The sequence below is a fragment of the Ptychodera flava genome, chromosome 6, assembly GCF_041260155.1.
Source record: "Ptychodera flava strain L36383 chromosome 6, AS_Pfla_20210202, whole genome shotgun sequence".
In the NCBI taxonomy this organism is placed as follows: domain Eukaryota; kingdom Metazoa; phylum Hemichordata; class Enteropneusta; family Ptychoderidae; genus Ptychodera; species Ptychodera flava.
This window is the reverse complement of record NC_091933.1, coordinates 10,572,516-10,644,604: the sequence shown is the minus strand read 5'-3', so window position 1 is coordinate 10,644,604 and position 72,089 is coordinate 10,572,516. Positions and strand designations below refer to the sequence as shown.

The following is a 72,089-nucleotide window of genomic DNA, read 5'->3' as shown; positions in this document are numbered from 1 at the left end:
TGTCTATAATCCAAAGCTAAGACAGAAAGGGTTTGAATTAATATTTGATTTGCTTACCGAGGAGGGTATCTGTCATGGGAAAAGTTAGCCAACAAAAACCTCCAAGGGAACGAAGTTCTCCTTCTTTATGGAGCACACATGTACAGTGGGCCAAAACCATTGCTGGTTGAGCCGGTGTTTAAAGATGAATACGAATACGAATATGTGTTTTTAAATGTAACTTTCAACCCTCCCACAAAGTTACAAGGGAGAGCATCAGAAACGCCATTTACAGTAAAGAGGAATTAAGTCCAATTAATGAACGCTATTATGAAAGAGAATATGACTTTACTGGACCATGGTCTCCCATATATAGTCTACCATTTAAGGTAGCCATAGACACAAAAACACGTGAATTCCAGTTCAAACTTCATCATCATATTCTGTACACAAAGTACGATCTATCTAGAAGAGGCACGGACCAATCCGCTCTGTTCATTCTGCCAAAACAGCCACGAGACACTAGATATCTTTTCTACACCTGTAAATTCACTGAGACCTTCTGGAAGGAGTTTCACACATTTTTCGAGGAATCTTTGTTTGTTCAAGAGAAATAACTTAAATGAAGTGCTCTTTGGTGTGTGACGGTTACTCTGACATTCATAATCACTTGCTACTGTTAGCCAAAGACACATCTATGCCATGAAAATGAAACAGAGTAAACCACACTTTGCAGCTTTTATGTTGCAAGTGAAATTCAACTACCATCTAGAGTACGAAATAGCTCTGGAAAAAGACAAATTAGAGAGACATTGCAGCAAATGGATTTCAATTTTACACAAAATGTAGATAACTAAGCACTGTACTTCATTTTAATTTAAGTTACTGTTACTAAAGAAAAAGTTACCAATAAAACAACATAAGTACAAAAACACTTTGCGTGGTAATTATACGAATCTCGAATGTTTTTAAACATTTGGAGCAAAATGAACGCAATTAAAGCGAAAAGATGAAACCATAATTTGGAGGCGCGTATACCTCTACGCATGCGTGTAATTATGCTGTCCATAAACTTCTCTCTCCACCAGCAGGACAAATAATCATCGAAGGTTATGGAAATTTGTTTCTAAGACCGTAATATTTCTACGTTAAGTTTTATTATGTCAGGATATTTTTGTGTGACATTAGGTAACACACACAGATAGCTGAATTTCACATATGAAATGATATTAATTCAACTTCTGCCATAGCTAATCTTGTCAATTAGGCGTTGACAAAGCTTTTCCTATAAGTAGGAATGTGTTCTTGCCAAATATTCCTGACATATTTGTGTTTCAAATAAAACGTGTCGTATTGCTTCATCTCAAATACATTGTCATTCTGACTTCAGGTCGTCCAACCTTCGAATTCACGCCACTTCTTATAATTCAATTTCCAATACGGCTAGCCTTGATTTGGATAGTATGGATAGCCTTTTCCGATAGCCTGCCTATCATCAACAGGTGGCTGTAGAGCGCCCTCTACAGGCGATCAGATTCAAAGCTGCTTATACCCCAGTTATGACAAATATTTTCCATTGTCATTCTTTTGGACTTTTTAACTCTCAAAGTTCCTCGAGTGAACAAATACAAAGAACCAACACAAGTACTTTTACTTATATTATACAGTTTTTATTAAAAGCATGTTCCAAAAGTAATGGTAATTCATATCAGAGGGATTTACATATATCTTGAACAATACATTTACAACCAACAAGACAACACTGCAAAAGGGTCTTGCTTTGACAGTTTCTGCCATAATGGAACCCTCACCTTAAAATGTGCAAAGATTCAGGTAAACTTTTGCATCGGGTTGACAAATATTTTTTTACATGTCATTGAAACGTTGAAATGGTGAGATTGTGTTACATCAAAATGACATTACAGGCAGGAAGGATATCTGAAAATATCTTGAGACTGAATGAAGACTTAGAAATCTAATTGATGTACAAAATGTGTTGATGAAACTTCTGTATCAACTGAAGTAAAAAAATGAATTAACAGGTACAAATATCTGAATAGTTGAAACTTGCTGACGATATACAAGACAAGACTGTAGTAGAATAAATTCCTGATTGTTTTTATCACACTGTACATGTACTTGAATGATGTATACTATATACAATATCAGCAGACAATAAATAAATTTCATTGTCTATAGTCATTTGAACAGGTAGAAATAAATTTCATTGTCTACAGTCATTCGAACAGGTAGAAATAAATTTAATTGTCTATAGTCATTTGAACTGGTAGAAGTAAGTTTTGTGAAATGTTTGACTCCTTCAGTTTCACGAAATAATAACTTTCCACTGTGTTAGTTTCATAAAATGCTAATTGTTCACAGCTTGTCTCTCTTTGGTATCACTTTCTGCATTTATTGAAAGCTAACTGGAGGAAAGAAAGCACACAAAACATTAAATTACACTCTGAGAACTGTAGTATTTTTTTCTATATTATTAAGCCACACCAATTTCCAGACAGAAAGCAGCTCAACAATTCAAGGTATTTGTTGTTTTTACAAACTGCTTTATCTTTGAACATCTTTGCTCCACAAAACAGAATTATACAACCCTACAATGCAGTCTACACCTTACTTCTCTCATTAACTTTATTGTTCAAAGAGATAAACAAAACATTCAGCTCTTAATTTTTCTCATTTTCACAGATTTATTTCCAAGATAATTACACAATGGGAAGCTGTGTCTTTTCAAAGTCCAACAATAAGTGTCTAGTTTTCAGTAGGTGTCTTACAACCATCACAAGGTTTTTGCTCACTGTTCCATCCTTCAAGTTGGTTCCATTTGTTACAGTATAATGAGATATCCAATGTCAAATCATTTTGTAGGGTTTTATCTTTTCTTTCAGAATGTTGGATGAATATGAGTCTTTGTTGATACTTGAATGCTTTACAGCCGTTGCAACTTCAGTCTGGTTTTCATGTGTCTTTGTGCATCTCCACTGTCTAATTGCTACTTGTACCTGGTGAAAAAAATTAAAGTTTGAAGTAAAAATTAAAAATGCTAAACAGAAAAAAGTGCATCACCAAAGCTAATTTACTATATAAACTTCTCATTGAAAAAAATAAAATTTCACATGTTATTGTAAATTTCAATGTGCTGCTAGAAAGCTAATGCAATGTTCTTTCATATTGTTTGAAGGACAGAACAAGTTCCTTTGTCCACAGTTAATATCTTAAATTACAAACATTTCGACCACACACAGGTCTTCTTAAAGGTCTATGATAAGAAAACAAGTTGATAAAAACACATGAAACAGAGATGATTAAAAAACAATACTTATAAGTAGAGTTTTATAGAATTGTCTTTTTTATTTATATCATATCAGTTTAACAGAGCATCAGTCACACTTTAAATGTTTTTATTCAACTTACAAGTACATTCTCTTAGTTTTTACACACTGTATCCAGTTCTTTACATAAATTTACACTGTGTTTTTATCATCTCGTTTTCATATTTTAGACCCTGAAGAAGACCTGTGTGTGGTAAAAGTCTTAGTAAAATAAAGATTTTAACTGTAGACAAAGGAACTTGCTCTTCCTTCAAACTCTTAGACTGAAAGATTCAGTTGTGTGCGGGTGCTCCAGCGCACTGCGACCTACGACCCTTTACTAGTAAAGGGTCGTAGGTCGCAGTGTGCCGGAGCACCCCCACACGACTGGATCTTTCAGTCTATCAAACTCTCTAATTATCTCAAATCCCATGTCTCTGTCAAATTATTGCATCTACACTGTAGTTTGACTAGTTGTAGCCATATCTATCAAACCTCCCTTTAGATTGACACTGAGACTTTGTTAGTGGCAACACTGCCTGTAAAATAAATCACATACTAACACAGAAAGCACATGATTAGTCTTTCAGTTGACAACTTTCGAAATATCTGTTTACTTTTTCATAAACTATGAATGCTCAATGATCAGAAATACTTGAACACTGTTTTTTTCAAACATGTGAGTAATAAGCCCTGTTAGCTATACTGTTATTTGTTGCTAAAAACAATGATGAATTGAAATTCTATTTAACTCCTAAATATCAAATATAAAGACAAGTGGAGCAACTGTTGATTTTTTTACAAAAAATGGAAACAAATTTGAGTGAAGACATCAAAATCAGATTCCACAGAGAATTTGTTTGGTAAACTTCTTTCCTAAAAGTATGGCATCTTTAGTACCTTCAGACATTGACTTTTGTTCTTATTTGACCATGATTTTGAAAATGTCATTGTAATATCTCAAAACACATTTATGGATGTAGATATTTGAATGCTTCACATCATTGTGAAAATGTAGAGCAGAAAAAGTTATTAGACTGGCAACAATCAAGGGTGTATATAAAAGAGAACTCTGGGATATTGTTTGCTCTCAAGGTGAATCATATTAAAGATACTTGCATGGAGGACGCCCCCAGGGGTCGGTGGTGAGAAAGCATGGCCGACAGCCTTACACTCCCTGAAGAGAAGTGTGTGGAATATTACCAAGTCTGAAAAAGCAGTCAGGAGATAAAGTCGTCTGGTACTCTATAGATGACTACTTTATTACTAAACTACCAGTAATCATAGACTGTCACAGTGGCTACATATATGTAAAGTGAAGCACAACACTTGGTTGAAGACTGTGCATAGAGTCCAGAGACATGAAATTTCTCTGTTGAGTATAGAAATGTCTGATTTGGAAAGGCGGGTTTCCTGTAAATAAGGTAGTTTTGGTGGGAAAAGAGTCTGAGTCACGAGAAAGGCACATGATGCAGTAGACATATTGTCTTAGCAGATGGAATCTCTGGTTTGTAGACTAAATAGTGACAGGATGTTATTCCTCAAAGCTGAAATCTTGGAAGGAATATTTCATGCGTATCTACAATGGGACAAAATACTAATAGCGACACACTGCGAGAATATATTTCCTAAAAAGAAGCAAACACAAACAATATGAGTGTAAAAGCCAGCAGCACTTTCTTTCAATATATTTTATTGCATTAAAGATGAACAAATTAGCATTGTGTTTACTTTATGATGATCAGCTGATTTTGTCTTTAGTAGTTCACCAAGCGGCTCATTGAAACTCATTACATGACAGGACCAGTAGTTTTAACTGTTGATGATTTTTTTATTTCACTATTTTGTGTTGCATGTCAATTGCAATTTCTTGTCCTTCTCTCCAAAGCACATTGCAAAGTAAACCATTTAGCTTAAAATACAGTTTCTGCATGTGTAAAATGCACTTATTGTTGTTGATACTTGAATTCTTGATGTCGACACTTCAATTAATTTGTCAGTGTTAATTAATGAAGTTTACACATGTAAATGGCCGGAGTTGCTGAATACTGTGATACTGTGTATATAAACATGCTTTAGGGCAGAACTGTAAATTGTGGTTGACAGGAAGTAAAAAAATGGTGAGAAACAGCTATTGGCACTTTTAGAAGGTTTTGCTCTATTTTCATGACAGTATCATATGCAAATTTGTGCAAAATACATGTGATGGATTCACCAAGGAATCAGTGTTAATATTTTATTGTGAAGTCATTGATTTTGATAAACCTCTTCAGAAGTTTATACCTCCAACAACCTATTTCAATCACTTTGTTGGATCTACAAATTCCCACCTGCATTTATAGCAAAGAGCGTGATCAAACACAATGTCCCTGTTGTGATTATCTTTGGTCCCTTATAGACTGATTGCACTGGTATTCATCAAAGAAAGCTACATTCATAACGAATAGTTCAAAAAGTGAAATAACTGTCATTTTCACTGTAGCATAACATTGAACTCATATTCACTGCAAATGCATCAGGAAACTGTCTGGACATATTTTTACAAAGTCAACCGCTTGATTAACAACAATGGTTGTTTAACCTGTTCACCCGATCCCTGTAAACAGGTCCACAAACATCATTTATAACAATGGGTTTGATCCAAACTATGCTGGTATAAGGGATTCGTCTCAAAATTTTAACCTGACAGCCTTTACCCTTGTCTTGTATTTATGAAAACATGAACTGTCACGTAATGATTCATACTTGTCTGAATTCAAGCTACAAAGGTAATAAACAAAACTGATACAGTATCCACAGATAAAACTGAAGATATACAAATACAGAGAACATCTCATGATATTCAAAAGTTAGACGACTGAACAAGAGTTGACATGATAACAAGGAAATCGTTGCTAAAATTTGAAATCAAGTCAATACCTAACATTTTCTGTATCACTATATGCAATGTATTCCTCTGATTTTTCAACAAACACAAGTGTAATTTTCACTGTATTTTGTAAAAAAGTTTTGGAGATAGAAAAAAGATGCCACAACTCAGGGACTTTCACATAGCATATTTCTTAGTCAGCTGCTAGTCAGCCATACCTTTGCTAATCTCATTTATGTGTCCACAAAAGTTTCACACTGGTCTTAGTAGTTTGAATGGCACAATTATATTCATTTTAATGTTCATATGTTTATGAAGAGATTTCACAATTTGCAAAAAGTAAACTTCAATATCTAAAAAATACCAGATATAGGGGGTGAAGAAAGCAACAGATTACTGTGCTTAAGGAGAAAATATATGCATCTAGTCTTAACACATTCAATATTACATCAACAAACCTTGCAGTCAACCAATCAATAGCAACGTGGCTTGGCAGCAAGTAACCACTGTACTTATGAAAGAGGAATGGCAGAGCGTCTTTCTGATTGAGTGATTACTGAGCTGTGATTCAGAAAGACGCTCTACCATTCTTCTTTCATAAGTAGTAGATAGTGAAGAAATTTAATGTTTTTGGTCTATCGTGATAAACAGGGCCAAAAATACATTTACTTTGGACAAATATACTGAATGATATCATCACACGAAAATTAGGGTTTACTTTCAGCCATTGATATAACTAATACAGTTACAGCACTTCACTGAAATCACATGCAGTGACGTTGTTGATGACAATTTAATGCAAGTGCTATTTTTCTTGAGCCTCATCAGCTGTTTAGGTCGACCACTTGATATCTTGTGATCATTATCAATGTATGGATATGACGTCACAAAATTCACTGGTATTGACAAAGCTATAATATACTACTAAAACATAGGGCCAAAGTCCCTGAAGCACTATAGACATGGATACAAAATTAAGTATTTCCTTACTGTATGAAATTATCTCACTAAGGTCATCCTACGGACAAGTAAACTAAATATTAAAGCTGTCTGACCAGCGGTTTTGAAAGAACAAGCAACTCAACAGTTGACAGAGCTCTGTTGAGTTATGTAGAGAATAACCTTTTGTGACACATGTATTGATGAAGAAGGTGGATATCTTTGATTAACATTGTGAGTTCTGTTTAATAAGTTGAGACTGTACATACTCAGAGAAAGCACACTGAAGAGACAAAGGTTTGAAACTTAAGAAGTTCAAGGTCATCAAAAGCATTATAAGGAATCATGTTACACTTTCATTGCACTGTTTACACAGATTGCATAATTGCTATAAATAGCACATGAGGAATCTTTATACAGCCCAGCTTTACCATAAAAACCCTATCACTTTGACCACTCTTTTAATTGACCACTCTATTTTTTTCCTCAAAAAGTAATTTTATTTTATCCTTACCAAGTCAACCATAAATGGAAATTAGAACTTTCTCTATCTCTATCTCTATCTCTATCTCTATTGACTATTTTGAGCAATTTCTTTTAGATAACATACAGGGCACAATAAATGACGGTTCAGAATATGTCAAAGTTGGGATTCAGGAAAGTTGCCTTTACATGTTTTAATCCTCCAAGATGGTAAGCATTTCACTATGAACTGTCAAAAAAAGTTGAACTTTCTGATAATTCTACACTAAAATTATTTTGGCTTTGATGATTTCCTAATTAATTCAATTATTTAAAATCATATTAATTATTTTTTTCTGGGTGAATTGATAGGGTTTATACAGTACAAGAATTACATACAATGTAAGTCAAATTTTGACCAAAAATGACAAAAAAATTCCTTAAAAATACAGATTTGCATATTTCATCACAATTTGAACAAGTCTAAGTTGGGTTACCCCTAGGGACCTGTATACCAAATAACAAAGCTGTCTGACCAGCGGTTATGAAGAAGAAGATTTTTTACCAAAAACACCTTTTTTGGCATTAATTTGCCTATTTTCAACAATATCAAAAAATTAAAAAAATAGTTTCTCAAAATCGTATTTTCATCTACACAACAAATATCAAATCAGTAAGTACTGCGGTTCTCAAGATATTTGAGTGGACGGACGCCTCACAAACGGACATACATACATACATACATACATACATACATACAGACTGACGACGGACGCCGGACGGATACCCATCCCAATAGCTTCTATAGACTATAGTCTATAGTAGCTAATAATATACAAATCAAAAACTGTGGAAATTACTGCTTTATCCAATGTTGGCAACTGTAAGCTTCTGATGAGAATACTGATTGGCTATACTGTTAAACACTACTATAAACTGAGGCTCTGTCTGTCCTTCACAGTCACCCGTAATCTAAATATGCCCATATATGGTCAAAGAGGTGTTCCTTGGTATTCAAAATGCCCATATGAGGGTGCTGTTTTTATAAAAGTGGTCACAAGCTTAAAATCTGTGATTGGTTAGATTTTCTCTTTCCATGGTAACTGGCCAAATTGGAACATGTGACAGTATACCTTTAAAGTCTGTCATCAATTTTATCTACACTGCCAGTATAGGCGCCTCAAAAGTGAAAGCAGGAATCTTTCAACCATTCTCTTTCAAAATCAAGAATAAAATTTTGAGGTCACCGTGCAAATTTTGGTGCTAGAGGAACAAATAACCCAAGATACCAATATTTAAAATTCAAATTGGACGCAATCCAAGTGTGTTAACTCTATGGAGAAAAATAAAATTTTAAAATTTCAAAAAACTACGCCAGTGAAAAGTTTTCTTACACCAAGAGCTTTAAAATGAACCCCACAAGTGGTAGATCAGAAAAGAATTGTAAAAGTTTGAGAGTCTGAATGTCTGTCCCTGAGGCGCGTTCCACCTTAATTTGATTTGAAAAACCATAATTATAAGAAAATTTCCTCAACAGAGTCCTAAAAAGGAGGAAAGACAAAAATCATTCCATTGGGAAAGTTCAACTCCATAGTATCCAAACTTATACCTCTATGAATGATTCAAAAGAAATATATCACATAGGCTGATCCAATATGTACTTCATCAGGATGACGAGTCAAAACACCTGTTCACTAATAGTTTCAAAATATGGAACTATATATATCAACTTGACTGACATCATAACACAATAAGTAGTTATAAAGGTTAGCATATCCATATTTTTCATGAAGTATGTTATGACTTTCAGATTCTAAAGTGAACGGTAATTTGCAATATCAAAAACCAATGTTTTTTAAAATTGAGAAGCTGTACAAAATGCCAACTTCCAGAGGTTAAGGCCAGAATATGGCTACTCAAATATATTACAACTGACAAAGATTTACACCCAGGTTGCTTTAATTGTTTTCTAGGAAAGTCGTTTATTCTTAAAAATAAATGAGAAGTTTATCACAGGTTCTTCCTTTTTAAGCGAAGAAGTAACATTGCTACCCAGGGCAAGAAAACTAGGAAGTGAACAGCAACTTTACTCTTGGAGATCATACACTGAGAATTAATGTCACTAAGCTGGTAGGTGATTTTTCACCGTTTTTGTTTTGCACCAGTGTTTCTATGTCAAGTTCCTATTCTTATCCCCAAAGCATGTTGAGGTACAATGTATTCAGCTTGTAAACTCAGCCTGTTTATGTAAAGACTGCATTGATATTGTTGATGAGTAGATTCTAGTTTGGATTAGTGTTCAAAACGTAAACTTGTATTCATTATACAGGGGCTGTATTTGGTGGCCAGCAAAACTTTTAAGATGTTTTAACATGCTTCAGCGAGAAGAAAATGAACTTTCAATTGACTTACAAAAACAAATGCTGTTAACAAATAATCTCAAGTTACAACTGCTGACCCTTCAAAGTGTAGAAAACTGACGACTTTGAAGTGTGTCTGCAATTCCGGAATGTTTTCTGTCACTTACCAATGACAAGCTTAAGTGGCCTGGAGAGACAGTTTCTGAAACAGAGAAATCTTCCATCACTTATCAATGCAAATGGGATTCCATTGAGCACCTGAAATAAAACATAAACAAGCATTATTTTCAACTGAAGACAATGACTGCTTTACAAATACAGTGAAACTTGTCTAAACCGAACCCTGTCTAAACTGGAAACCTGTCTGAAACAAGTCATCGTTGATGACACAGTCCCCACTTGTTACAGGTCCTCAGAGAGGATAGAGTCCTCTTCATTAGGTCTGTGATAAAAATACTTTTGAATAAATTCGCTTGATACATGTCTGAGTTGTAGTTCAGGACATGAAAAAATCGTAATAAAATGGCCACATGGTGGCCATAATGGATCGAATCACAAAACAAATCAATGTGCATATGTATGACATACAGTAGGTCAATGTCCTTGTACCAACTTTGATTAAAATTGGTTGAAATATGCCTGAGTTATGGCTTTGTACATGAAAAAATCATAACAAAATGGCCGCACAGCAGCCATATTGGATCGTATCACAAAACAAATTAACATGCATATGTATGACATTGGTCAATCTCCTTGTACCAACTTTGAATAAATTTGCTTGATACATGTCTGAGTTATGGTTCTGGACATGAAAAAACGTAATAAAATGGCCACACGGCGGCCATATTGGATCGTATCACAAAACAAGTCAATGTGCATGTGTATGACATAGGTTGATGTCCTTGTACCAACTTTGAATAAAATTGGTTGAGATATGCCTGAGTTATGGCTCTGTACATGAAAAAATTGTAACAAAATGGCCGCACGGCGGCCATATTGGATCGTATCACAAAAAAAATTGATGTGCATAGCTATGACATTGGTCAATGTCCTTGTACCAACTTTGAATAAATCTGTAGAAACATGCCTGAGTTATGGCTCTGTACATGAAAAAATCGTAATAAAATGGCCGCCTGGCGGCCATATTGGATCGTATCACAAAACAAATTGATGTGCATATGTATGACATAGGTCAATGTCCTTGTACCAAGTTTGAATATAATCGGTTGAGATATGCCTGAGTTATGGCTCTGTACATGAAAAAATCGTAACAAAATGGCCGCACGGCGGCCATATTGGATCGTATCACAAAAAGAATTGACGTGCATATCTATGACATTGGTCAATGTCCTTGTACCAACTTTGAATAAAATCAGTTGAAACATGCCTGAATTATGGCTCTGTACATGAAAAAATCGTAATAAATGGCCGCCTGGCAGCCATATTGGATCGTATCACAAAACAAATCGACGTGCATCTGTATGACATATGAAGTAATCCTTGTACCAAGTTTGAATGAAATCGCTTCGGCATCTCTGAGATATCTGCGTGAACGGACGGACGCACGCACGGACGCACGCACGCACGCACGCACACATGCAACGGACACGACCCAAACCTATAAGTCCCCCCGGACGGTGTCCGTGGGGACTAATGAACCCTTTTCCCAGTCTCATTCCAATAGAACTCTATGTTAAAAGTAACTCTGTAAACCAGACACCTCTCCAAACCGAACAGTTTTCTCAGTCCCTAAACGGTTCAGTTTAGACAGATTTTCCTGTACTACATGTAGCTTTTCAATGCTTTGTTGGTCATACAGTATACTCACATAGAGTAGAGATAGCACTGGTTTGCAGTCTTTGATTTCATCTGACTTTTGATGAGGAAAATCTTGGCATGATATGAAAATATTTCAAAACGTCAAAAGGTGAAAATAATGTTTTGCTTTGAAAATATTTAAAGAGTAGGATGGAAGATCACAAGTCACACAAGAGAAGTTTGCAATTTTATTCAAAATGACTTTGAAAACATCAGTAAAGAGTCATGAACAAATAAGAGTCAACTGTCTAAAATTGGAAGAAAGTTTCAGGTAAAAATGACATTAAAAAGAAGCATATTTAGAGGCTTGTACAATTATTGTACTCTAAAATATTCTTAGGAATATTAACATTACCATAATCAAGGGCATGAGAAAAATAAATTAACAAATAGTTTTTTAGGTGTGTTTCAGTTTACTTAACCAAGATTTAATTTAGGGTGTCTGTCATTTTAAAAGTTACTTCTTCATTGTCAAGGTTAGCTGATAACAATCTGAGATCAACTATCTCATGATTAAAATCATGACAACAAAACCAGGTGTAAATAATATGACAGAACCCCATGGTGAGACATTGCAAATATAATGTTCTCTGGGTACATGTATCTGTGAAAGGGCTTGGAGTGTATTCTTCACAGTCTTCAGCTGTTCCAATATTAAGTGTAAGTGTGAGGACAGCAGAATACACCACAAAATTATGAACGACCTCAAAAGAGGGATAAAACTTGTATGATTGCGATTATTATTCGGCAACATGTGAAAATTGATACAATGTCTTTTACTGAATACACATACCACAAGCCTGAAGGCAAACACCTTGAGTATGCAGTTTTGCAGTCTTGCCACAGTGTTCTATTACATATGTTACAACTGAACACACACAAAAAATGAAGTTTGGCAAATGATACAGATTCTAATTTTGTCTTCAGGTTTGATGTATGATGACGTCATTGGCTAATTGGGCCATACCCCCTGTTCTGATTGGGCAGTGTGTTGTTTACTGGTCAAAGTATACACACAGAACAGTTCTCGCTCAAGTCTACAATTATACTAGTGGTAACAAAAACAATACAAAACAACCTTAAGTCTCATTATATAGTAAGCTTTGTAGTAGCTATCGTTTCTCAGATCTTCCATGACAAAATGTTATTTCTCAAACTTGAAGATGATTATTTTTTGTTTTGCTTACTAAGTACAATTGCTTACAAACAAAAATAGTCCAGTCTACCCTTGCTGATCAATATAGGGTTATGGCATTATGGTATTATGTTTTTGGTATTGCTTTGCAGTGCAAATACTAGAAGTATATGTATATATGCTCCAGTACAAATAAACAGTGGTACATGATATGTACTAAACTAAGATCATCTACAATATCCTTAGTTACACACAACAAAGTCAAATCTGTGAAAGAAAGATAAATGGACCTCTGGTAAAAAGACAAAGTTTGTATCTGTTCAGTACATAACTTAGCAACAGTCTACAGTGATCTTATGACAATGATTTCTACAAGGTACAATATGATGATATTATACTCAAAGAAATCAAACCTAAATCAATTTCTTCAAAACTGCTCGTCATCAGATAGCTTTAATAGGTATTTGGTGTACAGCTCGATGTAGATGATCTAATTCAAATGTATTCAAACTATCTTGACTTTCCAGAAGCATACCAGTATGAACCCTGAAAAATATTCTTAAAAATACAAATGTACCAATTTCAAGGTTGATAAGGTGCCAGGTTTTAGAAGTGAAAGTGACTTACATTGCTATTGCTATCGTCATTCTTGTCAAAAACACATACGTTTGCCAGTTAGTATATGTGTGGTCATGGTTTCTAGGGAAGTTACAAAAATTTTAATGTCAGTTTTCAAAAAAATGTCATTGCTGCTGTTGCCATGGGTGTTGTCATAGTTGCTATGGAGGTTCAACTCATATTGAAAAGTTTATTACTGGAGAACAATCACCATGATCACTTTCAGCCAAAAGTCATTAGTTTTTCTGTTGCTAAGGATGTGGTCATGGTTGTTAAGGAAAGTTATACAAGTTTTTGAATGTTCCTATTGCCATCATTATTCTTCTCAGAAACACATTAGTTGCCTGGTGCTATTGGTGTGTACATAGTTGCTAGGAAAGTTATAATAATAGTAATTTTTCAAAAGTTTATCAACTTGACTCAGTCATCATTGACAATTTTCGTCAAAAACAATTCAGCTAAGCTTTTGCCAAGGGAGTGGTCATGGTTGACTTGATAACTGGCATCAATCACTTCACTTTACACATGATACTAAAGAACATTCTAGAGTCATTGCCATTCATGAAATTGAAACTTCTACAATTTTGTAGATATGATAGACATTTTGCCCTTACACCAGATACATGGAGAGATTTCATTATACAACTACATGTATTCAGTCAGAAACTGTACAAGCAAAAGTAAACTTGTTTTGTTCTGTCCTCCAGTACAACAAGTACATCGTTGATGACACAGTCCCCACTTGTAATGGGTATTTTGATTACAGGTCCTCAGAGAGGATAGAGTCCTCTTCATTAGGTCTGTGATAAAAATACTTTTGAATGAATTCGCTTGATACATGTCTGAGTTATGGTTCAGGACATGAAAAAATCGTAACAAAATGGTCGCACAGTGGCCATATTGGATCGCATCACAAAACAAATTGATGTGCATAGCTATGACATTGGTCGATGTCCTTGTACCAACTTTGAATAAAATCGGTCGAAACATGCGGATATGCCTGAGAAATGGCTCTGTACATGAAAAAATCGTAATAAAATGGCCGCCTGGCGGCCATATTGGATCGTATCACAAAACAGATTGACGTGCATATGTATGACATAGGTCAATGTCCTTGTACCAACTTTAAATAAAATCAGTTGAGATATGCCTGAGTTATGGCTCTGTACATGAAAAAATCATAATAAAATGGCCGCACAGCGGCCATTTTGGATCGTATCACAAAACAAATTGCCGTGCACAGCTATGACATTTGTCAATAAGCTTGTACCAACTTTGAATAAAATCGGTTGAAACGTGCCTGAGTAATGGCTCTGTACATGAAAAAATCGTAATAAAATGGCCGCCTGGCGGCCATATTGGATTGTATCACAAAACAAATTGACGTGCATATCTATGACATTGGTCAATGTCCTTGTACCAACTCTGAATAAAATCGGTCGAAACATGCCTGAGTAATGGCTCTGTACATGAAAAAATCGTAATAAAATGGCCGCCTGGCGGCTATATTGGATCGTATCACAAAACAAATTGACGTGCATATCTATGACATTGGTCAATGTCCTTGTACCAACTTTGAATAAAATCGGTTGGAACATGCCTGAGTTATGGCTCTGTACATGAAAAAATCGTAATAAAATGGCCGCCTGGCGGCCATATTGGATCGTATCACAAAACAAATTGACGTGCATCTGTATGACATATGAAGTAATCCTTGTACCAAGTTTGAATGAAATCGCTCCAGGCATCTCAGAGATATCTGCGTGAACGGACGCACGCACGCACGCACAGACGCACGCACGCACGCACGGACATGACCAAACCTATAAGTCCCCCCGTACGGTGTCCGTGGGGACTAACAAGTACATATACTTTTGGAACAACTTCCAAAAGGAATTACACAGGGATGATGATACTGAGATCAACCTCTGCATTTTCACTGTGATGAAATTTTGTGATGACATATCCCTTCCGATCTTTAACCAATTTTTGGCATCTTAAACTGAGATACATGTACAACGCTAATTGTGTACGCAAAGATATTTGGATTGACCCTGTTCATCTAAAAACATACAAAGGCCAGATGACAGTAAATATTATGAGAACTACTTACAATGTTGAAACTCTTTAACATTAAAATATATCTGGAATATATTTGATTGAAGATCTAACCTGCTAAAATCCCCTCTTCTATATCTTAACATGTTAGAAGATGATTGGGTGAAAAAAGTCATGCATATAAACATTCTTGGCCCTGGTAAGACCAGTCTGTCACATGGTTGGGTAATGGGTGCAGTACAGTATAAATTGTAACACACCTCATCCGCAGTCTGTATTCTAATTCGCCAATTAATAGTCATGTGGGATGCATTCTTTTTGTGCTGATCCACATAAACGACGTCATCAGGCATCATTTGTTTGAAAAATGATGCCCGCTGACGTCAAAAACGACATTGACGCGAACACGGACCGGAATGTAAACAAACTGGGATGTCGTCTGCGGCCGATCGAAACGATAGTCGAGAAATTTCTTGGTTTATCCTACTTTCTGAAGAATTGAATGCTTTGGTTTCCAACAAGGATATGGACAAAAACTATTATAATCAACGGTGTATTGAACCTTTTGCAGATTCTTTTGGGAAAAACTTTTTCTTAGAACCACTCCAACATATTACATCGTAGGCCTACATGCGACAAGTTTTGTGTGTAGTACGTTCTTATGCATGGCTATACGGAGGAGGTGTGTTACAAAACACATATTGACTGGCCATGCATGGCCAGTCAATATGTGTATACTGTACATACATTTACATGTGAAAAACTTAGAGAGGCAGTGCATAGGTGCAGTGATATAAGTCTATCTGTATACAGCATTGTGCACAGGTCAGAAATACATGATGTGTACTGCATCTCCAGTGGGGATACAGTGTTGAAAATGCAAAGACTGATACAGGGTTTGTGAGCTCACAATATTTTTTACATTCACAAAAATGTGTCTCTGTGATAATGCATCTACCAGTAATGTACCAAGTACATGTAGGTATCGCAAATATATCAGATACGTGTGGATCGGTGATGATATATACCATACATGGACGTACGATAGAATTGCATTCTACAGGCCATAATTTTATCACAGCTCTATTGCAACAGAAATATGTATGATTCTGACAGGGAGGTAAGGCGGTACTGTAGGATAGTACACAGAGTTATTAATATTTGCAGATTTCCACACATGCACTGACGTGCACATGAAAATTTGTACAATGTACATATATGATTTTTCAATGTAATGCACTTTTGATTTTCACGTACAACTTCATATTATAATATGAGTATTGGTACTGTACATGTAATGATGTTATGCTATGAAATTTCATTAAATACAATTCGTATTCTTTTGCACAGAGGCACAGAGGTCTCAGAAAGCAATTGATATGTTTGGTCTGTTATACCGGAAAATGAAAATCCTTTTGTGCAAATGATTTAGAAAGATAAAATCAAATTCAAAAGTCAATATCCCTGGTATATAATACTAGTATGTGCACCTCAGAAGTCACATCAATGTTATACATGGTACTTAGGGAACGAGCACAATTAACGGCAGGGTGGGGGCTGGAAGAGAAAATATGTGGTGCATATATTTTTTACAGCCCCCCCCCCCCCCTAACACCAGCAAAACTTTTAGTGGCCCCCCATCACCGGCAACAAAATTTTTGTGGCCCCTCCCCCTCCCCCCAAAAGAAAGATTACATAGGTACAAAGTTGTACACATACATATAATCCTTATAACTTTTGATATATGCTTTAGTGAAAACAACATCCTTCCATTCTTGAAATAAATAATAAACAAATAAATATATAAATAATAAACAAATAACTTTACTTCAACTGAGTATCTGTATGATGTTTTCAGAGGTTGGGGAAAAATGTATAACATGACCATTGTGATTTCAATACACTTTCCACAACCCAGTGTCTGCCTTTCTATGACTACCCAAAATATTCAATGTTACTCCACTGTAATGACAGTCTGCCATTGGAATAGTCCTTCATGGGCTAACTATAAAAGACCCATTAATGCCATTTTTTCCTCCTTTTTTTCAGTATTTTTTTCCTGTGTGTCCACTACGTATACTAGTTCTGAACTGCCTATTAGCCAGTCAACATTCCTGTGTGGAACAGGCTGAATGGTTATTTGAGGAAAAATAGGCAGTCCATAGCAGTCCAACCTGCCACATGCCAGTATGAGTATTGGAAATATGACATATTAAAATTTGAACATTCATCACTGGCTATGTATGTGAAATCAGACTCAGCCATGTGAAGTAACCATTCATTAGCAGTCCAATTGAATTCATGATAGAAGGGAAGATTGTCAATGGATTGAATGGTAGCTTACACATGTGGCAGTAAAAATTTAGACATGCATTAATAAACTCCAAGGACTGACTTGTTGTCAATTCTCGTGTTTTCACATCCCTATTGTCTATTTAATTTAAATAAATTAGGCGGCACTCATGTGTAGAGTTGTTTTTACTTGGGTTAAGTTTTTCAGGTGAAATTACTCATGTTTGCAGTATAGAAATGCCACATGGGTCACATTTACCAGTTAAATTGTTCTCAGACTTAAATATTTAGTGGCTACAGAAGCAATGGTTTGCCATTTTAAAGTGACAGTATAAAGCTGTAAGTTTTGATTTTGTTAATAGCGAGCGCAGCAGCGAGCGGCCGAAGGCCGCTCGCGAAGCGAGCATTAAGACTAATGCGTGTACAAGAAATTTAGAATGGAATCTCTATATACCTACGAGTTTGAAAAGAGAGCACAGTTCCATGGAGGTGGCCATTTTGAATACTTTTACACGGATTGCGTGAAATTAAAGATATCATCTACCACAAAAACTACTCGACAATGTGTATTGCCACAAAAGAATCTCTCTGTTCCAAAGAAGAGTGTGAAATTTGTTTCAAAATGACTATTTTCGATCACTTTTGAAGGCCCGGATCGGTCATCACTAGGCGCCGCCATTTTGAAACAAGCCTACTCTCGCGAGAACGAACGGTCAACTCACGCGAGAATTAAAAATAGTGTGCTGAGAGCTGCACGACGGCCGATGGGAATATCAAGTACGTGTTTTACATTAGACTGCCTCTGTTCCAGCCCCTGTTTAATATAATAAACTGATCGGAATCATATAATTAACCAGTTTTAAATAATTTTCGTCAGTGAACTTGGCATTTCCGAGTTAAATTGCTATAAATGTTATTCTACAAAACAATTGACAACAATTCAACCTTAACGAGTCAATGGCTAAGCTATGAATCATGCATCAAACACAGAAATTAGCATGCTATTGCCTGAAAACATCAATGACGATATACTACGCTGCGCTCGCTCTCAGGTCAGACTGTTACATATTATTTTTGTTAGTATCAACTGCACTTACTTCATTGGTTCAAAAATTTAAGTTGAATTAGCTCGTTGATATTATCAACAACAAACATACAGTTTGTGTGCATGTATATTATGAAAGTTCACTGTTATTGTGTTCAATTGAAGTTTAGTCCAGACCAAAATGTGTTTACCAACAATAACAATGCTGACTGTACATAATACAGGTTGTGAAGACTGGATATTTGAACGTGTTTTAGAAAATAGAATAACATTAGCAATACTGGCTAACATGATTTTGAAAAAAGAGAAAAACCTGTAGTCGATGTACGAAGAACACAATTTCTGCCAAAATTATGAAGTTACAGCCTATCCCTTAATTAGCATTGGTTTCATTCATCTCCATTCAAAAAAAACGAGACCAGGGATTTTCAGTATAAACCAATGAATATGACAAGAGGGAAGTCATGCAGATGGCTGCAAACGTCTGTGAGCAGCCTCTAAATTAAATCAGCACAGATCAAATTTTAAACATCGTTTATTTTTATTTTCAAAATGTGCAATAATAAACACATGTTCACCGCTAGTAAATATTCCATATGATCGGAACCTGCATTCTTTTGAAAAGTACTCACATTTCCAGACGTAATATGGTTGGATCTGTCATTAAATTTTTCTCAAACGGTCCACATTTTCGCGTACGTCCGTCAGCAACTGGCTATGCAGTCATGTACATGTACCGTACGTCGGATCATCACACAACGACGAACACACTTAACTTGCGACGGTTCTGCATCTGCCATTGTAAAACTTTCGCGATTACAACTTACATCAAACTTAATGGAAACGCAGTACGGGTACTGTTCATCCCCAAAACCGTTCAAAAATCGAGCCGGATGGACTAACGGTTCTGACGATCACGGTCCGAGGGACCGTGTGACGATGTATGTTGTCGTGACCTTGGAAAGAGTTGTGTTGGAAGAGTGGACGGGACGCAACAGGGTATGAGCGTAAGGGTCCCGTAAATGAGTATGCTGGGATTTAACAAGGCTGATCAGAATTGCAACAGGGTTCATTTAGTGTGTTGGACGTCCGTATTTTAACTGATCTCTTCATATAAAGTCAATTTTTGCTCATTAGAAAAATCTAAAAGAACATTTCACACGTACTTGAAATGTCAACATTTTGCGACGATCACGACCCTTGACCTTTCGAATTTGACCAATGCTTCACTTATGGAGTTCGCGCGCACCCGGAGACTGTCATGTGGGAAAAATTTTGACAGGTCACGTATATGCACTTCCGCATTGCGAACGCCCTCTGTATGCTCTCTGTACTATAAACGTATCGTTTATAATCAAACCGGCGGGTGGCAATATATAGGAAATCATGGAAATCAGGCTATGTGAAATGTATATTTTGTTCAGACGAGCATTTAAACCACATGCGCTCCTTAGCTGGGTAGTCTGCTAAGTAGATCGATTATCGGATCGATCTATTGTAGATCCCGTAGTTGATATGCCCGACACTTAGGTTGCAGCGGCGGGCTTATCGACTACGGGATCAATAGATCGATCCGAAAATCGATCTACTTAGCAGACTACCAAGCTAGGAGCGCCTGTGATTTAAACGTAGGGTTTGTGCGAGGTCGTCGGCGATTGAAATACGCAGTTAAAGAGTGTCGAGGAGTTCAATTTTTCGAGAGAGGGCCGCGGTAACGCCGGTTAGCCAGATCATGGTCGACAAACAAACAGTGATGCAAAAATATTTTATATAGCGTTGTCCGAGCCCCCTTTTACTGCAAAATGTTACCATAGAAATGCGTGTGTTTCATATATATATATATATATATATATATATATATATATATATATATATATATATATATATATATATATATATATATAACACAAATCACTTCAAGTACAAAGTAATTATATCTGTTACTTAAGTTTCATGCATACTTATTGCCATTAAGTTTATCTGATATCATTACTTTGTACTTGAAGTAATTTGTGTTATAATTTATAATGCTCTGCTTCAACATTGAGCACTGTAATTTCTAAAGAGTGTATGTATGTATGTATGTATGTATGTATGTATGTATGTATGTATGTGTATGTGTTTATGTGTATGTGTGTTTAAAGTTGTGACCAAAGTTTTCTATGGTAGTCGTTCTAAAAGGCCGCTGCATAATGATGAAAATCGTGTATTGTAGGCAGGTGATTGTTGATGACCCAACCCATCGCTTGTATATGAAGAACCTTTTTAATGTGGCCGATATCTGTCTTTTACAGAGAGCTGGCTAGGCTCTTTCGTCATCATATTATTCAACTTGTAACTCAATTTGTAATGCGTTGACCAAGGCAAGTATTCAATTCAAGAAAACCAAAAGCACTATCATTCAATACCGGGTTGGAATGATGTTGTCAAAGAAGCATAAACTGCAGCTTGTACAATGTTTCATCCAGGATGGCATCATCAGGGGGATTCCCCCTTTACCAGAACATTTACAGGGGTGATTTCACCAGTTCATATGTTCTACTTGTATCTCTAAGGTGTAACTAGCATTTCATGGAGAGGGCCTCGCTCCCCTGACAAATGCTAACATGTCAACAGAGGGGAATCCCTCTAGCTGGATGAAACACTGCACGCCTTGCTTTACACTACATGGAGATCAGCTGGTAAATCAGGATTGGCCAGATTGTACAGCAAATGCGTAGTATATCTTTTACCCCTTCATCAGGAGTTAAAAGTCTGAGAAAGTTATGTGGTCTTGTCCGTAAACTGTAATATACTGACAAAAGTTGTGCCTATTTTGTTACATCTATATATGTCTCATTGATGGACATCAACCATATTTGTTTCACATTCTCATTTTATCTTTAACAAGGAATCATCCTCCATACTATTCGCTATTTATTTGATAATTTTACTTGTGTGTTACAGAAACCGACAGTTGGCAGTTCGATAGCTGATACACAAATATACTATTAATAGAATACTGATTGTAGTGATTTATCAATTGGTCAAATCACCCGAAAATGAATTACAGAATGTGAAAGAAGTCATAATCCTTTACGTATGATATCATGATTTATGTATGATTGACAAATAACACTGGAATTATGACAACACACAATATGATACCTTTCATAGATTTTATTATTTTGAATAATGTAACAATACTCAATATATTTTTCACTCATACAAAATTGTAAGTTAAAAAGTTAACATGGAACAAGCAGTGATAAAAAAGTTAATTTCCACCTAATCAAAGCGAAATAAAATGTAAAGAGTTTCCATGCTGTCAATGGCAATTTAAAAGAACACTTTCAGAATGCAACATACCACTTCACAATATATCACTTCTGATGCTCATGTCAGTTGAAATTGTATGCGAATAATCAATTGTCGATGACTTTCAGGACAAAATTACTATTTCAATGAACTTTATGGGAAGCTTCAACATTAAAATATTGTTTAGGACTTTCCATGAGTGTTATGGACCCTGCATAGTACCAATGTATTCTATTTGTCAAAATTGTGTGGCTGTATTCTTATAAAGTCTTACAAATATCCTACATTAAAAAGGCGGGTATTTGCTGGTACTGATTGACTACTGCATGGTAAATTTGCATTCACTTGTAACATGATGTGCTTAAACTTCAATCACATGAATTTTGTTCAGTTCATAAATAGTTTAGCTTCCTGTTCTGCGACTCATACACTCAATCTTACTAATATTGATGGTTACAATAATAGTTACAATAAATCAAATCGTTAATTCAGAGAAAATGATTTTTTGAGCAAAAAAGCAAAAAATTACCCCAAAAATACAAATATAAAAATTTTACCACAATTTGAACATATCTTACAGAGGCGAACCCCGGGATCACGCGTACCAAGTTTAAAAGCAATTTGACGAACACTTCTTGAGAAGATTTTGACCCAAAAAAGGGAAAATTTATCACAAAGACAATTTTCAAAACTTTAACCACAAGTTGAACAAATGTAACTAGAATTACCATAAAGAACCTGCATACAAAATTTCAACAAAATCTGGTATGTGGTTACAGAGTTTTAGCAATTTGCTTGAGTTTCCCTTTTTAATCATTTACAGCCTAGATGATAATTACACCTGACATTGTTGGCAACTCCTCAATTACACAGCTTGCCTGTTTCCTGTTCTGCTAACAGTTCAGTGCAACCAATGCTCTTTCCACAAGTTTCATGAAGATCAATCACTTGTTTCTTCTTGTTTCTAATCGTGTTCCCATTTTGTAAATACATATTGTAGTGTTCTAGACGTAGCTATGTCAATCATGCATTTGAAGCAGAGCAAATATGTAAGTACATGTGAAATACTTCATACCTAAATATTTTGAGTCAGAGTGTACTACGTCTGAGCTATTTTAAAATACTGGACCACATAGGTAATACAACATGTTCATGGCTTACCATGCAGGAGTTTTCAGGTTGTATTCATTTTGTGTAAATACAGTGATGTACAAACAGACTAGAACTACCGTTACACAAGGAGAACAATGAAACATAGGGTCAAAGTCCCTGTAGCTACTTTAGGCATGGACAGTATAGAGGACGTACATAGCATAACACCAAATTATGAAATATATACTGAGTGCAGAGGTCCCTTGGCAATACAATGTATTGTTATGACAGAAGAATGTTTCATTACAGATCCATATTTACACAGACATTCATCAGTAGCATGCATAAAAACTCATTTATACCTACAGTGTCTTTGCCATCCGTCTCTGACACTAGGTGGACACTTATACAGGCAGTTTGACAAAAATGCTATCAGATGAGTAACTTTTGCGAAACAAAGTTTTTGACAAAAAATGGTAAAACTTGTGTCAAAATACAAAATAGAAGATTTCATCACAATGTCAATATATCACACTAGGGTGACCTATAGGAACCTGTATACCAAATATCAAAGCTATCAGACAAGCAGGTTTTTAGAAACACACTTTTTAACCAAAAATGGCAAATATTGCTCCAAATTACAAATTGTACATTTCATCATATTTTGAATAGATTACATGTTGATAACCTCTTTGAACCTGTATACTAAATATCAAAGCTATGACAATTATTTTTTTATGAAAAAGATTTTTGACCAAAAATGACAAAAATTGCCTTAAAAATACAAAATGCTTTTCAGCGAACTATTTCTTCATTTGGGGGAAGAGATGAAAGTCTGAGGGTGCTACTGGTTAGGAGAGTATGGTGGGCACGTAGAATGAGTTTGAAGCCGCAGTCATGCACTGTTGCCATGACAATGACTGACTTGTGAGGTGGAGCATTGTCCGGATGGAACAAGACACCTTTTCTCAACTTTCCCTCGTCGTATTTTTGTCAGCCTCCCGTAACTCCCTCAACAGGTTAAAATAGTACTCTCCATTGATAGTTTGTCCCTTTTCTAGGTTGCCGTCTGAAGAGTTAAAATATATTCAAACCAAGCTTCATTGATCTGGCATCGCTCTGTAGTTAGGCTCAAAACTTTTCACCCAACCCTCATATGTGCAAAATCTCTATTACTATACAAAGCTAAGTCTGCATCTTCCAGGCATATGCCTTTCCTTCTTGACACAAGACAACTGCTTCTTTGCAAAGTACCTCGTCTACATAGTCAACTGCCAATCTGAGTACAAAAAAGAAAACAGCAAGACAACTTAATATACCTGTGTAGTGTACTTACAACAATGAAAATCTGATGTTTTGACGGGGGATGGTAAGAGGTGTTAAAGTGTATGATAAAATGCACTATTACTTTCTCAAATCAATGTCTCTTCAAAATACTCTTACAACACATCAGCATAGTTACATCATCATTATTTCTTATTGCTCACAGAATTTTAAATTGACTGAATGTTAAAATTCCCATTATCTTGATATCTACATGATTGCTGTGAGTATTGTTACAAGAGATTCATGCACTGTTTGTGAAAGTTTTGGTATAAGTGGCAAGGATGATGGTCATTATGAGGTTTTATGTGGTATGAGAGAGACTCCATTCCCACGTGACAGGTGTATGACTCCGACTGGGCTAAATAGCAATACAGATAAAATTCCAATGTCATTGCTCAAACTGGTTCAGAATAGATCACACACTACAATCTTAGATTGATGAAGAACATGAATAAGTCACACCACTGTAGTGGATGGAGATGTGTTGAGAGTGTCTATTCCCACATGACAGGTGTGTGACTCCGACTGCTCAAAATGTCAATGGATAGGTAAAAATTATCATGTCATATTCAAACTGCTTTTGAATAGCTCATAAAAACATAAAATGAAGGAGAACATTGATGAGTAACAACATTATAGTGTTTGGAGAAGTGTTGAGAGTCTCCATTCCCATGTGACAGGTGTGTGACTCCGACAGCTCCAAATGTCAATAGATAACTAAAATTCCAAAGTGATTATTGAAACTGGTTCAGAGTAGCTCACAAAAACATAAATGTAGGAGATCAAGAATAAGTCACAGCATTATAGTGGCTGGAGATATGTTGAGACTCTCCATTCCCACGTGACAGGTGTGTGACTCTGAATGCTCCAAATGTCAATTGATACAACTAAATTCCCATGTCAATACTTCAACGGTTTCAGAATAGGTCACCGAGAAAGAAAACGAGAAAAACATGATATGCATAAGTAATGCATAGTGGTTGGAGATATGATGTGAGTCTCTCCATTCCCACGTGACAGGTGTGTGACTCCCTAAGGTCTAAATTACATGTGATACAAAAAAATTCTAATGTAATAAATTAAAGGGGTTCAGAATAGGTGAGGAAAACTTAGAAGATAGGAAAGATGTGTCAGACACACAATATTGTGGTTAGAGCTGTGTTGACAAACTCTCCATTCCCACGTGACAGGTGTGTGACTCCCAAAGGTCTAAATTACAAGTTAAACAACAAAATTCACATGCAATAATTAAAAAGGGTTGAGAATAGGTCAGAAAACATAAAAGATATGAGAAGATGTGTCAGACACAAAATATTGTGGTTGGAGCTGTGTTGACAAACTCTCCATTCCCACGTGACAGGTGTGTGACTCCCAAAGGTCTAAATTACAAGTTAAACAACAAAATTCACATGCAATAATTAAAAAGGGTTGAGAATAGGTCAGGAAACATAAAAGATATGAGAAGATGTGTCAGACACAAATATTGTGGTTGGAGCTGTGTTGACAAACCCTCCATTCCACGTGACAGGTGTGGACTCCCAAAGGTCTAAATTACAAGTTAAACAACAAATTCACATGCAATAATTAAAAAGGGTTGAGAATAGGTCAGGAAACATAAAAGATATGAGAAGATGTGTCAGACACAAAATATGGGGGTTGGAGCTGTGTTGACAAACTCTCCATTCCCACGTGACAGGTGTGTGACTCCCAAAGGTCTAAATTACAAGTTAAACAACAAATTAACATGCAATAATTAAAAAGGGTTGAGAATAGGTCAGGAAACATAAAAGATATGAGAAGATGTGTCAGACACAAAATATTGTGGTTGGAGCTGTGTTGAGAAACTCTCCATTCCCACGTGACAGGTGTGTGACTCCCAAAGGTCTAAATTACAAGTTAAACAACAAAATTCACATGCAATAATTAAAAAGGGTTGAGAATAGGTCAGAAAACATAAAAGATATGAGAAGATGTGTCAGACACAAAATATTGTGGTTGGAGCTGTGTTGAGAAACTCTCCATTCCCACGTGACAGGTGTGTGACTCCCAAAGGTCTAAATTACAAGTTAAACAACAAAATTCACATGCAATAATTAAAAAGGGTTGAGAATAGGTCAGGAAACATAAAAGATATGAGAAGATGTGTCAGACACAAAATATTGTGGTTGGAGCTGTGTTGAGAAACTCTCCATTCCCACGTGACAGGTGTGTGACTCCCAAAGGTCTAAATTACAAGTTAAACAACAAAATTCACATGCAATAATTAAAAGGGTTGAGAATAGGTCAGGAAACATAAAAGATATGAGAAGATGTGTCAGACACAAAATATTGTGGTTGGAGCTGTGTTGACAAACTCTCCATTCCCACGTGACAGGTGTGCGACTCCCAAAGGTCTAAATTACAAGTTAAACAACAAAATTCACATGCAATAATTAAAAAGGGTTGAGAATAGGTCAGGAAACATAAAAGATATGAGAAGATGTGTCAGACACACAATATTGTGGTTGGAGCTGTGTTGAGAAACTCTCCATTCCCACGTGACAGGTGTGTGACTCCCAAAGGTCTAAATTACAAGTTAAACAACAAAATTGAAATGTGATAATTTAAAGGGGTTCAGAATAGGTCAGGAAAACTTAAAAGATGGGAGAAGAATTGTCAGACACACAATATTGTGGTTGGAGCTGTGTTGAGAAACTCTCCATTCCCACGTGACAGGTGTGGGACTCCCAAAGGTCTAAATTACAAGTAATAAAACAAAATTCAAATGTAATAAATTAAAGGGGTTGAGAATAGATGAGGAAAACTTAAAAGATATGAGAAGATGTGTAAGACATAAAATATTGTTGTCGGAGCTGTGTTGAGAAACTCTTCATTCCCATGTGACATATTGTGTGTCATGACTCTGCATGCTCTAAATGTCAATCAATACAACATAATTCCTATATTGATGCTCAAATTGTTTCAGAAAAGTTCAATAAGAAAGAAAATTTAGGGAAACATAGATAAGTTACACAATTATGGTTGTTGGGGATGTGTTGACAGACTCTCAATTCCTACGTGACAGGTGTGTGACTCTGAATGCTCTAAATGCAAATCAATACAACAAAATTCCAATGTCAATGCTCAAAATGATTCAGAATATGTCACCAGGAAAGAAAATGAAGATAAACATTTATAGATAATTCCATGCTAGCGGTTGGAGATGTGTTGAGAGCCTTTTCATTCCCATGTGACAGGTGTGCAACTCCAAATTTTCTAAATGTCAATGGATATCATAAAATGTCAATGTCAATGCTCAAATACAATATGTCACCAAGGAATAACATGAAGGAAAACATTGATAAGCAAAACCATTATTATGAATAGAGATATGTTGCGAGTCTCTTCATTTCCACGTAAAATGAATGAGATATGGATAAGTCATAGTCATAGTGCTGCAACAGTTGTTGCGTCTCATTCCCTTCTGTTACAAGTCTATCACAAATGACAAAAAAATGATACTCACTTTGTGCTCATGCACTTTCTCTATTAACAAATGTGGTGGTTTCAATCGGGTTCGAACTCACAACGTACGGTACCCTGTCACCTAGCGGAGAAGACTGTACAGTTGTATGCAGTATGTACGAACAGCAATAGTTATTTGAGGGAAGCGCTTGCGCAAAAGCCTGGCCTATGACCTTTGATCTCATATTCCGTGACTAAACGTGAGCATTCCCACATGACACATTCCATTTCCCAGGTGACAGGCTCCCTGTCGCGCGCACTACCCCTATCACCAGTTTTACGCTAGCAAAATGGCGGTCTACGTGTAGTCATGTCGCGCAAACTTAGAAAAAAGGCGATATTTCAGTGAATTTTGAGCGGATTTCTAGTCTGGTGAGTCCCTAATAACCAAGCTGTCGATGAGTGTTGGCAATTTGTAATTTGGATGGAAAATTTTTCGAAATATCGTCGAGCAAAGTTGCGCAAAGGGTGCTTGCGGCGGATTTGGACGCTAGTCTATGGAATATCCCATAGCTGTGGTGGCGGGTTAAAATTGTAAAAGTCAAAACCAGCCCGTAAAAGGCATGAATCCCGTCTGAAAACACCACAGCTATGGACCCACAGCTAGATGCCTTATAGAGAGGCTTTTCTCTGCACATTGATGTCTTCCTTGGAAGCTTGGTTTTGTATATGGCCCGACATTTTTAACCTGAGCTTGAGGGGTGAAAAGAGAGTACGTATCTGTAAGTACAGTATACCTGGACCACAGGGGCTCAGAAGTGGCTATTTAAGTCAATATTACAGCGTTTTTCTTTCTTTTCCAATGTTACAAATAAACAAGCTGAAGAGCACAACACTTGTGTAGCTGTCTTTTGTCTAGCTTGTATTGGCATGTAATGATGTATAGTGCGGCGTGGTGCGTCCTTGTAAATGTGACCTCTAGCCATGCCTACTTCCTGCCCTGACCTCGCTATGCTTACTGTACTAATGTACAGTAAACACAGCGACGTCTGTACGCATGGCCAGAAGGCATGGCCAGAGGAATTGGCTAGAGGTCACGGAACTAAAGGTCGTATTTACATATGATCACATTCCCCATTGAGGGCGCACTATACATGCCAATACAAGCTACACAAAAGACAGCTACACAAATGTTGTGCTCTTCAGCTGATTTATTTGTAACATTGACAAAGAAAGAAAAATGCTGTAATATTGATTTAAATAGCCACTTCTGAGCCCCTGTGCCTGGACGGGGCGAAGGGAGGTGTAGAGTGTGGCCATTTACAAAGCAGGGCTTGAACAACGCCATGGTTTTGGCTTCGACTTGAACTGATGGTCTCACTCATGAACCAAAAATAGTTACGTCCATGGTCTCACTCAGTGCAAAAACACTGCTATTAGCGTTCTCTTAATTCATAGCTGCCGATTCGTATATTTTACCCTTGTCTAACATTTATCAGCGAAACGTCAGTTCAAAAACTTCAAAATGACGGTACACCCCTCAAATTTTGTAATGCTACCATGAAAAATACTCTTATAAAGCTCATGAGGTAGAAATTTTCATTCCGAATGCTTCCTCAAGAAAAGATCAACACGTTCAATGCTACCGGTATGTATGTGTGACTTCAGACTATGGACAAAATTTTGGTGCATTGACTTCACCATGCACTGCTGGCAATCGTGAAGATGTGAGCCTCACTCGTACCATGGCTACCTCCATGCTCGTACTCGAAGTCAATCAGATAATGAGTTGTGCCTGTTTTTATTCACATTGCAGAATTGGCTCATTAAGCATTTTCAGATGAATTTCTCGCTCGCTTTCAATTTTCTGGGGTATGTAAAAAAATTAGGCGAAATGAAAATATTAAAAAAAAAACACAACTAGATCGTAGGATGAACATGGCTATGTAAACTTATGATTGTTTGTACCACCCGGTCTTACTTGCATTTTTTACTTCTTTTATACATGGTTACTTTTAAAATCCATTTTAATATGATATTGCCAGGTAAGAAGCCTTGTATTGAAAGACACAAAAAATATTCAGAAATGTGATGTCTTAATTTTCAAGGAACAGCAGCTGTAATTTTTAATGAGTTCAATAACTTGTTTGCCTCATGTATTAACATACTTTCTTGTATTGATTGATTCAAATTATGAATTGTGACGCCCTCACTTTGTAAAGATGTACATAAATTAATCGGAATAGTGGCTGTGGCAACTAGTCAAGTCAATACAACGTACACAAGCCCAATACATTTCTAGACATATATGTTACACTTTCAATGTATTAATTTTGCACTCGCAAAGATGTATGTAAAAAAACTCCTATGTGTATGTAGCAAATCACACACATGTTCTGAAACTTTATTGTAAAGTTGCTGTCTTAATAAATGTTGCTAAGTTCATTCTCTTCTTTCTGTTTCATTTCAGTGTGCATGTCAGCCAAGGCCCAAGAGAAATTTGGCAAGAATAATCATGACTTACGTAAAGAAGTCTTCAATGTTAAATTTCAAAACAAAATAGGACATGAAAGACGAGACTTGGCCAGAGCTAAATGAACTCTTTTAAAAACTAATCTTTGACTAAATCACTTTTCACTGTGTCTATGAAATTTGTTGAAGCCAAACATTATATTGGTCATCAGACTTACAGATATGTTTTGTGCTTTTTATTTTGAACGTTTGGAAAGGTGAGTCTGCTTGTGTTTGCTGTGTTCAGGTGAGTCAGAGTTGCTTTTTAACTCTGTTTGGCCTGTCTTAGTTTTAGGCCAAATATGGTTAAATTACATCTCCAACCAATTGTATCATATAATTCACCGAAAGAGGCTGTGTAAAGTACTTGATTTCACTGGAATTTGATTTCACTTAGGGAGACTTCAGTAATTACAGGGGGGTGGGCCGGGGAATTGGGGGGAGGGTCATTTTTTAGAAACGGTTCAAGGGGGAGGGTCACTTTTTATAAACCTATCTGGGGCAGGGTCACTTTTGACAGAAGCTGATATTATGGCCAAAACTTTGATTGTCCGTGTGACATTTCCTGAATAGAAAATCACCAACAAAATACGCACACACTTATAGACCGCCATGCATAGTAAATGACATTTGGTGAGATTCCAAAATCAATTTCTTACACAACCATAGACTTGTAACCACTCTAGTCTAATCAAGAACAATAATGTAAATAATCAAGCATACATAAATGTACAGATTTATCTAATTTTGTACTGAAAAAAAATTATTCATAGTTTCATCATAGACCCCTATGCATAGTGAATCGACATTTTGGTGAAATTCCAAAATCAAATTTCTTGCACAACCATGGACTTGTAACCATTCTAGTCTTATCAAGAACAATAATCTGAATAATCAAGCATACATAAATGTACAGATTTATCTAATTTTGTACTGAAAAAAAATTATTCATAGTTTCATCATAGACCCCTATGCATAGTGAATCGACATTTTGGTGAAATTCCAAAATCAAATTTCTTGCACAACCATGGACTTGTAACCATTCTAGTCTTATCAAGAACAATAATCTGAATAATCAAGCATACATAAATGCACAGATTTATCTAATTTTGTACTGAAAAAAAATTATTCATAGTTTTGTCATAGACCCCAATGCATAGTGAATCGACATTTTGGTGAAATTCCAAAATCAAATTTCTTGCACAACCATGGACTTGTTACCACTCTTGTCTTATCAAGAACAATAATGTGAATAATCAAGCATGCATAAATGCACAGATTTATCTAATTTTGTACTGAAAAAAAATTATTCATAGTTTCATCATAGACCCCAATGCATAGTGAATTGACATTTCAGTGAAATTCCAAAATCAAATTTCTTACACAACCATGGACTTGTAACCACTGTATTCTAATCAGAACAATAATCTGAATAATCAAGCATGCATAAATGCACAGATTTATCTAATTTTGTACTGAAAAAAATTATTCATAGTTTCATCATAGACCCCAATGCATAGTGTATTGAATGACATTTGGTGAAATTCCAAAATCAAATTTCTTACACAACCATAGATTTGTAACCACTCTAGTCTAATCAAGAAAATTAATATCAATAATCAAGAGTACAGAAATGCAAAGATTTACCTATTTTTGTATTGGAAAAAACTATTCATAATTTCATCATAAACACCATGGATAGTGAACCGCCTTTTTAGATGAAATTCAGAAATCAATTTCTTGTACACAAATGTTCATTTTACTTCCCTATTCAAGCAAAGTACATTTAAATACATTATCAAACATGTATAAAATACAGATATAGCATGTTTTGAGGGGGTAAATTGTCAATAATTTGCCTGATAGACTCCATGTATTATGATTTGATATTTTTGGATGAAACACTAAATCAGCTACATCTTGCCTTCTTATAGTTGCACAAAATATGGTGACCCTCCCTAAACTGTATGAAATACCATATCTCTTGAAAAATTCTTGCGTGATAAATTGCGACTGTCCCTCCAAAAACACCAGCCCTCCCCTCTGTAATTTGTCCCTAACATAACAATTGAACCAATTGTTATGTAAATTAGCTGATACTGTTTTATTTATTCCCGGGGAGAATACCGCAGTGATGGGGGGGGGGGGAGGGTCAAGTTTTAGAATGTCGGACAAGGGGGAGGGTCACATTTTAGACAGGAGGATAGGGGGGAGGGTCACATTTTACGGTACAGGTGTTCGCGAAATTCCCCCGCCCCCCCCCCCCTGTAATTTCTGAAGGCTCCCTTATTTGATGTTTGCTTACACCTTGCAAACATGCAAATGTAACAATGTTTACCAAATTCATAACGGCAACATCAAAATAAGTAAAATCGGGTGTCAAATCAGTACTTTTCATGGTGCTCTTTTTCTGCCAGGATGACCCTGTCATTCATATGTGCATTCAAAATAACCATTCGTTCACATACATGTGAATGCTAATTTCACATGGTACTGACAGGCATTCCTGTTCTATAAGGGATTCCTATAGCATGATGAAATAACCAGTTTCAACCAAGCCTCTATATCATTACCAACCATTATTACTGTTGACAAATGAAGTCAATTTTCAATAAAAATATTGCTCATATTACACATAGCAACTACATTGTGAAGTTTAAGACTTGGTATTTGATCATGCTACAAGAAGTTTAACAAGGAACTCCAGCTTCAACAAGGAACAAAAATTCTGAAAAATATTCTCTGTCTGTCATGGTGTAAAAAATTTTGGTGGCCCACCCCTTACCTTCCCTGGAATTTTCATGGCCCACCCCAAGAACACTCATTTTTTTTCGTGGCCCCCGATTTTCTCTTCCCCCCCCCTGCCGTTAATTGTGCTCGGTCCCTTACCTCATACCTAATACACTCACTGCCTTAAATGAAGACAGCTAATGGACCAATAGAAGTAAAAGTGGCAGAAGTCACGTGTTTATACTGTGTTGCTATGGTAACCAACCATTTGGAAACTGCTTGATCCTACACATTACTCAGCCAAAGTCAATTTCAAGCTGCTACTTTTCAATTGGCTGTTAACTCATCTTCTTTGTGTTTGGAATCTTCATCTCTGTAAATATCATAAAAGGAAATATATTAAGGCTCTTGACCACACCTAGCAACAGTATACCATGAGATTTTGACCAGTTCACGACATGACCACCAGTGATAGTGAGACATACAATGTATAGTGAGTTAACTGGTCAGTTTCTGAGATGGTTTATTGCTATTATATCATAACAGTATATTTGAATTCTGCTGTCAAATATTAAAAAAGGAATTTTTCTCTGGCTGAGACCTTGCAAGTTTTCCAGGTGTTACATTGCGAATAATAGCATGGTTATTTTCACATCTCAATCAGATTAGTTTATCTATAACATCAATATACTGTATGATTTAATAAAATTTGATTGGCTGAGAAATTTATATCAACAAGTCATCATGCAGTGACATACATGTAGTCCCTGCTGGACAACTGTTTTTGGGAGCTGTTGATCCTTGTTTGGAATGTAACACTTCTTGGTGCTCATGGACTGGGTATTGTCTGCTTGGTCAAGTGCTCGATCTATCAATAACATACTTTCATTGCTCTGCCTTCCACCTCAACAGTATTTATAATTGTGGTGGAGGGCAGAGCAAAGAGTATGTGATTGATCGATCGAGCATACAATTGATCGATTGAGCAGACTACCCAGCCAATGAGCACAGTGTGCTTCTTGTCTGTGGCTGATGTAATCATTGTTGAGAGTTTTACTGTTGAAGTATTTGTGTATGGGCTCTGTATTAGATATTCACATTGCTGCATCTCTGTTATGGATTGGTTGAAAGTTTTATACAGTATATGTGTGGTGTCATCTGGGTTATTTTGTGACACATGTTGGATTCACTCATTGATGTTTGAGTTACTATGTCATCAGTATTATTGATGTGTAGTGTACATTGTTTTTATATATGTTACCGTACCTGCAGACAAATGTCAAAAGTCAGACGGCTAGATGTTCAAGAAATTTTAATTTTGTCCTTTTTAACATTTTTCAACCTCAGATGCATACATCTTGGAAATTTGAATTACTGCTATCCATGACTCAGGCACCATCTTGACACCAAATACACTGATTCATCTCTGAGACACAGCAAAATCTGAGCTCCCAGTAATATAAAGTAAATAAAATGACATATGCAAGGAAAATGACATCATCACACTCTCTCCACTAAAGTTACATTAATGCTGAATGTAAAAATCTGTCACTACAAAACGTGTACACCACTGTCCTCTCATATTACTGGTTTTTATCAAAATACATATTTTGCAGTATTTTTCCTATGATGAAATTGACATGAATGTCATTACAGTAATTGCAGTTGCTGTAAATGTTGCCACACAGTAGCACTACTGGGCACAAGATGACAATTGAGAGCTCAAGTTATTGATAATAAACAGCAGAAGTTGGTCGATACTTAAATAGTCACATACACAGACACTCAGGATAATTGTATTACTTCACTTTGATAAATTTTAAATTTTCTCAGAGTAAATTTTGAGATGTTAATTCTGCCTTACTCATTTTCAGGGCTCACAATTAGTATATCAGAACACAACAACCAACTGTACCTGATTTCTCATCCAAAGTAGACATTATAGTCACTGACATACAGTGACAAACTTTGCCCATACATCAAAAATATATCTGTCTGTGCATGGTCAGATTTTTAAAAACAACAACTGTAAACTTAAAAACCCTACTTTGAAAGATAAACATTGTCTGCTTTTGTTCTCTGTCAGCAACGAATTCTACTAACATATGCCAGCAGAGCAGTATAACTTTTGGAAAGCTAACCCAACCATACACACATGTATTAACTTCAGCTGAGTTTTACACTATGAAAATGGACATATACATTTTTTGCTCACGTGTGAACACGTGAGCATATGTCGCAGCGATGTCTGTCTGTCTGTGTGTCTGTCTGTCTGTCTGTCTGTCTGTCTGTCTGTCTGTCTGTCTGTTGGTCCATTTTCTCAAAAACGGCTGAACGTATTTCAGTCAAATTGGTAGACATCTTCAGAATTCAAATGGCTAGAACTGAAAAGGTTTTGGTGGGCGTGGCTTGGATATTAATGAAGTTATGAAAGTTTTAATTTTTCTGTTACGCCGCGTATGACAAGTGAAAACAATCGACTGTTTGAGGGCGCTGTGAAATGTGCTTGTCCAGGTTGGCTACAGCTGGATAGCACTGGTTTCAACCACGGTCCCTCCGTGTTTCAACCTCGTATTGAACATTAAAAATATGATATTTTATTACTCATTCAACTCACTATTCAAGATAAAATATCGTTTAGCAAATTAGCTTTATCCTTGGTAATTGATTGTTTCCCTCGCTGTTCGATCGCCAGAAATGAGTACATACGTTCTCTACCTAGCCTCATGGCATGGAAGTGCTGATGAATAATAACTTTGGGTCAAAGGTATTGAAGTGTCCAATCAGGTTCGTGCACAGAGTCCAAGGCCATGACCTACTTCATGTACTTCTGCACTGTTTGAATTTGCTTCGCCAAGAAACGTGTTCGTCACTGTCCATAGAACCCCGGCGAAAGTGTCAGTGGTCTAACATGAACTAACATGTTAGTTCATGGTCATATGACCATGGTCAAACTTGGTAGTTCACGGTCGACCATGTTTGTTAAATGGCACAAATTACTATGGTTGTCCATGGTCACCAACCATGGTCAACCACGGTAAACCAAGGTAGTTAACCATGGTTAACCATGGTTGACCATGGGCATCAAACGTGGTTGACCATGTTATTAACCTTGGTCAACCATGATAATCGACCATTGGTATTTGATGGTTTTTGAATCAAACCTTGGGTTGAAAATTGTCAGAAAGGAAAAAATCTTGGTATAAACCTCACCAAAACTCTGCAAAACACCAGTGATCCTGACTGGTGTCATTATAACTTGACAGACTCGCTTGAGGATCAGCCTTAGCCTCCATTATTGTGTCCACTGCAATAACAGCCAAGCCCTTCAGATTCTATCAAAGATCATCCTCCAACATTTTCGGAGGGTTTCCCTGAATGTTCGATGAGCAAAACATCCAAAATTTCTCCCAAAATCGATGTTAAAAACACAGCTACTTTTCCAGTTGTTCACTGAACAGACAATCCGTTTGAAGTGAATTTTGAAGATGGCTGCTTCAAATGAGCCAATCAAATACATGCTTTATGACATGTGACATCATGGTAAAGGGTCAAAGGTCCAATGACAATGGACCTATGACCTTGCCTATGTTGATATCATGTTTCGAGGCAAACATTAAGTGAGACTTAGATAGTCTTAACTTCCTGCAATTGCAGCAGTGCTTTCATGCCCTCCATGTCAATAATTCCAAGAAATTCAGCTCGATATTTGTCCACAGTCTTCTGACATGAACAAGAATACAGCAAATTGGTCTAAGCTTCCCGGGCAATGACATTTATTCTCTCTAACAACTGTGAATGATGTCAAGAGACTCAACTATGTAAATATAGGAGTGTATATACATACAGACTATTATCAATATGATCATCAAGAAAATGGGCATCAAAATTAAATACCATGAGTCATCAAATATCATGGTCAACCATCGTTGACCATCGGTAACCATGGCCAACCATGGTAGCCAATATCCATAAACAGGTCAGCCATGATAGACCGTGGTTAACTGTGATAGACCATAGTATTGGAATGCCTACTGTGGTCTATATCATGGCCAACCATGGTAGTTCATGGTTAAACATCAAAAACCGTCAAATACCTTGTTGACCATGTACACCATAGTTGACATTTCGCCGGGGAAGTATGTTTGCTCTCCTTTGAGGTTGTTTGTGAAACAAATTCCGGGATAGGCCTTGGAATGCATACGATCGGCATCGCGGCAGTGCATGTAGCTAGCCCTACGAGTATGACGAGAGTGTCCGGCTTTGGCTACGCCGCCTCCCACCTCCGGTAGGCGGCGTAGCCAAAGCCGGACACTGTCGCCATACTCGTAGGGCTATGCATGTAGCGTACCATGCTTGTGTAACTGCCGAGCTCAACGTGCATTCACGGTTGATACTCGTGTACAATCATGATGTGTTCAATTCTGATGAAGATTCATAAGTCTTACTTTGGCAGTCTTTTTTCCGTACGATAATCCCGACAATACGTGTTACTGTTAGACGAGGTGGCCATTTTATGATAATTTCAATACTGCACAGCTACATAGCGTCACTATCGTGTGATCGAGGTACAGCGTTGTTGAACGGGATACAGAAACTCTGCAGAGGGAGAAACGATCGTTGACATGAACAGTCAATGTACTTCAGCACGTAGTCCGCAGATAGCGGATCGAGAAAATAAACGTGTCCCAGTAAATAACGGAATATTTATGTACATTAACTCGATATTAATCAAATTTCCAGCTCATCGCAAAAAAATGTATTGCAAAGATTAATTTGTCACTGACAAATACTGCACTGTATGGAAAAAACAACTTCAAGTGGTATTACCCGAGACAAAACTTGTGTTGTCAAGTTTGATTTCATTTCATAAACTTCATACTTCATCGAGTATCGTGTATTTCAGCCTTTGTGAAGCCATTTTATTGATATTTTCAATTTTTGTCTTGGCTTTGTTGTGGAACATGTTGAATCGTCTCCGTGGACATGTAGGCAAAAGTGTGACGGGGTCGAAGTGACTTGGGTACCTGGGGCCGACCAAAACCAGTGTGAATTACTGGGGTCAAAGCGGACAGCGGCCGGGATGACGTGTTCCCCAAGCGAGCTACCTTCAGAAGTCTGTTTCATCGCAAAAAACGTCAACTTTTAAAACCCGTCATTTATTTACTGATGTTATTCTCAGCATCACAAACATATACGCCTCTGCTATGTATCACAGCAAATAGTTATATTTGAGCGCCCCGTAAATGGGATCCTCGTTTTTTTGCGAACCCGGAAGTGTGTCTTGCTCAATGCATTTCCTACCCACAGCGAGGGAAACTGCCCGCGTTCCCATGCTCCCATGCACCCTTTTTCAATGCCAGTGCAACGCCATCTGTGCAAAATTTGTGGTGGTATGCTCCCGTGTGATGGAAAACCTCTCTTATTCTAACAATGACGTAGTTGACTTTGGACTTCGATTTCGTAAATGTGATGTCCATGCAGTGAGTTTGGGTTGGCGCGCTTATAATGCAATCTTCGCCCGCCTGCGGTCCGATATCCCGCATTTATTAGCGATATTTATCTGTTTTGACTTGACCAAAGTTGGCAAAACTTGCTATGTACATTAAAGATACTATGATACAAGATTATTGAAAGTCATTTGACATTTTTTTCAGCCAATTCCCATATGCATATTTAATGAACCTTCCAAATTAGGGATATATACTGGCATTTACTTGATAAAATTTGGCGAAACATGCTGTGTACATTGATCATTATACCAGGTTATAACAGTATTGAAAGTCATTTTGCATTTTCATGTCAGCTAATTCTAATTGCATAAATAGCTAACAAGCTTTCACGGTTTGGCATATAGAGCTTGAAGGACTTGACCAAAGGTAATTACACATGCTATATTGTGATACAATGACAGTACTCAAAGAAATTAATTATTTTTATTTCAGCTAATTACATATTTGAATACTTAATGACCTTTAGAATTGATCTGTGGTGAAATTCATTGTGTTGATCATAACACTTTAAATGTAGCAAAGCATGTAGCAAAGGTTCAAACTTGCACATAAATGCAATATATAATGAAACACGTGAGCATTTTCAGTTCATATCTGGTTTAATCTCTGGACCCCACTTGGTATCTTCATGGAGGTGGTACATCCATGGTACCTTGAACTGAAGTGCTTTGTTTGTGTAGGACAAGTCAGTGTGACTGTAGGACACTTGTATAGCTTCATTTACTCAGGGGGCAAGTATGGTGTCTGTCAGCAGGATCGAGACCAACACATTATATGTACAGCCCTAATTAAGCACTGTTTTTCAAAGCATCAAAGCATCATTATTCTCAGTTGTAATTACTGTAACACAAGAATATATCAATTTGCAAGCTTTTATGACACTTCTCAGCTAAACATATACAGCATTGATTGGCCAATTTGATTTCAAGATAGATGGGCATTAGTACAAATATGACTCATTTAGTAGATTTCCAATTTGTGAAGTCCATTTTTTGCTCACGTGTTTACACACGTGAGCATATGTCGCAGCGATGTCTGTCTGTCTGTCTGTCTGTCTGTCCGTCTGTCTGTCTGTCTGTCTGTCTGTTGGTCCAATATCTCATAAACAGCTTATCAGATCAGAATCAAATCTTGTACACATATTCAGTTAGCAAATGGCAAGAACTGATTAGTTTTTGGTGGGTGTGGCTTGCATACTTTTTGCTCATTTGCATAATTAATGATTTTAGAAAAAACTGATATATATTAAAAACGACTACACACGATTTGATGAGATTTGCTACAAATGTTGATCACACCAAGATATATCAGCAGTGGGAACTATTAAGGGGTGACATGAAAGATAAATGCTAATTTGCATATTTAATGAACTTTCCTAACTAGAGATATATGTCTGATTTGACTTGATCAAAATTAACCAAACTTGGTATGTATATTAAAGATACTATGATTTAACATTATTGAAAGTCATTAAGCGTTTTAACTTCAGCCAATTCCTAATTTGCATATTTCATTAACTTTGTTAATTAGGAATATATATTTGAAATGACTGGACCAAAGTTGATGAAACTTGCTACATGTATTGAAGCCACTATGATACAACATTTTTGAAAGTCATTAAACATTTTTACTTCAGCCAATTCAGAATTTGCATATTTGATGACTTTCCCAATGAGGGATATATATCTGAATTAACTTGATTGTAGTTGGTGAAAGTTGCTATATACATCAAAGATACTGTGATATAAGATTATTGAAAGTCAAAAGACATTTTCATTTCAGCCAAAACCTAATTTGAATATTAAATGAATTTTCATAATTAGGGATATTTATCTGAATAGACTTGATCAAAATTGATGAAACTTACTATGTACATTAAAGACACTATAATACAATATTATTGAAAGTCATTAAGCATTTTCTCTTCAGCCAATTCCTAATTTGCATATTTAATGATCTATCCTAATAAGAGATATATATCTGAATTGACTTGACCAAAATTGACAAAATTTGCTACACATATTGCAGATACCATGATACAACATTATTGACAATCATTAAGCATTTTTACTTAAGCCAATTCCTAATTTACATATTTAATGAACTTTGCTTATTAGGGATATATACCGGGATTTACTTGATCAAAGTTGGCAAAACATGCTATTTACATTGATGATTATACCAGGTACTAGGTCAAAACAATATCGAAAGTCATTTCACATTTTCATGTCAGCTAATTTATAATTTGCATATCTAATGAGCTTTCACAGCTCGGCATATATGGCTTGAAGGACTTGACCAACGGTAATTACACTTGCTAGATAAAGTGGTGATACAATAATATTTTTATTTCAGCTAATGACATTTCTGTATACTTCATGACCTTTTAGAATCAATAGGTGGTGATTATTGTTCATTATGTTGATCATAATAATTTCAATGAAGTTGCAAACATGTGGCAAAGGTTCAAATTTACACATACTTCAATATATAATGAAACACGTGAGCATTTTCAGTTCATATCTGGTCAAGTATGATGCCATAACATAAAAGACTCAGTAAATGCTAATTTTTAACCACAATTTACCTTTGAAATTACACTTTATTCCCTTACATTCATTGTGAAAAGTTGTTCGGTGAAGAAATAAACCAAATTTGCGCTGCTGTAGTGACAAAATGCTAAAATGCCCTATCACGCGTCGTCGAAATGCTGTGCGGGTTTGTTTACAGCTTCTATGTTGTGCATGTGACTGAGAACACTTTGATTAAATGACATCATCAAGCTTGCAACATCTCTGGGGCCATGCCACGTTGCCTAGGCCATCTAAGGTCTCTGGCTAAAAGACCTGCACATGAATTTATTTTATTTTGTTCTTCTCTGTTCAAATACGTACTGTTGCTGTGTTTCAGAGGATCACTTTGGCAGAGGAGGCTAACATTGTTTTGCTGCAATGTGTGCATTATCTGTTGATCACAATAACGTGTAGTCAGCAGTTGCCTTATTGGATTGGGTTGAGTGGTATGTAATGTGAAATCCTGATACTGATGTGAATAGATGCAAGATAAGATGACATAGCTTACACTTTATACCCTAAGTCTGTATGGGCAAATAAATATCAAAACTCTGTAATTTGGACTGTCGAGTTAGCAGTATGTCATTATTTTCGACTGGGGGGGGGGGGCATCAGAGGAATTAGAGGTCAGGCACTCAAAGAATTGAAAGCTATGAGTGGCATTCTCACGAGCCAGAGCATAGTTTCTGCTCTGCTGACCTTCTCAAAAATCCTCTTAAATAACGGGTAGTGCTAAGCTGTTGCCGTAAAGAGGTGCGAGATTTACGACGATGTGAGTGAATGATGCTCAGAACATAGCCAGGAAGAAGGGGAGGGGCTACTTAATTTTTTACAAATATACTGAAGCATTTAGTGCAGTTATCGAATGATACAAAAATAATAGAAAAGAATGAAAAACACGATTGATTAAAATGGAACAATTTTATAAAAAACATCATACAATTAGGTATATATATTTATACTACCGTAAGTAGGCCTATATTGACTAAACCCTTTAAAGGTGGATTTGATGTCATTTCTCTGGAGAAAGATCCCCAATGATTTCATCTGCAGCTAATATCAGAATCAGCATTCATATTGCTAGCTGTGCACTGGGTCCATAGCTGTGGTGTTTTCAGACGGGATTCCTGCCTTTTACGGGCTGGTTTTGACTTTTACGAGTTTAACCCGCCACCGTGTGTTGGCGGGTTAAAACTCGTAAAAGTCAAAACAATCCCGTAAAAGGCAGGAATCCCGTCTGAAAACACCACAGCTATAGGCCTACACGTATCATCATGTATGCCCAGGAAAGGGAATCACGATTTTAATATGTCTGACTCAATTCATTGTTAACCTGGTGACTTTTATATAAAAACCTGTCTGTTATGAACGTTTATGTTAAAACGACTTTACAGTATTTGACACTAAAAACGACAAAAACATACTGATTTTGTGTTGTACAGCGGATTTTTATACAAGAATGACAAAAATGTGCAATGCAAAAATATTACTTGTCTATTTTGTATCCACCCGCGACGAAAATATAACCTGCCATAAGAGAGAATTTTTCACGGTTATCTCACAATGCATTGCTGTGACTGTATCAAACATCGCAGACACACTAAAAACAACAAACACACATTTATTTTGCAGAGTACAAATATATGCTATACAAGAATGACACAAGTTTGCAATCCCAAAAATTGCCTCGTTATTTTCTATCGATCAGCGACAAAAATACAGGTGAGGTGTAAGGCCAAAAAAAATCAAAAGTTTGTTTCTCATCCTCGCACGCGTCAATTCAGACCAGACCTTTTTTCCTGCTCATGAGAAAATGTAATAAAAAAAACACGCAAAATTACGCGACGGTAGTGCATAACACAGTGTTGTATAAAACAGAACTGTAAACAAAATAAGTGACATTAACATTCCATTCATATTTGTACACATATGTCACTGTTATATTAAGCTGTCAAAACTCTGGGGTGCTGCACTAAATGTCAAACCACAGAACTGATGTTATAAAAAATACTAAAGCAACACTGCTGTGCATTTATCTCTGCGTGCATTTCTATGTTGTTTTCATGTTTGTTTGCGCGTTCTTCATGGCTGAAGAATAAAAAAAAAATTGAGAAGAAAAAAAAACCGCGTCACCGCATCATTTTTGCAATATGTCTAGGATGAGAAACAAACTTTTTATTTTTTCTTGGCCTTACCTGCCTTAGTGTTCTATGAGTATTACCCTGCGTATACCCTACAATATAAGTTCAGTGACTATGTATTGTGTACCCTAGCGCGCACTGCATCGTGGAACTGGTAAGAGAACTGAGGACCAAGGGGACCCTATTTTCGTTAGCAGCGCAGCCAGCGGTAGAAATGAGTCAAGGAACCAGACTAGGCGCTCTGTGTACATTGCGCATGTCAAGTGAAACCTGGTCACTGCGGACGGAAGTCACACAATGGTGCGCTTTATCGACAGTTTCTGTTACGCAGCGTCTACCTCAGGAATGAAAAGTTCGACTGAAATGCCAGAAATGTAAACTGAGCGATCTGCTGCCAGAGTAACATTATGGAGATCGGAGTCATAGACCCTTTACTGAAGCTTTTTCATGATCTCGACAGCGAGCTTCAACTTACTGAAGTCAAAACGATTAAAGCACTCCTCAGCGGTAAACAATTGAAACGAAAAGATGTGGATAACGTGAAAGACGCGCTCGACGTGTTTCAGTACTTGAGAGAACGTGGCCTTATTTCGGAAAGAAATCTTGATTTATTGATTGAATTATTCGATTTGATGAAGAGACCCTTGCTGAAGGAGAAAATTAGAAGCTTTCTGGATCAACATCAATTTACATCATATTCAGGTACGTTTACATACAGATTGTCGGCGATTTGACAGTCATTCGGATGTTTCAGTGGGGATTTTTGCGCCGTAATGATGTAATAGATTGCCTTCAAAGAAAAGAGTGGTTGCGAGGCCATGTATTTATCATGCTTGTTTGCCTTCGGCGCACAAACAGATGAACGTCAGATAAATATTCATGTTCATCGATAAAATGGCAGTGAGTCATATAGGCGTTAATTGCCTGACGTAGACAGGGACGTCCTGTAGGGTCAAAATAGTATGTTTGAAATAATGTTTACCCCATTGGTTTACTATACGTAGTCACTGTTAATAATGAAGGTACAGCAGAGAAAGTTGCCAGCCTTGCGGAGAGTAAATGGTGAAAGATATGAGCCATTATGATGATGATAATGAAGATGATGATGATAATGAAGATGATGATGATAATGATGATGATGATGATGATGATGATGATGATGACATTGATTTGTACATCAGATCGGTGGACGTTTGTAAGAAAGAGCGAAATAGATTTACGGTATCCCACTCAGATCATGTGTGCTTAATATGGTGAATATATCACCATGACTGATTTGGTATTCGTTCGTGACCTTGGCATATTCTTTTCACATTGTAGACGAGAATCTTGATAAAATACGAGTTATGGAAGACATATCCGATGAAAAAAGCCTATATAAGCCTATATGAAACGAAAATATGATCATTTGTTCCGAGTCAGGCTCCTTTGGGTACTGACAAAATGCCACACAAAAAATGTCAACATGATGACTATTGCGAAGTTGGAAATGAATTCGATATAACACAGTGATTGGTGGGACTACGGTACACCATTTAGGGATGCGTTATATTATTTAGAAATGTACTAAAGTTTTTGGAAATTTTGCAATTATGTCACAGATAATATCCGACAAGAGAGGCCTTGAAGTTCAAGTTGTCCTTATGCAAGTGAGCAAAGCGCCACCGTAATGGCTGCCGATGACGTACCACCTTGGTAACGCAAAAACGCGTGGTTTCGATGACCCCCTTTGCACATTACGTGTACACCGCAAATAGCACCGAAACGATTGACCTCATAGCTCTGTAAATACAGGGGTGTTCTAAACGGAACAACAATGTGGTTAGAGAACGAGCGCAATTACAGTAGGGGTGGAAGACAAAATATTTCGTCAATTTGTTTTCGCAGCCCCACAACTTAGCCAAACTTTCAGTCACAGTACATTATGAAGGGTAATTCACCAAGACTATAGATCAGAGGGCACCCTTAAACACAGGGTCGCTGGAAAGCCCCTACATGACACAGAAAAGAGTAGGGGTCTTCCTTAAGCTTTGTAACATTCGCAGGGCGAGTTTTTATTAGTTCTTCACGACTTCTGAAACGATCCATAGAAAGCGGTTCAAAATCCACTCCAATAATTTTGAATCGTAAAAATAGGGCAAAACAAGGCAAAGTTTCATGCATGATTTACGATATGTGTTCGTAAATGAATTTTTTCTTCTTTGTGAACTGTCCTCTGATATCAGATGTTCAAAAATTCCCGAAAATCGTACATTTCCCCAAAATTGCCAATGGCACGAGCAAAAGAATTTCTCCCAAACAAACATGTCATTAAAGGGAGAACGTGACAAAATTTTCAATCATTTCGCTCTCTTTAACACACTATGAAAGGTTTTTGACTGAATTAATACCAGGCAAATCTATCATAATATACACACAAATGAGTGTTTTATTTTTATTCCCGTGAACTTTTAATTTTGATGTGCATTAGTATTCATCATCGTTCATTATTTTTAACAGACTCACACGGAGGGTACATCGCAATATTACAGTCTATGATCGCAGACAGAACCTTTCGGTTCCCACCCTCTACATCAAGGCCCATTTATAGTTATAGATTTAAAAGTAAATCTGTCCCATGAGCCTTCAGCATGTAATTGTGTTCATAATAGAAATCATGGCATCTCACTTCATACGTCATGTGTTATGTTGTCTCACAGACACGCGAAAATCTATAGTTGTCTTTGCTTTTCTAGTACACTACCATATTAAATGGGGCATATCGGTTGAAGCAAATCAAGAAAGCCGTTTCCTGCTAGGACCGTTTATGTGTTTTCCTACGTTACCTGCAGAGTTACTCATGTCTCTAGCCAGCTGTTTGTGGTTTTGCTTCCACTAAGGAAAAGGGCCGCCGGCCTTAAAAAGCAAGGTGGAGATGAAGTAGTTGCGGGTTTGTTTTCACGGTTTCTGCGCAGCGCAGCGTAGATCAACGTCACAGAAGACAGAATGGGTTATATATTTTGAATTTCTAGCTTTTGAAATAAATCGACAAAAGCTTTGTTTCGGAAGAGATTTGGGACGATATTAATCCGTGTCAAATCGCGGCCAATCTGTTTATCGCAACAAAATTTTAATAAAGAAATTTGAAAATAGATTTTTGTTGATTTTTCTTGTACGCTAAACTCTATTGAATACTGAAATATACTGATATTTCTATTTCCTATTTTCAATATAAGCGTATGATTTCGAAATAAGCATAATGGTAATTCCGGAGAGCAGATTGCGGCCAACGCGAAGCCTTTTTCACCCACCAGCCCGACGTAAGGGACTGGTCAGTTTCTTCGGCCTGGGGAGGGGGGGCCGGTGGATTATTTTTTGCCGACGTCAAAAAGTGGCTGCCCCCCCCTATTCCAAATTTTGAAAACAGGGTGACCCCCATTCCAAATTTGAAAACAGGGTGACCCCCCCCCCGCACGCGACAACTGTAATATGTAATAATATAATACTGTATATATATATAATATATATATATATATATATATATATATATATTATATATATATATATATATATATATAATGTTATATTTTACATACATTTATAATTTAAGTCATTCTGTGTTTTAATGAAATTGTTGGCATGTCAGTTGTAAGATAGGAATTTGAAAGTGTCAATCTTAAAGTTTGAATACAGTACATTTTGAATGAGCTGTGAATGTATTTCACACTTTCTATGCTTAACCAGATGTCCTGAACGTTGTACAGAAATGGATGTCAATCATTTATATCAAACAGGAAAAAGCAGTAAATCAAAAATTTTGATGGGTGTTAAGACTTGCCAGCCATCCAATTAGATCTCCTGAGGAACAATAGAGAGGCATTTTAGCCAAATCTGATGTGTGCAGAGTCTGAGATGACCTTTTCTTGTAACATTGATATTTGTGCATGCTGCTTTCTCATACTGAATTCTCACTGAGAACAGAAAAGTATCAGGAATTTGTCATGCTTTTCATATGAAATGCAGATTTCATAATAGTATACTTTCACTTAGCAAACATCAGGATATCTCTGGCATATATCTCTGATTTATTAAAGTATGGCGCCCAAAGGGAGCGGAGAAAAATATGAAACATCCTGATATCTTTGATATATATGTCTTGTATATTAAAGTAATGCACAGGAAGGGTGTGCTGAAAAATGTCTGATATATTAAAGTAATGCGCTTGAAGAGCACGCTGAAAAATATTGAACATACATATATGTCTGATATATGTATGCCTGATATGGTAAAGTTGGGTGTGCTGAAAAATATGTCTAATTGTTAAAGTTACGCGCCCGAAGGGCGCGCCGAAAAATGCAACTGGATGAAATTTGTGCCTGACACGATGCATTTTAGGCAATGATGAGCCTGTGTCGAAATTCAAAAACACACTGACCCCCCCCCCCTATTGGGCATTTCAAAAACATGGTGACCCCCCCCTACACCAAAGTCAAAAACAGGGTGACCCCCCCCCATGAATCCACCGCCCCCCCCCCAGGCCGAAGAAACTGACCAGTCCCTAAATTGAAAATAGGAAATACAGGCTATATTTCCAATTTGGTGCAGACATGCGCATTGGCATGCTGCGTCGCAAAGGCAGACGTCAGAGACGGTGCGTCGCACGGTAATTGTTACACTGTAACACAGCCCCTCGGAGGGACTGTGATTGTATATTACATTCATCGAATCATCAGCCCTGAAGTGGATTCGTATTTGGTTCCAGATTTGCATTTCACAAAGGGGTTATAAACCTGATTGTGGTTGCCTAATGGAAATTTGGATACCCAAGCGTGTTCTCAAAATCATGGCAAAGCGGGAGTTTTTTGTTCATCATCTAGGCCCGTGCAAACACGTATTTTTTGCAAAGGTTTATCCATGAAAAGATTGGAATAACACTTTGAAATCTGGTAAACAATGTTCTTACACGTACAACCATTTCAGCGCTGAGGTGAAAATGTGTCTATTTTAATAAGGCCAAAGTAATTAAATTCTTTGTTTTGCGTCCCAACGCGCTTAGGTTTTCATAAAAAGCACACACAGTGTATTTGAATAGGAAATTTTAGGACATGGCTGCTTAGCTTTTCTGAACTAAAATTTTGTTACAATTTTTCATTTGCTGCAATCAAATTACACTGTGTTAATTTTCTTGTGTGCGTTTTTCAGCCGCTTAGAATCGTACCTTTTCCCGTTTAGAGTGGACGCAAAAAAAAAGAATTTACTTACTTTGGCCTAAGGGCATCATCATGAACACTCTTTTCCCAAAAGTTGTCTTGTTGCCCCAGACTGTATAAGTGGTGGTCAGCTGTTAGACAACAACAAAGATTACACTGATGCGTCAAGACAATGTCATTGGTCATTGACATGGTTGTAACTGTATCTGTAATTATTTCACTGACTCTTAATTAATTAGGTACTTTTTTCTGGTTGATATTTCTCCTATATTTCGCACTATGATAAGGGTGTCTTTTTTCTTGAAAACCCCAGATCCAAGTAAGGAGTGTTTTGAAATTTTGCGTAACAAGCATAAATACCCAGCTTTTTCTGTGAGTGCCAAGACCGCGTACCAGGTTTATAAAAGAGCATCGCACATGCCAAAATATCAAACCAAACAAATACCTGGGAGAGATGTTTTCTTCTTGGTACAATTTGTCAAAGTGCCAACCTGTTGTCTGGGCCTTGTTGGAACGGGGCAAACAAAACTTAGACTATCGACAGTCCCTTGTGCCTTTTCTTTTCTATTATTGTTATTGTCTCTCCCATATATGGGGTTGGGGTGGGGCCCGGTACTGGGGCCGCAAGCGTATTAGCGCCGAAGACGCTAGTCAGGAATGCCCCAGGCGGTGTCACTGTCGGGGGAAATGGGTATCCCTACGGGTCCGTGAAATCGAGAAAAAGGGGGCACTTTTCCAAAAACCTGGCTTAAGAAAGGTTTGAAATATCCCAGGAAATATCTATCAGACACTCAAACTTCACCAAAAGTTTCATTGTGCTTTTGCTATGCTTTGATCTGGTTAAAACTGTAATTCGAAATCTAATGAATTTTATGAGTTTGACATTCCTGTTCCAAAGTTGACAGTTTCTTTCAGACTCTGATGTGTGAATTATGTGAAAACAATAATTCAGCATTGACCTGACTCTAACATTACATCTCCCTCTCCTGGATTTTGTAAGTAAGGGAGCACTTTTGGTCGCATTTTCTTCCATATTCCTCAAAATAAGGGGTCGTTTTGTTGAAAAATCACAGATTAGGGGTATTTTGAAATTTTGTGGAATGAGCACGGATGTCCATGCTCTCTGAGAGTATCGCCACCGGGGGAAAGCTAGCAAATTATGCAGAAATCGGACTTGCGCCCAGACATCGACCCTTTGACTCAGCCGAATCCAGCGCAACTGCAGCGACGAAATGGCGCAAACGACTCATCAAACTTAACGAAACGTTGTTTCGTTTCAAGAGTGTCCGATTTTGGGGTCCATTTTTCTATTATATAGCGGTGTTATTACTTTTCGTGCACGCAATGCCTGTACTTAATTAATTTAGTTTGGCGGGCCATTGAGGGGCAAAGATCACGTGCCGTAGACGGTCATTCAAGTTAAAAGGGGGGGGGGTGGCATTTTTTATCTGCCTTCTCTCGTTTCGAGCTAATTACGCCAGCGCGTACCAAAAGGGCCAGTGTATCGTGACGTCAAAATCTGTTCATTTCGCGGGATAATCGTGGTACATTTTTGTTACAATATAATCATTTAATTACGTCGGACTACCTTTGCTGTCTCGGTTTGCGGCACTGTCATTGCGCATGAATGTACCAAATTGAAAAAAGGAAATATCCTGCATTTCCTATTTTCAATTTACGCCAGCTAGCCTGATAATAAACTATACAGTACAGGGCGATTGGCCGCTTTCTAAATCCGTGGCACTTTGCGGCCACTCATTTTTCTAATTTAGGTATTCAATTAAAAAATAGAATGAAGGGTAATTATCAAATTTCGAATATTTTAGGCGAGCAGATGAAGCGCATTTGGCCCTTTTCTAAATATATTAGATTTTGCCTATAGTTAAAGTGTGAGAAATAGGTAAAAAGCCTTGTGAGGATGGTACGCTGCGGCCAATGAGAATTTTGCTTGGAAAGCTTCATTCGATATTTGAAAATCCTACCTTTTTTCAAAATTCTGTTTAATTAATACCTATTTATTTCCCTTTTAACTTTCCGAAAGTCGTTTGTCAAATCGCATTTCACTTTATCAATGTCCGAATGGCAATATGCCATGTTGAAGAGCAAACTGCAAATTCGATCCAAAATCCTAATTTCTATTTGAGTTTAGGCGTGGTCTATTGAAATTCCACCTGACGTAAATGATGGACATCTCGAAACAGCTTCTAGTGACTCTCCAACCTGTAGTAAATGTGGAAAATTGTTGCTAATTTGTTCATTGACTATCACCCTCTCTGCCTCTGTCTCTCTGTCTCTGTCTCTCTGATTCTCTCATTCTTTTCTTTTGAATGATGAAGTATACGCACCTAGAAATACACACACACATATATCTATAATATATATATATATATATATATATATATATATATATATATATATATATATATATATATATATATATATATATATATATGTATGTATGTATTTGACAATTTACCGGACAAACTGCTCAAAATGAAATTGGACAGTATAAAGGAACAAAAGTTAGGATTGTCGTATGAAACTGGAATTTAAATTTTTTTCAAGTCTATTTCCAGCGCCTTAAGTTTGTATTTGTTTACATTTAACTCGGTTTATGGCAATAAGTGTTCTGTTGTATTTATTGGACGTAGTTTAGTTGATGCACGTTTCCAATGATTCGTTTATTTATTGTGAATTGTGCTTCGTTTTTATCGTCGAACATTTTATGAACCATTGCCATAGAAACGAGACACATAAGATTATAGCTAAACTTTTGCACCAGTTTCACTGAGTAAGCAGTCTACATTTGACTAGAATAATGACACTCTGACAAAAGATAAAGCGGAAAAGATACCATCATAAACACGATTGGAACTTAGTCTTGATAATTGGTTCTTCATTTTTTTCAAATTTCTCAAAAGTGTTAGGTGCCCTGTAGCTGATTGTTGCAATATTACAAATTACTCATAAAAACAAGTGTGTAACTTAAAACGGAAAGCAGATGAGCTTACATTTACATTTACACCATCCAATTAGGCCAACTTGGTTCCAATCGTGTTCATATATACGGGAAAGAACCAATAAGGATTAATGTGATCCTTATGTAACCCAAAGTTCGAACAACACAACAGCCTCAGGCCAGGATCAAATTATAATTCATCTTTCGAACTTATTGCTATTTTTCCCGCCGCATGTTGCGCTTGGGATTTCCTGTCAATTAAACTGTTATTTTTTCCTTCACCCGTAGCAGCGGCATTAAAATGTGAAGAATGCTTGAGGTACCACTACAAAAACATGATGAAATGGATCGAACCTGTTCCATATTACGATGGGGGATTCCAGCTTGACTTGATTGATGTATATGTCAATTTAGAATTAGCTGTGAGGAACAAGCGCGGCAAAGAAATACCAGGTGCTGATTTTCGGCAAAGTCTGTCCGTCACTGACCCTCCGTAAAGGGTATAAGTTGGTCGAGGGGGAACCAGGCATCGGGAAAAGTACCTTTTGTAGAAAGTTAGCCCTGGACTGGGCAAGGAAATAAGAAAACATGCTTTTAAAGTATAGACTGCTAATACTTTTGGAACTCAGGCAGATGGCTACAAATGGCGCTCTGATAGACGCAGTGTATGACCAATTGTTACCAGAGCGTTCCGGTGTTAACGCAACAGAATTGGATGAGTTCATGGCAACGAACCCAAAAGAGGTTCTGGTTGTATTGGACGGGGCAGATGAAGTTCAGACCGCTGTGAAAGAGGATATCATGAAAATCATATCGCGCAGACTGCATCCGATGTGCACAGTCATCATCACATCTAGAAGCATTGAAAGAAAACGTATTGTAGGATTCGTCGATCAGCATTATATCATTAAAGGCTTCTCAGCGGAAAATACACTCCTCTACATCAACAAGTACTTCGAGGACGACAAATCGGCAGCCAATGAGCTGTGTGAGAAAATACGATTCGATGAGAACATGAAAGTTCTAGCGATGAATCCGCTGAACACTACCCTTCTTTGCATTCTGTGGGAAGACAACAACCGCTGCATTCCTAGTCAGCTGTCGGAAATTTACCATCAGTTGGTCATGAGTATATTCAAAAGATTTTGTCAGAAAAATGGAAAATGCGTTCCTGAAAGTGACCAGCTTCCTTTGGAGTACAAAGCAGCGTTTCTCAAGCTTGCCGAAATGGCATATGTTTGTTTGTCAAAGGGTATAATTCGTTTCGGGTCAAAAGAGCTTGAAGAATTCGGCATTTCAGACAACTGCGAACTTCTTCAACTCGGTATATTGAACAGAGAGTACAGCAGTGCAAGGCTTCAGCCGTGTAAATTTTGGGTTTTCCTACACAAAACTTTTCAAGAATTCGTAGCAGCTTACTACCTCTACGAAAGCGGCAAGGTTGCCGACAGAGAGGTATTACTCCGCCTGGTCAATGAGGAACAGTTGAATACGGTGTGCCTGTTCACAGCTGGGTTACTTGGAAATCGCGGAGCGGAGCTATTTGACACATTCGTCAGAGTCCTCATGTCGGAAGATGCGAAAAACACTCAGCATAACTCGAATATAATACATTTAGCCTTTAGTTGTTTGCACCATTCCGGAAACCGTCACACTTTCGCGTCTAAAATCGCGTCGGCGACAATCAGACACAATGCTCTGACCTTTTACAATGCGAATTGCACTTCAGGTTTCATCTCCGGTTTATCTGCAATCATCGAAGAAAGCAAAACAATGTCATCGACACGTGAAAAGATGGTCCTGGAGACATTAGAGTTTAGTCGACCGACAACATACGTGTCACATGCACATGGTAGTGAATTGTTTGACGTCGTAAGTAAATTGGGAACGCTCCGAAAATTCAGTTTCATGGCAGCGCACACCATAGAAGATAGAATATCCAAGGTCATAGACGGTAACCCGTGGCTAAAAGACTTACGTTTGACAGTTTACGTGGAACATGCGCATTCGCTGTTGCTCAAACTAGGTGCGGCGATGCGAAAATTGGCCGATCTCAAATGTTTGGCAATAATCATAAACGAACTCGTCCGATTCACGAACTTTACCGAATTTCTACGATCGAGAGAGTCAGGACCTACTCATAATGCACTGCAGCTTAACGACTCACTAGAATATTTTGCATTGCATGGATTTCATCACGCTGAACTGATGTTCCTGGAGGTCGCAAATCAAATTAGTCAACATGGTTGTTTACTAGCTTTGAGACTGGGATTTTTGTCAAACGGAATGACAGTCGAACGGAGAAAAAACTTGACAAATATATTCATAAGAAATAACCTCATCAGCAAATTTCTTTATTACACAGAGTCCATAGTTGATGCGCCTGTGATCAAAGAAGAAGAGAACCCTAATACCCTAGATAACTTGACCGGTGGCAGCAGGTGGGAAAACGCGTGTATGCCTGGTTACATTGACAAGGTTTTGGACGTAACAAAGACATTCTATGATGCCATGACTAAAAATAAAAGCCTTCGATATGTCGTCGTCAAACATTGTGGCGACGACATTGATTTGCAAATGTTATTTGAAGCTCTTCAATCCAGCGTTAACATTCGTCAGTTCATTGTCATATTGGAGAAAGACTGGCCGCGTACACATTGGCCTTGCGAAACACTGAGCAACAATAGAAGTTTGGATTTATTTGTCGTTTTGGGCAAATGTGAAACCGAACACCTTCATGTGCCGCCACATTTCCAAAAGTGCGAAGTAGTGTCGACCCTTTCAAACGAAAGTAACTCTCCGATATTAGGGAAGGCAAGTTTCTGTCTTTCGTCGAGATGGGGTGTTTGGATGAAGGCCATAAACGCGTTCGAAAAACATAACAGTGACGCTATTGCTGTCGACTCATACGCTAAGGATCAACTTCTGCGCCACACATTACCGTACTTCAAAATAGCCGGGTGGCAAGTGTATGTTTGGGAATGTAAAACAACGTAAGGGACCGTTCAGTTTTTATGGCCGGGGGGGGCGGCAAAATCCAGGGGGGGGGGTCATCGTAATTTTGGAATCCGCGAAGGGGGGTCATCGCTTTTTCACTGGTAGGAAAGGGGGGTCACCACATTTTCAAAAGCATAATACCTACAATGAAGTACACTTTATGCCATGGCCATGATTGACCCTCTTTACCGGCGGGCCGCTGTAGGCGGCCCACAACAATAAATATACTTTATGTATTACCCATGACCCTCTTAACGGGCAGACGCCTTTGGCGGCCCAGTCCAATTAGGTTTACTTCATGCAATGGCAATGATCGACCCTCTTTACCGGCGGGCCGCCCAAGGCGGCCCACTACAATGAATCACAGGCGGCCCATACACTATTGATAAGCTTATTATTGAGTTTACTCAGTTTTCTCTGTCACTGTCAGTCCCTCTCCTTTTCTTCATGCTCTAACTGATCGTAGTAAATAAAATAAATGACTATATAGCCTAACCTATAGCCTCTTGACTCTTTATTTATTTTACACCCTATTAAAAGGACGTTTATCTCTCATATACACATCTTGTAATTAATTAGTCAACAGAACTTATTATGCTAATCCGTTGGCTTATCAAGGGCTGGTCAACATTGCAAAGATAGAGATGTAAATTAGTAACCTTTCCTATCTTTTGCGATGTTGACCAACCCGTAAAATCCCTGATAAGTCCACGGATTAGCATAATTAGTTGTGTTGACTAATTAATTACAACATGTGTAGGGGGGTTGCCCCCGGAATAAGTTTAAACCTGTGTCAGTTGGACGTGTGAACAGACAACACCGAACTAACAAAGAACTAAATTAATTCGGTGTCGGAGGGCTGGTCCAGGTTCGGTGCTCCGGGGTCCAGACACTTCGCACCAAAACCAATTCGCCCCACGCCACCTCGTACCAAAACCACTTCGCACCAAAACCACCTCGTCCCAAGCACTACTTCGTCCCATGACACTTCGCCCCAAAGACCACCTCGTCCCAAAACCACTTCGTCCCAAATACCACCTCGTCCCAAAACCACTTCCCCCCAAATACCACTTCCCGGCGTTATGAACACACAGACCTGTACGGAGGGCTACACTTCGCCCCAATTTACCACCCGTCCCCAAACCACTTCTCCCAAGTACTAAGCTAGCCGTGGTGCTGATCAGTCAGTTACGTCTTATGGCTTTGCAGTCAAGATTCATTTTCGCAGAGTTCTTTCGTGCGTGGGTAACCTTCTGACATCCGTATACACAGACAGAGCACAATTTATACTGGCTTTGTATTTGTATGAGAAGGTAACTTGGGCAATAAAACATGTATCAAGGATCAGAAAGCCTCTTCTAGTATCTCTATAATTTTGAATTGAATGACTTTATATACCTTTTCATTGTCATTCTTCGCATTTCCGTTACGTACTATTCACGCGCATGAACTGACTCTGAAAACGTCTATGCTTAATTTATATGACATAAGAACGAACGAGATAAGATAAAGATCAGAAATAAGCTTAATCCGACATCTTAGAATGTGATCATGGCAGCGTGTTTTATCTGGGGCATCTGACTCTGAACAGACGAACAAACAAACATCGTCCGCCAGCACGGCTCATTAGCAGTAGTCTCCCACTTCCTGATTTCGGGAAGCGTCCGGCTGCCCGAACAGCACGACTTGGCAAGCGAAGGTGACAAACAAATGACACAACTAAAATGATATTCTGCATACTATACCGGGTCATGAAATTTGTGACATGGGTCTATGACAGACTTAAAATATATTTTTCCAAAGAAATGTCGGATGAACAATACAACAGAATAAATGTAATATGAAGAAGTCGGATGGCATCTTCTCTGAATCAACTGATATCAGGAAACCAAGCAGTTATAGTATGCATGCTCATAAAAACGTAATTAGTCGACATCTGGCTTATTGAAAATATAATATTTATGGGGTAATGACAGATAAAAAATTAAATGTGCATGCTTGAGGAAAATATGCCGGGATCGGCGATAGTTAAATCGGGGAACGAACTCAGAAACTAGCACAGTCCCTCCACAACTAGTTTCGATTATTCAGAGGTTATATTTGTGTCTTTGTGTATTATATCAAAGCTGAAAAACATGCCCGCAATTTGTCGAGGTCAGAAGACGATAATTTCGAACTGGAAAAATATCGGCTACGCAGAATACAAAAAGAAATGTAAACGTAGACATCGTAATTCGTCGATGTTAATCGGTAGAGATTGCAAGCTTATTATCTTTCTACACCACGAAAAGGCTACCAGGAATCTGAATATCCGACGTTATAAACTTACGCATCTTATGCACTTGTGAGCTTTCATCGACCCTCACTTTCTCTAATTTTTGCAATCTCTTAGTTTGTATCTACTGTTCATATTTGATACGCCGATACTGTTTGTCATGGACAATAACCAACTAGCTGTAAAAGACTGAAAGAGTCGCTTCTTCTTTCATCATGCCGATAATGATATCATTTGTTCTCGTGGCAGGCTTCTAGGTAAGATGTAATGAATAATGGAGATAAAACAGTTATGAAAAATAAGGCTTATCCTCGGAATGCGACAAGAATTGATAACTTTTGTTGCCGACACCCTAAAGAGACGATTCTTTGGTGTACAGTGTCCTGTTCTTCTAAAGGATTCGAGTTCTCTTCCGGATCCTATCTTAAATGTTCCCGTTTTTTTTATTTCGTTCGTCGTGATATTTCTCCAACATACGATTAATCAAAATGACCCAATCGATTATGTAGTTGAATAGGTATATCTCTTGGGAGAGGCGAAAGTGCACCTACCGACCCGATGGCGGTGATTAAAAGACGGGCTGCCGAGTGGACTCACGAGTAACACTATTAATGAGACCCCAGTCCCATGTGAATAAGCTATTGGTTGTACTTGTCAAACCTGGTATTCTGATGAGAGAAACCACAATTAACCACAATTAATCAATAAAAAAAGTAGCCATGGACAAACCGATAATGTGACATCATTAACACTTATAGTATTTACTGGTAACACAGACGCATGTCACTGATCGATCTATTCTAAGTTTTCTGAAGCAGAGAGGTAGAAACCAATAACTGGCTCCTCACAGTAAACATGGATGTACAAAAAGAACCTCGGCATGAAGCACGAACGTATATGCACACAATCCTACGGAAACAAATTATCGACTTTGGCAAATAGAGCCCAACTTGAAATTACGATAATATAAATGGCGAGGCAATCAGCACTTAGGGCAAATATTTTTTTAGAGTTCACACCTTTAACCTCCTAATAAGGAAAAAGAAACCAAACTCCTCGGCCAGATACTTTGTAAGTGAGATTTTTTTTAGAACCAGGGGACTATGTACGAATCACTTCAAGAGAATAGTCATAATTTGATCGGTATGCCTCGATTTCCTTTTGCTCTGTCAGGGCATTCAACACAAGTAATTTCACAAATTTGAAAGTTTATATATGAATTTTGCTACTATTTCGATGTATACAAATTTGTGAGTGTTAAAGGTGTTTCCTGATCGCGCAGCAACCGTGCTACAACGTTAACTGGAAAGTCCAGCGTATGTAGACGAAAAGAACAATGCATGTGTGAAAGGGCTAATCGAGCTGTCCTGTATCCTTTCCTTTTTACATCTATGCTCGATAAACGAAGGAATTAGTTTGTCACCTTTGTATCATAGATAGATTTTTCCATGTTTTCCCATCAATGGTTTGAAACTCGTTTATGCTAGTTCCGACGGAATATGGATTTGAAGAGAAAACGACAAATATATTGTAAATATGCAAATAGTGGAGAAAACGAATGTTTTACTAGATTTTCATTCCACGTAGAAAGAATATGTATTGTGTACGGGTATGTGTGAATTTGTGTTACGGGAATAACTTAATTAATAAAGGGACAGTCCTCAATCCCTGGTTAATCCTTGTTGACATTTGTAGTTTCCATGGTCTTAACCTATCGTTTTTCAATTCGTTCGCTAAACTCAAATATCAACGCAACACAACAGAGCCACAGCGCGTCGGTTTCTCAAATATGGCCGCCAGCTCGATTATTTATTTATTTATTTATTTATTTATTTATTTCGAGAGCCAGCTCATACACCAAAATGTACAGAAAAAAGATGGGACACAAACTATTAAAAAAAACTAATTCATGATGGAAATTAATTATAAGACAGAGAAAAATTTAAAAGCAATCAGAAAACAGTCTTTTCCAGAATAGGCTACCACGCATAATATATGTATTGATAGCAGCACTAATAACATAATTTTCACTATTCATCAACCTCATATAAAATTTCGAGGGTAAAGTGCGCTGTTTACTTTCAAAAGTCAAACTGTTGCTCTGAACAAAAGTGTTCGAGACACTTAATCTTCTGTCAATACCAAACAAAATTCTAAAACCGTTGTTATAAGCAACGCGAACATTACTGATACACTGATTTGTGAACTTACTCCAAAGATGTGAGCAATACATAGAAGTACAATATGTTATAAAAAGTCTCGTTTTGACAGAGTGCGAACAGTTCCAAAACTCACGAATTAACATGTTAGCTCTAGCATTAAACAACCTCATTTGACGTCATACAAGTACACATGCGGAATCTTACAATATTTAACATATTAGGCAAAATGGCAAGACACTTAGATTTCAAAGTATTAAAGACGATATCATGGTCATGTGCATATTGAGTACAAATATTCAAGAGGTTGTTGATACCCTTTACACTTGGACAAATCAGTACTATGTCATCAGCATATAACAGGTGATTCATGCACTTTCCACCAAGGAAGCAGCCGATATTTTTCTTTACAAGTAACTGACTAAGTTTATCAACATAAACTGAAAAAAGACGTGGAGAAAGTATACCTCCTTGTCTCACACCATTACATGTTTTAAACTGTTTAGATAAAACTGAACCCCATCTTACAGCAAATTCTTGATGCCTATACCAATAAACCAACATACGAACTATAAAATTCGGAATATTTCTATCAATCAATTTGAAGTAATTTTTGGGACGAAGTGGTTTTGGGGCGAAGTAACTCTTGGGACGAGGTGGTTTGGGGCGAAGTGACTTTTGGGACGAAATGGTTTTGGTACGAGGTGGTTTTGGTGCGAAGTGGTTTTGGTGCGAAATGGTATGGGACGAGGTTGAGAGGTGCGAACTGGTTTTGGTGCGAAGTGTCTGGGAACCGGTGCTCCGTACCAAACAATGGCCTATTTACACGTGTGACCAGAACACCGAAATAAACGCCGAACTGTATCCTGTCTTCGGGCTTGTGGTCATTACCACAATGGACGGTGTACAAGTAAGAGATCAGGCTTCTAATGTAAATCTGGAGAGACGAAAATGTCATCCGTATGATGGACGGCACGTCAAGGGATCGGCAAGTGTATGAAGTCGTCGCTGCCAAGGCCAGGGAGCAGGGAGCAGGGACTCGAGAGGACAGTGGAATAATGCCACAACAAAATCAAACGGTTGCGAGCTCAGTTCAAGTCCGTGTCCGACAACAACCGTCGTATAGTGGCAGAGCTAGAAAAACGATGCCATTTTACGATGAGTTGTAGGAAGTAAAGGGAAAGCAACTGGTAGTAAAGGGAAAGCAACTCCATACATCGTTCATATTTGGGTTGTTTGCGTTTTGTGTATGATATTGTGTATAATATAAGTGTATATCATGTTTAACTGCTTTATGTAAAATGTTGCTTGGCCATGGCGAGTCATACCCGTAATCTACGTGTCTTGTGTTAATCCGCACTGGAGCGGAGAGACTACTGACACTGTGATCCTTTGGCGCTACGTTCCGAAAACACAGTTTTCTTCATCAGTCGCTTAAAGCCGCACTTTTCAATCCCAGGTTCTCGCATTAGTGGAGTTCTCCTCCCAGTCAAACACATGGCCAGTACGATGTTTGATTTCTATAACATTAATTACACAAACTGATCTCAACCTTTTGTCACATTTTGCTAATCCTGCAAACAGAGTTTATGCAAGCTTTTGATTGACGGTCGGTTCAAATCGCCAACGGTCATTGATTCCCCACCATAAACGCTCGAATTTCCTAAAAATTGTCTTCCAGTCGCGTTAGACTTTGAATATAACCACAGAGTTCGATCGGCAGCAACTTCGCGCTGACCGTTTGGCAGTCTTTCTGTGGTTTTGCTGCCCGGGAAAACTAAAAAGTGGCATTTTCTGGAGCGTGTGCCCGCGTGTTGCCTGTTTGGTGTCCACTTACACAGTGAACGCCGCCATACCTTGGCGTCCTTTTAAAGGGAGGCTCCGCCTTTAAAATTCATTTTTTGATTGTGAGACGTCTTGAATGGTTGATTGTTTTTATTTGGTAATATGTTGTTCCACTTACGTTTGGTAGGGAAGCTAGAATGTCTACTGTTTGATCTTGTTGTGTTTGTGTAGGTTCGTGTGAACCTGAGTTTGAGCTATTGTAATTTTTGTGAAGTCTGGCGCTGTTAAGTGTGTCGCCTATATTTCTGTTCCTTCTATATGCGATTATTGATTGGTTTTGGAACAGTTTTTTTTAGTGTTTCGTCTTTTTCAAGTTCACTCCAGTTTTCTGTCAGGGCTTGCTTGATTTTTGTCGTTTCGATGTACGGGCTATACGTTTTTATGAAGACTACTGTATTGTTGGTGGCGTTATTTCTTTCGCTTGACCCGAACTAAATTTATACCTTGTGTATGACGTGTAAACGTGAGATCGCTTAGATCGAAGATAAGGAATATTTACAGAGCGACTAATCAGATTCCCTAAGGTTTAAAACATACACGTGTAAACCCACCTTGTGTATGAGAGATATACGTCCTTGTAATGGGGTGTAAAATAAATAAAGAGTCACACAGGCTAGGCTAGGTTATATAACCATTTATTTTATTTACTCCGATCAGTCAGAGCATGAAGAAAAGGAGAGAAAATGATAGAGAAAACAGTGAGAACAACTCAGTAATAGTTTTTGGGCCGCCTGTGAATAAATTGACTTTATTGTAATACCTCATGACCATCTTAACGGCCGGACGCCTTCAGCGGCCCTGTCCAGTAAAGTTTACTTTATGCAATGGCCATGATCGACCCTCTTTACCAGCGGGCCACCTTTGGTGGCCCACTAGAATAAAGTTGACTTCACGTAATGGCCCATGACCCTCTTAACCGGAGGGCTGCCTTTGGCGAACCACTCCAATAAAGTTTACTTTATACAATATCCATGGACATAAGTTGTCTATGGAAATGAAGTTAAAAATTGTCTTACAGTCGTCCTAATTAAAAGACGTTTGCATGAATCTGGCTGAGAAGTTTGTGTACTGGCATCTCTGCTACACGAATAAAGTGCGCCGCGTCCCGGAGTTCAAATCCAAACCGTGCGGGTAAATTTGAAATATGGGTTTTGGTTATTTTTCAGCGGGGGGGTCATCACATTTTTTCGTCTGACAAAGTGGGGGGGGGTCATCTTTTTTTCACGAAAAATGCAGGGGGGTCTATATATTTTTTTGAACACCGGCGACAAAATTTTGCCGGCCCCCCGGCCGTAAAAACTGAACGGTCCCTAAGACGACGCGAAATGACAGTATAACGGAAGTACAAAACTGGGCAATCTAGTGAACAGCATTGCCAGAGGTATTGGAAAACATGTTTGTGTACGCTCGAGCGAGTGACTGTACATCTTGGTGGGCTGGACAGTATGTTTTCGTCAAAGTTGAATAATATACTGCAGTCTGTTTAGTTATTATACTTCTTAAACAACATCGTCTGCGTGCCAAGTTGAAAGCAACTTATCAAGATATAATTGATATATCTGATATTTGTGAATATGGAAAATGATATTTTATCCAATAATCGACTGCCTTGTGACGCATGACTTTTTCGACAACAAGCTGCCTCGCGTACCCGAATCATTGAGGATTGTGTTGTTTCAATTGCTATGCTTGGAAGCAGTTGCTTTATTCGTACCCAATGAAGAGTCCTGTAAGTTCTTTATAGCCATCTCATAGTAGCAGCATTATATTTTAAAATGTTTACAAAAATTACGCGATTGGTACAATTGCGTTTTTAAACTGTTGAAGAGTCGCAACCGTATTATGCATGCACCGGGTGAAACACGAAACACACACGTTCTTTTGATGCATCTGTGATATATCTAATAAATAACTGTATGAAAATGCTATTTTCTGTAAACGGTCTACTCTCCCTTTACTTAACACTAATTGTGACCTCTCATCAACTGACTACTCACTGCCTAATGAGATACTCTGTTGACCTTATTGAAGGTTATCGTCAGCATATATTGCGGGATGGTGGCCGACTGATTAAATTCCCTGCTATAGTCAACACAGTAAGCGATCAGGCGATGGTTATGAACTAATAGCAGTGCTTAGTCAAGTGATTAGAGGATACCGTTTATAGAAAATGACATTTCAAACAGTTCACATTGGATATTCCAGATAATCATGAAAAGGATACATGAATTTCGTCCTTCTCTCTGTATTGAAACCGTTGTTTGTCGTCTTGTATCTTATATTTTGTTATTTCTTGTCTTCATGTTTACTTTTGTTTGTTTGTTGTTTTTTGTTTGTAAAATATGACTTGTATGTGGTACATTTCGACATGTCTCAGGCGCAGAGCTCGTGGCATAGGCACACCAGGGAAATGACACGGAGATGCAGCTTGACTCCGCCACAAATGCTAGGGTGATAGGTGGAAAAGAAGGAATACAATACAATTTTCACAGTCAATACTAGTACGGTGGCCCGTACGGAGAGCACTACAAATTATATCTTAGGCGTTCACTGAAATTCCAATAACACAGTTCCACAACCATGGTCAATTTGAACAACTTCTCAAATCAATAACAGTAAAATAATCGTAATCATACCAATCAATAATCCAATAACACTAGGTCAGAATTTGTAAGACAATAGTTATAAACATAGACACAAAACAGCACGGAACAGACAGTAAATAGATGGTACACAAAGTCAAATTCATGAAAGAAAGATATATGGACCTCTGGCCAAAAGACCAAGAAGTGATGTCAGGTGTTTCGAAAATAGTAAGCGCATCCTGCCCCACATGTGGCACCCGCCATATATCAATCTGTAAGTCAGATAGGTAGTGGTCACTAACCAAGGCCCCATGTCACCGATGCCATCAGTGATAATTTGTCGAAGAGAGATATTGTATTTATCTACCAGCTTGTGTAAGATCAATAAGGGGAATTAGTGACTTTTTTACGCTCTCAGACAAAGCTTAATCATTTTAGCTTGCAAACGTATAGAGTACGTTTACTTATTACAGGCACTTCATGTCCACATTTGGTACGGGGCACTAACTAGATATCTTAGACTTGGTTCAAGTTGGTGAATTGAGCTAAATTTTCCTAACTTTAGAGCATTCAGTGACCAAAGTCCCGTTGACTGGTGTACAATTAGGGTTAATTTAGAGAAGACGAAAGTAATGACTTTCTTAAGATGGACATAGTGACAAAGTCTGGCGTCTGGGAATATCATACAACAAGGTACTAGGTACCTCGCCCATTTGTTGTAGTTTACCTGTATCCAACTGGCTGTTGAGGGTGACCGTTCCATTGATACTACTCAGATCATTCTATAAATATTACATATAAGCTTACACTGAGTAGACGCGAGGGCGAAAAATGAAAAAGAAGAACGTCATTGTGAATCTACCTTGGGAAGAAGAGCTTAACCTTTCTTGAAATACAACCAAACATATCCGTGGCAAAACGCGTCCAACGGTTTTACTTTAACCTCACATTTAAATGTAAAATAGGATAAGGAAAGAGAAGATTCTTTGAAGTCGCGTACACATGAAAAGGAAAATACAATAATACCGCTTTTTTGTTTTCTTTTCCCTAGGCATAAACACTCGAAAATCTGTGTTTAACACAATTGGAACTAATTTGGAATAATTAGATTTTCATATTTTTGACATTTCTCAAATGTGTTTGGTGCTGTATAGCTGAATGTATCAATATTGCAAATTACTCATAAAACAAGTGTGTAATGTAAACAGAAAAGCAGATGCGATAACATTTGCAGATTAAATCGACATTACTTCACCATCCAATTATCCCGCATTAGTTCAAATCATGTTGTCTCGAGGGTCTAGGGTTTAAGTAATATATCGGCAGTCATAATGAAGCGAATGGACGCAATTAGACCCCCTGTCACATTAGTCTATAAGTCCGTTTTCATTACATAGGTACTCGGAGTCATACAGAAAAGGTTATATTATAAGAAAACGAGGGTACCTCGCAGCTAATTCTAAATTGACATATACATCAATCAAGTCAAGCTGGAATCCCCCATCGTAATATGGAACAGGTTCGATCCATTTCATCATGTTTTTGTAGTGGTACCTCAAGCATTCTTCACATTTTAATGCCGCTGCTACTGGTGAAGGCAAAATAAGTTTTAATGACAGAAAATCCCAAGCGCAACGTGCGGCGGGAAAAATAGCAATAATTTCGAAAGATAAATCATATTTTGACCCTGGCCTGCGGCTGTTATGTTGTTCGAACTTTGGGTTACATAAGGATCACATTGAGATGAATCCTTAACGGTTCTTTCCCGTATATATGAACACGATTGGAACTAATTTGGCATAATTGGATGGTGTAAATGTAAATGTAAGCTCATCTGCTTTCCGTTTTAAGTTACACACTTGTTTTTATGAGTAATTTGTAATATTGCAACAATCAGCTACAGGGAACCTAACACTTTTGAGAAATTTGAAAAAATGAAGCACCAATTATCAAGACTAAGTTCCAATCGTGTTTATGATGGTATCTTTTCCGCTTTATCTTTTGTCAGAGTGTCATTATTCTAGTCAAATGTAAGGACTTACGATGACTGCTTACTCAGTGAAACTGGTGCAAAAGTTTAGCTATAATCTTATGTGTCTCGTTTCTATGGCAATGGTTCATAAAATGTTCGCCGATAAAAACGAAGCACAATTCACAACAAATAAACGAATCCATTGGAAACGTGCATCAACTAAACTACGTCCAATAAATACAACAGAACACTTATTGCCATAAACCGAGTTAAATGTAAACAAATACAAACTTAAGGCACTGGAAATAGACGTGACAAAAATTAAATTCCAGTTTCAAACGACAATCCTAACTTTTGTTCCTTAACATTGTCCAATTTCATTTTGATCAGTTTGTCCGATAAATTGTCATATATATATATATATATATATATATATATATATATATATATATATATATATATATATATATACATATATTATAGATAAATATATGTGTGTGTATTTCTGGGTGCGTATACTTCATTATTCAAAAGAAAAGAATGAGAGAATCAGAGAGACAGAGAGACAGAGAGAGAGAGACAGAGGCAGAGAGGGTGATAGTCAATGAACAAATTAGCAACAATTTTCCACATTTACTACAGGTTGGAGAGTCACTAGAAGCGCATGCGCGTTGCATGTTTTTATGTTTAACTACAGATACTATTTAAAGTTACTTTTTTCTTTATGGGACACATATAAACCGTAGCCAAGTGCATTTCTCCGACACTGTCTTCCTTAACCAGCAAGAAGTCACGATGAAAGTTTACCTGTTTTACTGCAGTGGCGTCTCTTAACTCCCAGGGAATTCCCGGAGGCTGAAGAAGGAATACCAACAAAGTATTCAACGATCAGAAGTTAAAGGCAAAAGCGTATTATAGAACCAGTACACATAGCTAATAATATATTAACATGTCAAATGTAAGTTAAAATTATTCTTCATCCGTTTCAATCGATCCAAACATTGCCTCTTTGTCCAATATTCTCAATGTTCATTCACAATAAATCCTAATTCCCATTTTCCTTTCGCTGGCCCACTCATTTTCGAGTTTTGGGAACAGGCAAACGAAGGAACTAGAAATAACTTGCCTCCACCGTAGTCGATGGCGTTTTCTTCATCTTCAGAAGCATACAGTCGTTTTTTCTGTCGGGATTCTGCGGCGTATAAAAAAGTAAACATGAGAAAAAGTACGGCTCACGATAGATATCATGGACACTGTGAGAAAATATCATAATCCTCAACCACGACACTACTCCATCTTCCTGGCGTAATATCGCCCCAAATCTCTTCCCAAACAAAGCTTTTGTCGATTTATTTCAGAACTTCTCCAGCTAGAAATTCAAAATATATAACCCATTCTGTCTTCTATGACGTTGATCTGCGCTGCGCTGCGCAGAAACCGTGAAAACAAACCCGCATGCCAATAATGAGCAGGCTTGCTGCAATCTAGAGGGCGCCCTCTCTGACTGAGGACAATCACTGGTAAATATTTGTGCATTATCAAATTCTTAGAAACATAACGGGCAAAATTTTCGAGTGGTATCTAACAAACGTTCTTACTTTACGGAGTGGCCTTGATGTCGATCAGAGAGAAGACACAACTGTACTCTATGGCACTATGAGAAGTATGTCATTTACAATATATTAAAACTGCTTCATCTCCACCTTGCTTTTTAAGGCCGGCGGCCCTTTTCCTTAGTGGAAGCAAAACCACAAACAGCTGGCTAGAGACATGAGTAACTCTGCAGGTAACGTAGGAAAACACATAAACGGTCCTAGCAGGAAACGGCTTTCTTGATTTGCTTCAACCGATATGCCCCATTTAATATGGTAGTGTACTAGAAAAGCAAAGACAACTATAGATATTTGAAAAAACCTAATTTATTTTCGCGTGTCTGTGAGACAACATAACACATGACATATGAAGTGAGATGCCATGATTTCTATTATGAACACAATTACATGCTGAAGGCTCATGGGACAGATTTACTTTTAAATCTATAACTATAAATGGGCCTTGATGTAGAGGGTGGGAACCGAAAGGTTCTGTCTGCGATCATAGAATATTGCGATGTACCCTCCGTGTGAGTCTGTTAAAAATACTGAACGATGATGAATAATAATGCACATCGAAATTATAAGTTCACGCGAATAAAAATAAAACACTCATTTGTGTGCATATTATGATAGATTTGCCTTGTATTAATTCAGTCAGAAACCTTTCATAGTGTGTTAAAGAGAGCGAAATGATTGAAAATTTTGTCACGTTCTCCCTTTAATGACATGTTTGTTTGGGGAAATTCTTTTGCTCGTGCGATTGGCAATTTTGGGGAAATGTACGATTTTTGGGAATTTGTGAACATCTGAAATCAGAGAATAGTTCACAAAGAAAAAAAATCATTTACGAATACATATCGTAAATGCATGAAACTTTGCCTTGTTTTGCCCCTTTTTTACGATTCAAAATTATTGGAGTGGATTTTGAACCGCTTTCTATGGATCGTTTCAGAAGTGTGAAGAACTAATAAAAACTCGCCCTGCGAATGTTACAAAGCTTAAGGAAGACCCCTACTCTTTTCTGTGTCATGTAGGGGCTTTCCAGCGACCCTGTGTTCAACGGTGCCCTCTGATCTATAGTCTTGGTGAATTACCCTTCATAATGTACTGTGACTGAAAGTTTGGCTAAGTTGTGGGGCTGCGAAAACAAATTGACGAAATATTTTGTCTTCCACTCCTACTGTAATTGCGCTCGTTCTCTAACCACATCGTTGTTCCGTTTAGAACACCCCTGTATTTACAGAGCTCTGGAGGTCAATTGTTTCGGTGCTCACACTCAATAAGTTAATATATATTTGCGGTGTACACGTAATGTGCAAAGGGGGTCATCGAAACCACGCGTTTTGCGTTACCAAGGTGGTACAGGAGGACCTTGCGGACGAAAAACATCGGCAGCCATTATGGTGGCGCTTTGCTCACTTGCATAAGGATAGCAACTTGAACTTCAAGGCCTCTGTTGTCGGATATTATCTGTGACATAATTGCAAAATTTCCAAAAACTTTAGTACATTTCTAAATAATATAACGCATCCCTAAATGATATACCGTAGTCCCACCAATCACTGTGTTATATCGAATTCATTTCCAACTTTGCAATAGTCATCATGTTGACATACCGTTGAGTGCAAGTTTTATTGGCATTTTCCAATCAGGAGATCCTCCGTCACTGCATGCCTTGCCGATCATCATGAACGAAACATTCGAACTGCCGACTTCAAGACAATCACAATCCTGTTCAGCAAGCCGGAAATAAGGTTTACACATGCCCAGATCACCTCCAACCACCGCCCCCTCCCCGGCCCTTTCATGAAAATGGTCTGGTATCGCTACATATTTAAATTAAACTGCAGAAATCATTATGTTAAATTATGTTAAAATCGTTTGGTGGCAGCTCTTCAAACATGAGCAAAACGCAAAGGAACACTCCATAGTCACTTGAGGTTCGACTCACACGGCGAACAACTCCCCTCCCATGGCATGGTACCACTAGGTTTTTCTACTTTTCGATGCCAGATGGCGCTCTTACACTCTCGCTCGCTAATCCAAGATACATGTGTACGGCGCTTATCTGACAAAACGTGCTTATCTGACAAAATTAACTAATTACTGCTTGTAGCCTTACTCATTTGTGGAAAGTAATCCCTCACACAATACTTCGCCTGTTAAAGCACACAAACGAAATCTTAATTAAAGCAGTCTAAAATCACAAATATCACAAAATAGCCATATTATAGTTAAAAAATACAGTAAATTTCATTGATTGCTAAAATCGCCGAGCACGTCAATTAATCACTGTGTATACATCGATCAACATATAGAGGCTAGAGGAGAGAGCACGAGGTCACATGAGGTCGTCCGCTCTCACGGTGGCGGGAGTATAAAAATCACCACAATGGCAAGCAGAGTACTTATGTTTTTGTTTTTATCACCTTCCTCGATCGCTAATTTTGCCATTTAAGTACATAAATTATACTCAATAAACATGCAAGTGCATGATAAGAAAATCACCCACATGTTGCAACACGGAGTTATCTCCATGGTCTCGACTATACAGGATAGTGAGCGAGCCCGAGCCCGGACGATAGAAGAAAAACCACAATAAAAAAGAAATAATTGCATGACAACAATTTGAGAGTAGTTTACAGAAACAAAAATCCTTCGTATAGAAGACTTCGTATTAACGTTAAATTGGCACACTCCGTGTACACAACATCATACGAAGCGACATGTAATATACCGCGCGCATGAAGTGCGCTGGCTAAAGCGACTCCCCAGGGTATTGCTAAAAAGAGTTTTGTCAGATAAGCACATTTTGTCAGATAGGCGCCGTACATACATGATGCACGGTATGACATCGTCTTCACAAGATATCTGATTGAATATTCAAAAACCGCTCATTATCAGCTGATTATTATCAGTCCAGACTAAAGGAAATCTTGCAAGGGATAGATTAAATAGATAGTTCTAGAAAACCCAATAGTTGAAATTAATTCATCCCGAGGATAAACTACACATTTTGGAACTAACAGTTGAAGGGCATACATATAACTGAAAAGATGCTACAATATTCACGGAAGTAGAACACTACTAGTGTAATTCTGATAATATCATCAGTAATGTTGTAGAATCTAATATAAATGACATCCTTATTGCATTTCCAAAATATTAATGTTGGAACTTTTAAAAAGTTGATTTGCACATCTTTAAACTGGCCCTTATATCAAACTGGCTTATTGGGAGGAAGAATTTCATAATGCGATGCAATGCGGATGTTTTGCGTATTATGCTTTCCGTCACCGTAATCTTAAGTTCTTACACTATCAGTCGAGCCAAGGAAAGGTTGTGTTCTTAGTCGTCAAATTTCACCGAACGGCAGTGGTGGGATGATTCCTTTCAATGTGCAGTATAAAAACGAATTTGATGTTGAATAACTTCATCGTAGACCGTCCAGCATTTTACGCAAAGTACAGTCACCTATGTTCCATTCCGCTCTGCGCCTATATTTATTTATTTATTTATTTATTTATTTATTTATTTATTTATTTATTTATTTAGCCGTGTACACATACGTGACATCGGCATAAAATGAAATACAAAACAAAAGCATTACAAGATTGAAAAACTTTGCAAGAAAGATGAAAAAGCCATCTCTATGCGGCCCACAGACGTGTGATTCTATGCCTGAGAAGAAGAAAAGAATATGCGAAATAGCCATTTTGTTTCCTGACTTTCTTCTTCTCTAGTTGGCATATGTACACATACGGCCTCCATGCCTCCGAAAGGCCGGAAGCGACGAATGGGGTCTGGGCAAATGTACACACGTCTATGGGGTGCAGAGCGGAATAGATCTGAAACAGAAACTTGGTTTGAAACATTAGGAGAGAACGATCAGTGAGACGTCAAATCGAGATTGCGTTCATTCGATTAGCCCCTAACTAACATTTTTCCAAATTCACAATTTAAAACTAGAAAGCATTTGCAAGCAAAAGGGAAGTTCCAGAGACCAGAGCAGCGGAAGAAAAGAGATGTATGACGAAGATTGGTGCAGAATGAAAGAGTGCTTGGGATTTTAATATGCAAGCACGTACCTATAGTGAGGGCTGATACAACAACAGAATACAACTAAAAGCAAGGCAGTCCAGGGAATTACAGTACACAGATTATAGGCCGTAGAACTTGAAAACCGAGGCCACATGTATTGTCATTTGATTGAAAGCAATTAACGCTTCATCTGTTAAGAGTTTTTACCACTGACTAAAACAATTTTCATTGCTAAGTCGCTGTTTTCACAAGATACTTACCGTTTGATCTTGGAAAGTTGAGTTGCTTTTACGTGCAGCCAACGCATGCCGGCGCGGTGACAGACAGTTCACTATGAATGCCTAGCTCTGCATGGCAGGGCGGTGTGTTACCGGCGTTAAATGGCCTCCCACCACAGCCCTGCTGACTGATATAGAAAAAAACTGCTAGTGGCTCTTCAGAAATACGGCGTGCAGTTTCTCCGCCTAAGGGGTGAACCATTTGATTTCTGGGGGGGGGGGGGGGGGAATGGAGGAAATGGGTGGGGCAACAAATTTTTTTTTCCCATGACTGTGACAGCAATTTTTTTTTCTATTGTCAGTCCTGCATCAAATTATTTTTTCTGTATGCAGTGGCAAAGCAAATTTTTTTTTCTCGCTTGCCAATTTTTAATACAATATGCTATACATACACGTTATTGGTTCACAACCGGATGTTTTAATAACTTGTTGTGTTCATGGTTCTGCTATTAAAATTTTATGTACAACAAATAACTAGTAAAAAATCCATTTGGAGCTGACTGATCTTGTGAGTGCTGTATCCCTGATCCCTCTGAGTTGCTTTCCTTCAAGCCATCATAGTAGTACCAGGAGCCAGAACAAAATATCTTGCATGTGTAGTGTGACCCGTTCCAATATGTTACAGCATGCAGTACAAACCTCAACTGAACGAATTCACATCAGGCA

At 37.6% G+C, this 72,089-nt stretch overlaps 1 protein-coding gene across 1 annotated transcript; it reads left to right on the top strand.

Moving 5' to 3' along the window:
• Window positions 1-43,435: 43,435 nt before the first annotated feature.
• Window positions 43,436-54,692, top strand: LOC139134799 (uncharacterized). The gene is made up of 2 exons (XM_070701857.1): window positions 43,436-44,230; window positions 51,965-54,692. Exon 2 carries the CDS (start codon window positions 52,265-52,267, stop codon window positions 54,671-54,673), a length of 2,409 nt encoding a protein of 802 aa, XP_070557958.1. The 5' UTR covers window positions 43,436-44,230; window positions 51,965-52,264; the 3' UTR covers window positions 54,674-54,692.
• Window positions 54,693-72,089: the final 17,397 nt, after the last annotated feature.

Bases quoted from the DNA above. Each gene is read 5' to 3' on its own strand.
- LOC139134799 (XM_070701857.1), top strand. From the start codon at position 52,265: ATGCTTTTAAAGTATAGACTGCTAATACTTTTGGAACTCAGGCAGATG.